The sequence below is a fragment of the Nicotiana sylvestris genome, chromosome 6 (assembly GCF_000393655.2).
Source record: "Nicotiana sylvestris chromosome 6, ASM39365v2, whole genome shotgun sequence".
NCBI classification, from domain to species: domain Eukaryota; kingdom Viridiplantae; phylum Streptophyta; class Magnoliopsida; order Solanales; family Solanaceae; genus Nicotiana; species Nicotiana sylvestris.
In genome coordinates, this window is record NC_091062.1 from 101,180,044 (window position 1) to 101,252,132 (window position 72,089).

The 72,089-nt window shown below is 39.9% G+C and overlaps 1 protein-coding gene across 2 annotated transcripts; it reads right to left on the reverse strand.

Annotated features, from left to right (window-relative positions):
* Positions 1-34,501: 34,501 nt before the first annotated feature.
* Positions 34,502-37,716, reverse strand: LOC104222484 (uncharacterized). 2 transcript variants are annotated; one of them, XM_009773712.2, is made up of 3 exons: positions 37,601-37,716; positions 35,774-37,350; positions 34,502-35,110 (listed from the first exon to the last, which is right to left on the reverse strand). In XM_009773712.2, exons 2-3 carry the CDS (start codon positions 37,225-37,227, stop codon positions 34,876-34,878), a joined length of 1,689 nt encoding a protein of 562 aa, XP_009772014.1. In that variant the 5' UTR covers positions 37,228-37,350; positions 37,601-37,716; the 3' UTR covers positions 34,502-34,875. The 2 variants fall into 2 exon arrangements, with proteins under 2 accessions (XP_009772014.1, XP_009772015.1); XM_009773713.2 differs by having other exon boundaries at positions 37,642-37,708.
* Between the last annotated feature and the right edge of the window lie 34,373 nt (positions 37,717-72,089).

Sequence of the window (72,089 nt, forward strand, 5' to 3'; positions counted from 1 at the left end):
GGCCCCAAGTGCCGAGGAACTAATACATGTGAAAACAAAGATTGAAGTGAGATGATTAACGGAAAAAGGTAACGTCTTGGTAAGACGGCTTAGCCGATCGGGCCTTGATCGGACACTATGTTATACACACATGGCGGTAATGTGTTGATAATTGAAACTGAAAAGTGAGAATGAAATAAGGGTAACGTCTTGGTAAGACTGCTTAGCCGATTGGGCCGTGATCGGACTCCGCTCAAGGAAGCAGTGGTAATGTGAATGATGATGCAACAGTATTGAATGCCCCAATCTAAAAATTTCAGAAATTATGTTAAAACTACGTGAACCTCTTATATTGTTGACGTGGTGCTTATTTGAAGCTTTGTGTTCTTATGATTTCTTTGTACTCTTGTATGGTTGTTCTTTCTAACTGGATGGTATTTAGTTATACATACTAGTACTATTCCATGGTACTAACGTCCCTTTTGCCGGGGGCGCTACATTTTTAAATGAATGTAGGTGGCTCTATAGTAGATAGTGTCGATCACGCGTAGTGGAGCATCCTCCTCTCAAAGCCTTGGTGAGCCCCTTTCTCCTTCAAGGGGTTATGTTGTACATCTTTTGTTATAGATATCCACTTTTGAGGTATAGTCGGGGCCTTGTCGCCGGTGTTGTCATTATTGTCCTTTGTATCCTTAGAGGCTCCGTAGACATTTGTGTGGGTAATGTACGGGTGTTGGATGGGTCAATGAACTATGTTGTAACTTTGTACTCTAGTTCTCCTAAACTATAACTGTATGAAATCTTGAAACTTAATCATGGTTTTAGGTTTGTGAAATGAGAATGGATTAATAATGTGAATGTTCTATTTTACTATTATCTAAATAAACGAAAGCATGGTCCCCTTAACCGTATTGAGTTGGATAGAAATGCATGAATAAGGCTTGCTCAGTTGGGGTTTACTCGATTGAGCGTCAGTCGTGCCTCCCGAGGTTGGGTAGTGACAGCCAGCATGCCCGCAATCACCCATACTACATCAAACTTCCTCTGAGTCCATGGGAGCCCAACAACGAAGTCAACGGTGACACGCTCCCATTTTCACTCAAGAATCTCAAGCCACTGAAGCAAACCACCCGATCGATGATGCTCATAATTCACCTGCTGACAATTTAGGCACCAAGCTACATACTCCACTATGTCTTTCTTCATCCTCCTGCACTAATAGTGCTGCCTCAATTCCTGATACATCTTAGTGGCATCCAGATGAACAGAGTACTGATATGTAGGGATTTTGACCGCTTATTTTCTCTTTTTTACTTGCGTTTTAGCTAAAAAATGCTTAAAGGTATTCCCGGAAACTAATAAAATGTTCTTACTTGCAGGAATACTAGGAAATGAGCCAAAGGAGTCAAAATCAACTCATAAAAGAGTCTAAAGTGAACAAGAACCAAAACTGAGCAAAAGAGATAGCAGTGCGAACCGCACAATTCTAGTGCAGCCGCAGAATGAGATTCATAAAAGAGGTTTGAGCCAGCTCAGAGAATGCACACCGTACCAAAATTGTGCGGTCGTAGAAGGGAAATGCAGCCGCAATCATTATTATGCGATCCACAAGATTGAAGAATCAGAGAGTTGATCAAAGTCCAAAAGCTGAAGAATGCGAACCATATCACTTTTGTGCGGCCGCATAATCCTAAGTATGGCCTCAACCATATTTATGCGGACCGTAGAAGACCTCAAGTTCAAAGCCCAAGTTCCCAAGAGTGCGGACCACAACACAATTGTGCGGCCGCATAAGCCCATTTTGCGATCCACACCAGAATTATGCGTCCGCACAACCTTCGTAGGGGCGTTTTTGTTAGATATTTTCAGCTTAGTATAAATACAACTTTTTGTCATTTTTAGTTTGCAGAGGTGAACCTAACGGTTTTCTTTACTCCTTTGAGTAATTTTGTATTAGATTGACTTCTTAACACTAGATTTAATTTGTTTAATCAATGATTGTGCATTCTATCTTAATTTCTTCTTGCATTTCTTTATTTTTCATGAGAAACTAGCTAGGGTTGTGGCTCAACCCTAGTGTAGATTAGCTAGGGTTAGCTAAATCTTTAGCCTTGTTTATGCTTAAATCGTAGAATTAATGGTCGCAAACATTGATTCATGCCTTTTTGACCTAGTCTTTGCTGGAGAAAGAGAGACTAGGTTTAGGAAAACTTGGCTAACAAGGAATTGGGGTGAACTCAATAAATTGATAGCCCCAATTAAAGGGTCAAATCTAGACGCAGTGAGACCCGACTTGAAGATTTGACCCGACTTGAGTATATATCACTTGATTTGTGGAATATCCATTTAGGCTTGAGAAAGCTAAATTGGACAAAATCACTCAAACTACTGAGAGGTATAGAGTGAGCAATTGCATTATTGCTATACCACGACCCCGATAAATCAAACTTGCCCTATAGTTTACAACCCGTTAGGTAGCCACCTAGGTGGAGGTCACGACCCTAGATTCATTTATCATTTGACAAACACTCAAAACCAAAAACACTTTCTTCCAGTTAATATTTGAAATCATTAGCTAAAAGTATAAATAGAAAACAACCAATGAATATGTGGAATTACAATCTAAGGCACATCATACATTTACTCTAGTTATATATCTAATCCAAATTCTAACTCCCTGTGGATTCGATCCCGACTCGTGTTGGTTTTATTATTGCTTTGATCGCCTCACTACCTAATTGTGGTGTGAGTTTGGGCGAGATCAAGTACCACGAACTGTGGGCCTTCTGAAGAATCAACTCATGCAAACCATCCACATTGGGCACACATAATAGGCCCTGCATTTGCAATACACCGTCATCCCCAATGTAACCTCTTAGCATCACCATGTTGAACCGTGTCCTTGAGGACAAACAGATAGGGGTCATCATATGGACGCTCTCTAATACGATCATATAGAGAAGACCGAAAAACCATGCAGGCAAGAACTCGACTGGGCTCCAAAATATCCAATCTGACAAACTGGTTGGCTAAGGCCTAAATCTTCAATGCTAATGGCCTCTCTACTACCGGTAGATATGCTAAATTACCCAAACTCTCTGCCTTTCAACTCAAGGCATCGGCCACTACACTGGCCTTCCCAGGATGATATAGAATGGTGATATAATAGTCCTTAAGTAACTATAACCACCTCCACTGCCACAAGTTAATATCCTTCGGTTTGAACAAATGCTGCAGACTCTGGTGGTCGGTAAAGACCTCACAAGGAACATCGTACAAATAATGCCGCCAAATCTTCAATGCATGAACAATGGGTGCCAACTTCAAATTGTGGTCTGTATAACCCTTCTCATGAGTCTTCAGCTGTCGAGATGTGTATGCAATTACCCTATCATCCTGCATCAACACTACGACAAGGCCAATATGTGACACATCAATATACACAGCATAAGACCCTGTTGCCTCACACTCCTAGGTCCATATGAAAGGAGCACCCTTCTACGTTAATCTGGTCATAGGTGCAGCAATAAATGAGAAGCCCTCTACGAAACGACGATAATACCCGGCCAAACCAAGGAAACTTTGGATCTCAGTAATTGAAGATGGTCTGGGCTAACTCTGTACCGCCTCAATCTTTTTTAGATCTACCTAGATCCCCTCACTTGATACCACATGACCCAAAAACACCATCGAATCTAGCCAAAATTCACACTTTGAGAATTTTGCATTTAACTTCTTTTCTCTCAAGGTCTGGAGCACGATCCTCAAGTGCTGCTCATGATCATCTCAACTACGGGAGTACACTAAGATGTCATCAATAAATACAATGATGAATAAATCAAGATAAGTCTAGAATACACTATTCATCAGGTGCATAAATGCTAGTGGGGCGTTACTCAGCCCAAAAGACATCACGATGAACTTAAAGGCAATCTTCAAAATATCTAAATCCCGAATCTTCAGTTGATGAAAACCTAACTGTAAATAAATCTTAGAGAACACTCTGAAACCCTATAGATGATCAAATAGGTCATCAATGTGTGGCAATGGAGTTCTTCACTGTAACCTTGTTCAACTGACGATAATCAATACACATGCGCGTAGATCCATCCTTATTCTTCACAAACAAGATAGGAGCACCCCACGATGACACACTAGGCCGAATGAATCCCTTATCAAGCAACTCTTGCTACTTCTCCTTTAACTCCTTCTGCTCTGCTAGGGCCATACGATATGGTGGAATAGAAATGGGCTGAGTGCCCGACAATAAGTCGATACCAAAATCAATATCTCTGTCGGACGGCATGCCCGAAAGATCTGCTGGAATACATCTAGAAAGTCTCTCACTACCGAAATTGAATCAATAGTAAGAGTATCACCATTGACGTCCCGAACAAAGGCTAGATAAGAATTACACCTTTCTCAACCATTCATTGAGCCTTTATAAATGAGATAACCCTACTAAGAACATAATCTAATGCATACCTCCACTCTAACCATGGTACATGATCGAAGCCTACCCTGCACTACTATAGAGTAGCGAGAGAGGATCGAAGCAGCTTTTACCCGATTTAGGATCGGGATCGATTTCCACAGAGAGCTAGAAGTTGGAGTCGGGTATCTATCTAATTTAGGGTTGTGTACGTGTTCCAAATTACACTTCTAAACATTTTTGGGTTTTTGTTTTACTTCTATTTTTATAAAACTACAATGGTGAATTAAACTAGAATAAGCTAGGAGTAAAATGTTGCGGGTTGCTCAAATGGTTTAAAAGGCACTAGGGTAGTGACTTCCGCCTAGGTGCAATTAACGGATACTTGAGTCTAACGCATGATTGACATATTTGGGGAGTATGATATAACCGTTGCACGATTTTACCCACTCTACACCTCTCGGTGGTTCGAGTGATTTTGCCTGAATTGACTTTCTCAAGACCAATTGGGTATGCAAATTTGTGCAAGCAATCAAGGTTCAAGTCGGGTATTACTCTCTCGAGGTTTAATCCTTTAATTGGAGCTATCAATCTCTTGAGTACGCCCCAATTCCTTGTTGGACCAATTTCAGAGACTCAAGCTCTCTTTTTCAAGAAGAGCTCAAGTCAACTAAACACAAACTAGTGTTTGAAACCACTAATTCAACAATTAAACATGAAATTACCCCAAATATCAAACACCATTAGTCATTCTAGCCCTAAAAGACAAAACCCATCAATTACCCACACTAGGGTTGAGCCATAACCCTAGCTTATGGGTTTAACTACTCATAATTGAAGAAGAAAAGTAAAAAATAGATGAACAACAACTCATATTAATTAATTACTAAGATAAACAATAAGATTCAATGTTGAAATGTAGATAAAATTGCCCAAAATAGATAAAGACTTCGAACCCACGAGCGCAGCTACATCTAAAAACTATTTGATACCATAAAAATGGGAAAAGAAGCTATCTAAGCTAAAAAATCTAGACAAAAATACCCCTATGGGGCTAGTGCGGACTTCACAAAATGGTATGCGGCCGCACTAAGGCTTTGCACTTGAAAACCCATCTCTCTGAACTCAGGAACTACGGACTGCAGAGAATGGACTGCGACCGCGGAGGCTTCTAGTGCGATCTGCATAAAATGGAGCGCAGACCGCATTGGCTTGAAACTCGGAAGATGGAAACTCTCTGATCCTTCTTACTACGGACCGTACTAAATTGAGTGCGGCCGCATTGATCCTAGTGCGGACCGCACAAAACCTAGTGCGACGACATTGCCCTTTTTTCCTGAATGCCACCTCTCTGAACCTCCTTGTGCGGACCACATAGAATGTGTGCGACCACATTGGGCCTATTTTGCCTAAGCTTTGTCTTGTCTTGGTGCTTGTGCAAGTTTTACTCCTTTTGAGCTGATCTTTGATATCTTGTCACTTTGTTGATCAAACCTGCAATCAAGCACAACTTGTGAGCCTTTTGGGACTATTTTGTACGAATTTCTAATCAAAACATAAGCAAGAAGGAGTATAAAATGCATCAAAATCCCTAGTTATCAACTCCCCCAAACTTAAGCTTTTGCTTGTCTTCAAGCAAACAAAATAAGACTCACCCCTTAATAGAACATCCAAGAAAATTTCAGCTAGCATCAATTAGGACTAACAATTTCCCTAAATACAAATGAATGATTAACAACTTTTACTTTTTGAAACTCCATGGATTAAGTGCGACACAAGAGCATCAAGAATTGACTCAATACATCAAAGAACTCTTTCTATTACAATGGTCATTGTGGAACCCAAACTCACACATCCTCAACTCTCCCTCCGCAAACCTCACCTTTAGAATAGTGGCACTCAGAATGAGGTTATTGGAAATCCACTCATCTCTCTCAAGAAAACGTCACAAGTCCGGCTTTAAGTACCATATGCTTGCGCCTTATGTGAGTCACCACTAATGTAAGCTTCATTCAACTCAAGATCATATAGGGCTTTTGTGGAGACATTGTGAAGGCTTTTGGTTTAGGGTAGGAGATGTTTGGTCTAAGTAGGTTCCATCTTCCCTTAAACACTTCTTTTGCTTCATTTGACACACATTCACTTGACTCTTTGAGTCATTTCACTTCTTTCTAAGGGGTTAGAGAGATACAGTGTCTCTTTCTTATACATTTCAAACCTTTTTTTTCAACTTTCCACACCTTTCATTCATTACTTTTCTTGAGTCCCTTTTTATTCTTTTTCACATTGAACATTCTTTTTATCTTTTTGCCTTTCTTTCTTTTTCATTGCCTTTCCTTTTCTTCATTTTTGTGTCTTTTTACCACTTTGTTGCAATCCTCGTCTCTCCCCCCAAACTTATGTTTTTGCCATGTGCTAAAGGAACGATCGGGTGCCAAGAGAGGGTATCTTTTAGAATGGGTATAGGCTTGTATTATGGGTCTTGAAGGGAAAAGGTCTAAGGCTCAAAAGAGTTGACTAGGGATCTTATCATTGGTAGGTTATGGACGTGTTCAAGCTATCATTTGGACCAAGGAGAGCCTATAATCATATCTCAAGTCAAAATTCACTTAGGATTTCGCCTCAACAAACATTCAGTGTAAGTTCTAGACCAATGGCTCGGGACTTGGACTTGTAATGTAATTACTCACCACACAAGCTATGGGGTCGCTAAAGACATAGAGTTGGGGGCCCACAATGACCTTAGATAAGATTTGAGCACACACTGGTCCCGAAAAACCACTTGATGATTATCGGTCAACACAAGAGTCTCAAGGTCACGACTTTCACCATCCTAAACACAACAATTTCTTTTTGACCATAAGATCAGAGGCAAATGTACTAGGCCCAAGTGAAGCTTTGATTGAGGCAACCTTAACTACTAACTACTAAAAACAAAAAAGAAAAACGGACTCAAACCCTTAAGAAGGTTGTCACGCCATCCATCATTGGGAAGAGCCACCTGGTTCACACAAAACTCCACCTTTGGAAAGAACCATGACATTAAGAAAACCAAAGGCTTATTGCAAACTTTCAAAACAAGAAGCTACGAATCATAAATAAGAAGCTAAGAACGAAAAGTTGCGGAAAGTAAAATGAATATATACAAGAGGGGATTTGTCAAATATACAATAGATGGGATGAATATATACAATGTAGCATAACTTTATATATAGACCCAAAGTAAAATAAAAGTGCGATAAAAGTAACGAAATGTTAAAATTATATACAACCCAAAGATGAAAATATAAAGAAAGCATAAAAAGTATCAAATATATATACAATCATCCAAATGAATCCACAAAAGTAGGGCCTACCCCCTCAAATGAAATCTGGCATTGTCCCAATGCCAACTAAACTAAATAAATCACCAAAAAGAGAAAGGGAAAAGGATATAGGGACTCCCTATGGCCTGTCTATCTGAATGGGATCCTGAGTGGTCCCTGGGTCCTCACTGTGCTTGGGAACCTCATACTGGTTCCCTATGGCCTGCTGCTGTGCTGCTGGGACCTGGGCCTGGACAGGCTCCTAAGGTGCATCCTGTGGCGGACTGGAGGAGGCCTCCGGTGGGTCTGCCAACCGGATGACTGCATCGTCCGCTCTGGGGATCATCCTCTTCCTCTTAGGAGGCCTCTGGGACTACTCGGGCTGGGGATAAGTTGATGGTACTGGGTCTTATAGCAATAAGTCCAAAGGCAGAAGATATGCCTTCATTTTGTCAACATCAACCATCAACGCCTTTACGGACTCCTTGGAAGCCCGCGTCTTTCTCAACTTCTTATGCTCCTTAGAAAGCTTCTTGAGAGCCTGGCTGTGTGAAGCAACTGCATCTGTGAGCACCTTCTGAGCGTCAAGGATTTTCTTTTGTTTGGCTAAAATCTCCTTGAGAGCATCCTCTATGGACTGGGGGACCTGTGGAGGTGGATGTGCCGACTGAGCCTCTACTGTGGTAGTGAGGGTAGACAACTTGGATGACGCAGTCTGCATTCAGTTGTTGATACTGAGAAGAGCCTGGCTCAGTCGGTGGGCAGTCACTAGATAGGCATGGGAAGAAGGGATCTCCGGGTCTGCTGAGGTAGATGGGCCAGCAAGGATATCAGTGGAGGTGGAGGCAGGCTGAGCAGGAGCCACTACCACAACTGGCTCTTCAGACTAGCCAATTGGAGTAGTAGCTGTTCCCTTGAAGTTCTTGCTCTTGGGGTTATCATCCCCTGCATGCTGTACCAAGAAAATGGGGCCTTCGCTTTGACCTTGATGTTGAATGGCCTCTTTTTAACTTTTAGGTCTCGGAAGTACATAGTCAGAAAACTAGGGAAAGGGTAGTTTCTGTCATGCTCACTGCCCACTATTGTGATTATCCTAGACATAACATTTCCCAAATTGATTGTGTTACCCCGCCATGATTGAAGCCACCAAAACTACCCAGTGAAGAGGGAGGGAGTTGTCATGAGTCGTGGGGTCCAACCTGCTACATATAAATGTTTCCCACCCCTTTGCCTCGAAGTTCAAACTACGTCTAAGAATCTTGACACCTGTAGTCAACCAGTCGTGGTAGTACCTGGGATTGCCAGATACTATGCCAGTCAGGGACGGACTTCCTCGCCCATTTCCATCTTTGCCATAAATAGTGTCTCATCCTCTTCATCAAAGCCAAGGTAGTCATTTATTGTTTTCCCATCAAACAACACCTTCTGATTTCGCACCTTGGTCACTTTTGTGCCCTTTTTGATGTGGGCAACATTGGTGTAGAATTCCTTGACCAAGTGCTCATTGGCATCTACACATTCACCTAGAAAGTACTCCCAGTTAACTCTCTCCCTAAAATGCCTCCTCACATTGGGGTTGTGAGGCAGTAGATCTCTATCAACAAAACTACGCTCCGGGATTAATTTCCTCCTTGGCCACCATTCCCTAAATTTGTGGTACGCTACCTCACTAACAAACTGGTCTTGCCACACCTCCGATTTCCTAGTTCTAGCAATACCCCCCACCTAAGGTTCACCCCCTTATCCAACTACTTCTTCTCCTCCTACTTCCTCCTCATCACCTACTGTACCCTCTCCAGATAATGAAGTTGTGGAAGAGGTGGAGTATTCATCCCCACTGCCTTCAGATGAGCCCTCAGACGACCCAGAAGACATATTTACTGACGCTTGGGCAGCGAGGTAAGTGGGAGGAGTGTCTCTTAGTATGTTTCTCTCCGGCCAGTCAGGGATGTATTCTGGGATTGAGCCTGAAGATATATCCCGGGAGGGCTCGTACTCACTCCCAAACATGTCAATGGCCCTATCAACAGCTTTAATCATCTTCATCATGTTTTATATGTTTTGTCGGGCTTGAACAGTCAATCTTACCATTTTCTGTTTCCCTCCCCGGGAGGATTCTCCTCTGCCTGGTTGTTTAGAGCCTTTACCTCGTTGTTTCACCATAGTCTGCAAACACAGTCAATGAATTTGTTAGTATCACTAAATAGTTGAAAGCAGTGTTGCGGAATGAGTTACAGACTATTGGAGAAATCATGCAGTGCGTACCGCACAAAATGGTGTGCGGCCGCACAGGGGTCAATGCGGACCGCACATAATGGCCATGCGGTCTGCACAGAGGTGGGGTTCAGACTACCAAATCTCTGTATCCAGGCAGTGTGGACCGCACAAAAGGTAGTGCGGCCGCATAGGGACTACTACGGTCCGCACAAAATGTAGTACGACCACAGTCCCCAAAGTTTAGCTTTCAGGACTTTCATCAATGCGGTCCGCACAAAATGTTACTACAGACCGCACACAAGCACCGCGGACCGCACTGAGTGCCCACCTGTGGCACTAAGTTAGGGTTTATGAGATTTTGAAATTTAAGCCCAATTTTCACCTAATTAGTGTCCCTACATGTTGCCAAGTGTATTTAACTAACTGAGTTTATTTTAATCAATATATTAACTACCCTAACCTAATCAATGAAGGAAAATAAAGGAAGAAAAGAATAACAGTTAAATAAAATAAAAAGGAAAAGAAAATATCAAAATTAAAGCAATTAAAAAGAAATAGATTTACCAGATGTGAGATGAAAAGATGACAATTAGTTCCGAACAATTAATTACGAGCAAAGGGGTTGATGAACAGTGCTTTAAGGGTTCAGAGAATCAAAGGTTCGAAAAGTATAAATTCTGGGCCTCAGGTACTATTTATAGATAAAGTCCTGGGGGCCCAGCTTACCTATCCTAGTGCGGACTACACAGCCTTTTCAAGTATTACATAGGCAACCCACTGCGGTCCACACAAAATTCCATGCGGTCGTAGTGGTCCACCACGGACCACACAAACTGTACTGCGGCCGCGGTGGCAATCTTCAGAGAGTTGGACATTTCCTCCTTCACCAGTGCGGTCCGCACTAAATGTAGTGCGGCCACGTCAAAACTTCAGAGACCTGAACACTTTTTTTTTCACTATGTCCTGCAACACAATCCTGTAACACCTCACAACCAGTTAGCCCAAAAATCAATCCTACACTACAATGAAAATCAAATAAAAACAAGAAGAAAAACACATGGGTTGCCTCCCAAGAAGCGCCTGATTTAATGTCGCGGCACAACGCAGGTTATCATCACATCATTTGAGATGAAGAAGTGCCACCACATGGCTGTCATCAATATTTTCAAGATAATGCTTGACCCGGTTCCCATTAACTCTGAAGACCTCTCCATTTTTTTTTCAAATCAAGAGCACCAAAAGGGGTCACTAACACCACTTCAAACGGTCTACTCCATTTTAATTTAAGCTTTTCCGGAAGCAGACGTAACCGAGAATTGAACAAGAGAACCAAATCACCTACTTTAAACTCCTTTTCACGAGCATATTTATCATGAATGTACTTCATCTTGTCCTTGTAGGCATAAACTAGAGTAGGCATGGAATCAGAATTCATCAAGTTCATTAAGCTGCTCCACACGAAGATTGGCTGCAACATCCCACTCAAGATTTAGCTTCCTCAAAGCCCACATGGCCTTGTGCTCTAACTCGACCGGTAGATGGCAAGCCTTCCCAAACACCAACCGATACAGAGACATACCAGTCGGAGTCTTGTAAGCAGTCAGGTAAGCCCATAGAGCGTCATCCAACTTCTTTGACCAATCGGTCCTATTTGCATTGACCGTTTTTGAAAATATGCTTTTGATTTCCCTGTTGGAGACTTCAACTTGACCACTTGCTTGAGGATTATAGGGAGTAGAAACTTTGTGATTGACACCATACTTTAAAAGCAAAGTGTGGAAAGCTCTATTGCAAAAATGAGACCCCCCCCATCACTTATGATTGCACGCGGAGTACCAAACCTTGTAAAAATGCTTTTCTTGAGAAATGCAACAACACTCCAGGCCTCATTGTTCGGCAAAGCCACGGCTTCAACCCACTTTGAAACATAGTCCACCGTCACAAGAATATAAGTGTTTCCACAAGAGCTAACAAATTGGCCCATGAAATCAATGCCCCACACATTAAAAACATCAACCTCAAGGATGGTATTGAGAGGCATCTCATCTTTCTTTGAAATTCCACCCGCTCTTTTGCATTCGTTGCATCTCTTCACAAAATCACCCGCATCTTTTAACAAAGTTGGTCAATAAAACCCACAACTAAGATGTTTAGAAGCCGTCCTCGCCCTGCCATGATGGCCACCATAGGGAGAGGAATGACAAGCCTCCAAGATACTCAATTGCTCTTCCTCAGAGACACACCTTCGGATCACCCCATCCGTGAAAATCTTGAACAAGTACGGATCATCCCATAGAAATCCAAACTATCCCGTTTGAGCTTCTTCTTTTGGTTAGAAGAGAGCTCACACATGATTATACCAGTCACAAGGAAATTAGCAACATCGGCAAGCCATGACATATCATTCATCGACACCGAAAGGAGTTGTTCGTTGGGAAATGAATCACTGATCTCTAGGCCGTCACGAGGCCTCCCCTCCTCCTCCAAGCGGGACAAGTGGTCCGCCACTTGGTTCTAACTACCCTTCCGGTCCACAATCTCCAAATCAAACTCTTGAAGTAACAAGACCCATCGCATCAGTCTAGCTTTGGAATCCTTCTTCTTCATCAAGTACCGAAGTGCGGCATGGTCAGTATGACTAATAACCTTAGCGCTCATAAGATACGGCTGGAATTTTTTTATTGCAAACACAATAGCCAAAAGCTCTTTCTCGATCATCGTGTAGTTCATTTGAGCATCATTCATTGTCTTGCTCGCATAGTACACCGGATGAAACATCTTGTTCACTCTTTGACCTAAAACCACCCCAACCGCAACATCGCTCACATCACACATGAGATCAAAGGGTAAGCTCCAATTAGGCGCAGTAATGATAGGAGTGGTGGTCAACTTATGCTTGAGAAGTTCAAAGGCTTGCATACATTTTTCATCAAACACGAACTTAGCATCTTTTTTCAACAACTTGCACAAGGGATTCACTACCTTTGAAAAGTCTTTGATAAATCTCCGGTAGAACCCCGCATGTCCTAGAAAACTTTGAACTCCCTTGACAAATTTAGGGGGAAGGAGCCTTGAAGTCACTTCGATCTTTGCTTTATCCACCTCAATGCCATGTTTTGAAATTTTTATGCCAAGAATAATTCCTTCTTCCACTATAAAGTGGCATTTCTCCCAATTGAGGACAAGATTGGTTTCTTCACAACTGGCCAAAACTCTATCAAGATTCTTTAAGCACTCATCAAATGAATCCCCCACAACACTAAAGTCATCCATGAACGCCTCCAAAATCTTTTCCACCATATTGGTGAAAATGGCCATTATACACCGTTGAAATGTAGCCGGTGCATTACACAACCCAAAAGGCATCCTAGAGAAGGCAAAAGTGCCATATGGACAAGTGAATGTGGTCTTCTCCTAATCTTCCGGAGCAATCAAGATTTGATTGTACCTAGAATACCCATCCAAGAAATAGTAGAAGGCACGCCCAGCAAGTCGATCTAATAGCTGATCAAGAAAAGGCAAATGAAAGTGATCCTTGCGGGTCACTTTGTTCAATTTGCGGTAATCCATGCATACCCTCCAACCAGTGACGGTTCTGGTAGGAATCAACTCATTTTGTGAATCTGCAACCAGGTCATGCCACCTTTCTTCGGTACACATTGCACCGGTGAAGTCCAAAAGCTATCAAAGATGGGGTACACAACCCCGGCATCCAACCACTTGATCACCTTCTTTTTCACAACTTCTTGCATTGCCTCCTTCAACCTCCTTTGATGCTCCAAGGAAGGCTTTGCATCATCTTACAGAATAATCTTGTGCATACAAAATGCGGGGCTTATCCCTCGAATATCAGCTAAAGTCCATCCAATTGCCTTTTTTCGCTTTTGAAGCACCGCCAATATGGCATCAACCTGCAGGTTAGTAAGACAAGAAGAAAGAATAACTGGCAAAGTAGAATTTGAGCCTAAGAACTCATACCTGAGGTGTGGAGGCACTGGTTTCAACTCCAACACTGAAGGCTCCTCAATTGAAGGTTTTGTTGGTGGAGTCTTTCTATTCTCGAGGTCTAAAGATAATTTCCTAGGCTCATAAGAATAAGAGCTCGTTCCATGTAAAGCATTCACGCACTCCACCCGGCTTGCATCCTCATTGACATCAAGATTCAATAGTATGGCCTCCAATGGGTCCTCCACATTGATCATTGCACTGGTGTCATCAATTATCACTGCTGTGACGATGTCAACAAAAGAGCATACCTCGGTACTGTTGGGTTGCTTCATTGATTTGCACACATGAAAGACCACCTTTTCATCACCCACCCGGAAGGTGAGTTCCTCTGCTTCCACATCAACCAATGCCTTCCCCATAGCTAGGAAAAGTTTTCCTAATATTATAGGAACTTCATTGTCCACCTCGAAGTCCAAGATCACAAAGTTAACTAGCAAGATAAATTTGTCCACCCGGACAAGCACATCATCAATAATACCCAATGGTCTCTTCATTGTTCTATCTGCCATTTGTAATCTCATAGAAGTCGGCCTCGGCTACCTGATACCCAAAGTCTTGAAAACAGAATAGGGCATAAAATTGATACTAGCCTCCAAATCATATAGAGCTTTAGCAAAATCCGCACTCCCAATGGTGCAAGGAATAGTGAAAGCACTGGGATCTTCAAGTTTCGGGGCCATTGAATGCACTATAGCTAACTTGGTGATTCTTCTTTATAGTTTCACAATCCATAGAATCCTTCTTTGTGACCAAGTCTTTCATGAATTTTGCATAGACCGGCATTTGTTCAAGAGCCTCCACCAAAGGCACATAATGGACAAGCTCTTCATCATGTCAATGAACTTTTAAAACTGATTCTCACTTTTCTACTTCGTGAGACTTTGAGGATAAGGTGGAGGTGGCCTTGGTAAAAGAGCCTTGGCTTTTTGGACAACCGGCTCCAGCATGTCTATTTTGTGTTCCCTAAACGGGTTCACATCATTTTGAGTTTCCACCTCGACATCTTGAATATCAATCCTCACTTCTTTGTTTACCTTTTCATCAACCGTATCTTCAACTACCAAAGGGATTTCATCTTCTTACAACTTAACATCATCATCCAAGATTTGCTTTTGTTTGGAGGCATTCACATCACCGCCTCTCCCACTTCTATTTGTAACCACCATAACATGGTTGTTCCCACCCTTCGGGTTCACTACCGTATCACTTGGTAGAGCACCCTTAGGGCGAGTATTTAAAGACTGTGAGATTTGGCCTAACTGCACCTCCAAGTTTCTGATAGAGGTATTGTGGGAAGCCAACTGAGCATCTGAGTCCACATTCTTCTTCATCATCTGTTCGAACATCATTTCAATTCTACCCACATCATTGCTAGAAGAACAAGGACCTTGGGATGGAAATGGGGGTGGATTGTTTGGTTGTTGGTAGATTGGTTGCCTTTGAAAGCCTTGCCCCCGGTTTCCTTGGTTTCCATTGTTCCATCCACCTTGATTGTTATTGCCACCCCAATTGTTGTTATTACAATTCCAATTCCCTTGGTTGCTCTGATTGTTGTTCTAATTGCCCCAGTTGTTGTTTTGGTTGTTGTTCCCCCAATTACCATTGTTTTGTTGTTGATTGCCCCAATTGCCCTGAGGTCTCCATTGTTGTTGGTTGGAAGAGTTGCCCCGTTGGCCTTGATAGTTATTCACGTATTGAACCTCTTCACTTTGTTCATCATAACCATCATTTTGAAATCCATCACAATCCTCATCAAATTGCTCATAATTCCCTTGGTTTTGTTGCCTTCTTTTGTTGACAAGCATATTGACACCCTCCATGGCATTCACTTGGCAAGGATTTTGGACTTGTTGCAACTGTGCCTTTGCCAATTGGTTCATAGTAGTTCACTTCTCAGCTATAGCTTGCCCGTGATCATGTAATTCCTTGTGCAAATTAGTGACCATGGGGTCACCTTGAGGCACATTGGCTCTACGTTGCCATGCAGAAGAAGTATCAGCTATCTCGTCAAGTATATTGCATGCCTCATCATATGACAGCTTCATAAAGTTGCCCCCGGCAAGTTGGTTCACTATGCATTGGTTTGTGGTGTTAATTCCCCGGTAGAAAGTTTGCTGGATCATAGTCTCGGTCATATCATTGTTGGGGCATTATCTCACCATTGTTCTATAACGCTCCCAAATCTAATGCAAAGGTTCTGTGGGCTCTTGCTTGAAGGCCAATATATCATCTCGCAATGCCGCCATATGCCCCGGTGAGAACAATTTAGCAATGAACTTATCCGCCAACTCATCTCAAGTAGTGATGGAATGGTTGGGAAATCACTTGAGCCAATCCAATGTCTTCCCCCTAAGTGAGAATGGGAATAGTCTTAACCGGAGAGCATCCTCGGACACATTAGTTTGCTTGTTCCCCCAACATGTATCCACGAACCCCTTGAGATGTTTGTAAGCATTTTGATTTGCAGCACCTGTGAAGTACCCATGCTGCTCTAGTAAAGTCAACATCACATTGGTTATTTGAAAATTGCCTGCCCAGATTCGGGGTGGGACAATAGCACTTGCATAGCCTTGGTTCGGAAGCACTCTAGGAGCCACTCTTGGAGGTGGCGGAGGAGGGTCTAGAATATTGTTATTATCATTCGCATTGTCCTGGCGGCCTCTACGTTGTCCTTGAGGTACAAGAGGCACCTCATCATCTCCGACATCATCTACTTCCTCCCCCGCAATCACATATCCAAGAGGGTCATTAGCGTTGTTTGCTGCCATTTGGTACCTGAGTTATGACACAAACAAATTAGTAATAAAGAAGGAAAGAAGAACAATACACAAAACTAACTAAATAGATACCCAAAACCATTAGCTCCCCGGCAACGGCGCCAAAAAGTTGATCAAATCCTACCCTGCACTACTATAGAGTAGCGAGAGAGGATCGAAGCAGCTTTTACCCAATTTAGGGTCGGGATTGATTTCCACAGAGAGCTAGAAGTTGGAGTTGGGTATCTATCTAATTTAGGGTTGTGTACGTGTTCCAAATTACACTTCTAAACATTTTTGGGTTTTTGTTTTACTTCTACTTTTATCAAACTACAATGGTGAATTAAACTAGAATAAGCTAAGAGTAAAATGTTGCGGGTTGCTCAAATGGTTTAAAAGGCACTAGGATAGTGACTTACGCCTAGGTGGTCAATTAACGGATACTTGAGTCTAAGGCATGATTGACATATTTGGGGAGTATGATATAACCATTGCACAATTTTACCCACTCTACACCTCTCGGTGGCTCGAGTGATTTTGCCTAAATTGACTTTCTCAAGATCAATTGGGTATGCAAATTTGCGCAAGCAATCAAGGTTCAAGTCGGGTATTACTCTCTCGAGGTTTAACCCTTTAATTGGGGCTATCAATCTCTTGAGTACGCCCCAATTCCTTGTTGGACCAATTTCAGAGACTCAAGCTCTCTTTCTCAAGAAGAGATCAAGTCAACTAAACACAAACTAGTGTTTGCAACCACTAATTCAACAACTAAGCATGAAATTAGCCCAAATATCAAACACCATTAGTCAATCTAGCCCTAAAAGACAAGACCCATCAATTACCTACACTAGGGTTGAGCCACAATCCTAGTTTATGGGTTTAGCTACTCATAATTGAAGAAGAAAAGCAAGAAATAGATGAAAAACAACTCATATTAATTAATTACTAAGATAAACAATAAGATTCAATGTTGAAATGTAGATAAAATTGCCCAAAATAGCTAAAGACTTTGAACCCACGAGCGCAGCTACAGTTAAAAACTATCTGATACCCTAAAAATGGGAAAAGAAGCTATTTATACTAAGCTGAAAAATCTGTACAAAAATACCCCTGCGGGGCTAGTGCGGAACGCACAAAATGGTGTGCGGCCACACTAAGGCTCTGCACTTGAAAACCCATCTCTCTAAACTTAGGCATTGCAGACCGCAGAGAATAGACTGTGGCCGCGGAGGCTTCTAGTGCGGTTCGCATGAAATGGAGCGCGGACCGCATTGGCTTGAAACTCTAAAGTTGGCAACTCTCTGATCCTTCTTACTGTGGACCGCACTAAATCGAGTGCGTCCGCATTGATCCTATTGCGGACCGCACAAAATCTAGTGCGGCAGCATTGCCCTTTTTTCCTGAATGCCACCTCTCTGAACCTCGTTGTGCGGACCGCACAGAATGGTGTGCGGCCATATTGGGCCTATTTTGCCTAAGCTTTGTCATGTCTTGGTACTTGTACAAGTTTCACTCCTTTTGAGCCGATCTTTGACATCTTGTCACTTTGTTGATCAAACCTGCAATCAAGCACAACTTGTGAGCCTTTTGGGACTATTTTGTACGAATTTCTAATCAAAACATAAGCAAGAAGGAGTATAAAATGCATCAAAATCCCTAGTTATCAGTACACCTAGAATATCCAGCGTCACAGTCTTGGCGTGGCAATTAAGAATAGCATGATAAGGTAACAACCAGTACATGCCCAAGATAACATCAAAGTCTACCATACTAAATATCGACATATCAACTCTAGTCTCAAAACCACCAATAACAAGTAGACACGACCGATACACACGGGCCACAAAAAATATAGGATCTCCTACAGGCATGGACACATAAACACTAGAACTCAAGGAATTATGAGACATCATCTAAATATGGAGCAAAGTAAGATGACACATATGAATAAGTGGATCTTGGATCAAATAAGACTGATGCATCTCTATGGCAAACAAGAACCATACCTATAATGACTGAGTCTGAATAAACTTCCTCTGTCCTACTCGGAAGAGCATAAAATCTGGTCTGGCCTCCCCTTCTAGGGAGACCTCTACCCTCCTGTCCCCCATCCCTAGCTGGCTATGCGGGTGGAGTGGCAACTGAGGCAGCAATCATGGTTTGAGAAGTCTGCAGACCTGATTGAATCAGTGGAGCCTGAGTAGTTTAGGAATGTGCACCCCTACTAAGGCTAGGGCAGTCTCTGACCATGTGGAGGGTATCACCACACTCAAAACAAGCTCTCAGTGGGCGTGGAAGATGGGACTGACTCAGGCCTGGTCGGTTGGACTGACCATTGAAGGCACTCCGTGCAGGAGGTGCACTAGAAAGTGGCTAAGGGTGAGCGACCTGAGGCCTCGGAACAATCGAAGCACTACTAGAAGCTGGAAGTGTTGAATTAACTGGTCGTCTCACATAGCCACTACCATGATGGGCACAACGTGACCACAACTAAATCCCCATGTGCCATGAAGCCTCTTGGCCTCCCTATCATTTCTATCACGGACTCACATACCTTCCAACCTCCGTGCAATCTCAACCACCTACTGATATAGAGTGTCTGACTCCAACTCCCTTGCCATTCTAAATCTAATACTCTAGTTGAGCCCCTCGATAAATCGACAGACTCGCTCTCTGAATGTAGCGACCAAGGCCAGTGCATGCTTGGACAAATCATTGAATCAGACAGTATACTCCGACATTGACATAGTACTCTGTCATAACCGCTAAAACTCCACGGTCCAAGCATCCCGAAAGGTCTGAGGAACAAAGTCTCTCAAGAAAAACTCTGAAAACCGATCCCATATAAGTGAAGCTTCATCGGCTGGACTACCCACCTAGTATGCCTGCCACCACTGATATGCCGCTCCCTTTAGATGGAACGTAGTAACAACAACCCCACTCGTCTCCACAATGCATATAGTGCGGAGAACGTGATGACACTCCTCTGGAAAACCATGCGCATTCTTTGAAGCCAAACCATTGAAAGTAGGAAAGTGGTACTTCTTAAACCTCCCAAGCCTAAACTGCTCCTCCTCAGATGTTGCTACCCTAACCATAGGTTGAACTAGAGCAACGGGCTGTGCTGGTTAACCTCCGGGACCTGATCAACTTGGACCAACTGCTTTGTGTACGGGCCGAGAGAGTTTGTGCTCCTCCCTCAACCTGAGATATGGCTGGTAAAAGTGGGATCAACCCCACCTGAGCTAAGGTATTGAACATGTTCAGGGACTATGCGAGGGTCTCACAAAGTTCTAGGGTGGCAATAGGTGCCTCAGATGTCTGTCCCCCGACTGGAGCTAATGGTGGCTCCTCTCTTGCAGCTCTGGCAAGTGCTATGGCTGCACCTCGTGCCCGTCCTTGGCCTCTACCATGGCCCCGACATCTCGCGGCTCTAGCAGGGGGTGCGGGTGTCTAATCGTCAGATCCTATGGTGCATGTCTGCACCACCTGTGAGAGAATAGACAGTCAAAGATTTAGTTTTTCGAAATCAACCATTCTCACGATAAGGAATCAAAGAAGTAAAGTTTTCCTAACAACTCTGTAGCCTCTCAAAGATAAGTATAGACGTCTACGTACCGATATACAAGAATCTACTAAACCTGCTTATGACTCGTAACACCTATGAACCTAGAGCTCTGATACCAACTTATCACGACCCCAATTTCCCTTCGAAGGATGTCGTGATGGCATCTAGTATCTTCGACTAGGTAGCCTAACAAATAATAATAATTGAACGGACATAAATTAATAAGTTACTAAAAATAACTGAATAATAGATAAATACTTTCGAAAAAATAGAATCTCACAATACACACCCCCAAAACCGGTGGAACTGAGCCATAAGATCTACAAAATACAACTAGAGTACTACTACATAACTATTCAAAAGAAACTCCAACAGGTAGTAAAATAGGAAAGGTGACTTCGAGGCCTGTGGACGTGGATGAGGTATACCTTGAATTCTCCCAAGCAGCAGCTACAACAGACCTCTAACGTCCAGCATGAGCAGACGTATCTAGATCTGATGTTAAAATCTCTACTTTGATTTCTACGAGCATCTACACAAATATCTACTTTGATTCACATGATTTGATGTTAAAATTTAAGATATGTTGATGGAATATGATTAGAAATAGATTAGAATCACTTACCGAAGGTTTGTAGGTGAAAATCCCCTCTCTAAATCACCTCCTACCGAGTCTAGGGTTCATGAGAGAATGAAGTCAAAAATCTCATCCTCAGCTATTTGTCCAGTCGCAGGTGTCCCATATGCGACCTGGGTTCTCAAATGCGAACCCCACAAATGCGAAGAATCACTCGCGAAAGTGAAGAACCTTCCATCTCTATTGTCATCGCAATTGTGAATTATGGACCTCCGCAACTACGACCAAGTCGATTGCAAATGCGTACTAGCTCTTCCCCATGTACACTTTGCAAATGCGAACACTGGGTTTGCAAATGCAAAACCAGCAGACTTGGCCTGCCTTCACAAATACGAACAAAAATCTCGCAAATGCGAGATCTATGGCTTTGTGCAGAAAAACCAGCAAACTTTAATTCCAACAACACTCTGCTAAGCGTTCAAAACTCACATGAGCCCTCAGGGCTCCAAACCAAACATCCACACAAGTCTAAAAACATCATACAAACTCGCTCGTCCAATCAAAACACAAAATAACATCTAAAACTACGAATTGAGCTCTAAAACGCATGAATATCAAAGGAATTTTTAAGAACTTCTACAATTACAACTAAGAGTCTGAATCCTATCAAATCAACTCCAAATGACACCAAATTTTGCAGACAATTTGTAAATGCCATAACGGACCTATTCCAAATTCCAAAATCAAATTCTGAGTTCGATAGTTAAAAGTCAACCTACGATCAAACGTTTTTAACTTTAAAGTGCTAAATTTTGGCAAATCAACAGAAATCAACCTACAGACTTCCAAAATCGATTCTGGACATATACCCCAAGTTTGAAATCACGATAAGAAGCTACCAAAATTATAAAAACACAGTTCCAAGGTGGTTTTCACAAAAGTTAAACCTTGGTCAACATTTTCAATCTAAGTCTAGAATCAAGGGTCCAAATCAACCCGAAAGATTTCCGGAACGAAATTGATCAACCCCACAAGTCATAAAAGCACAAACACACAAGTGTGAAGAAATAAAAGGGGTAACAGGGCACAATTACACAAAAATTTCGATCGGGTCATTACACTTCAAATTTCGCCGTACCTTAGGATATACGACGGAACGAACGATCCTAAGGATCATGTGGCCCACTATGTCACCGCCGTGACAGGAAATGACCTTTCCAAAGAGTAAGTGTCCTCTATTTTGCTAAAGAAGTTTGGTGAAACCCTTACAGGAGGGGCATTAACATGGTATTCACAGCTACCGACCCGCTCAATTGAAACATTCAAGGAAATGGCTGATAAGTTTGTAACCGCCCACCACTCACAAGCTCAAGCGGTCTATCACCCATGAACGGTATGACAGACTCAAAGAAAGTATCATCTTCGACGAGTCGGATGCCGACAGTTTGACTTTTCCTCATAATGATGCCCTTGTTATTACTTTATGCATTTTAGATACCGATGTCAAACGCATCATGGTAGACGAAGGAAGTGGCGCATGAATTATCCATCCTCGAGTCCTTACCCAAATGAGACTCGAGGATAGGATAGTGTCTCGCCGCATCACGCTAACCGGTTTTAATAATGCAGTATAGCGGACATCCGGGGAAATTACACTCCTCGTCATGGCTAGTTGCATGACTCTGGAGACGACATTCCACATCATAGACCAGGCTACTACGTACAACGCTATAGTGGGACGACCATGGATATATCCCATGAGAGACATCCCCTCCAGCCTATACCAAGTAATTAAATTCCCAACGCCATGGGGAATATTCAGCATACGTAAGAAACAACGTATATTCGGGAATGCTACCACATTGCCTTGGACAGCACGACCACCCAACAGAAAAACGACAAAGAAAAAGAGGTATAGCAATCAATAGGGTCTAGGTCGAAGCAAGAAGAGACTGGGGACATCATCATGGATCGCGACATAATTGAGACTATAGGTACGACCATAGAACACCTTGACCCCATTCAATTGGACCTCAACGACCATAGCAAGAAGGCCTATATCGGCTACAAACTCCGAGAACCAAGTAAATTCAGTCAATTCTTAATAGCTAATGCAGATTTGTTTACTTTCAGCCATGTAGATATGTTGGGCATCTCAAAAGAAATCGCCACACACAAATTAAACGTCAACCTATTCCACCCCCTCCCCTAATAAGACATGTCAGGCATAAATTCAACTCTGTCATCAACGATGTAGTTCACGAGGAGGTGGAAAAATTGTTAGAGAACGGCTCCATCAGGGAGTCGAAGTACCCCAAGTGGATCGCCAACGTAGTGATGGTCCAAAAGAAAAATGGTAAATGGCGGATGTGTGTAGATTTCACAGACTTGAACAAAGCATGTCCGTTCCCATTACCCTATATCGACTAACTCATCGGTGCAACAGCCGGGCACGAACTATTGAGTTTCTTGGATGCTTACTCAGGCTATATCCAAAATCTTATAGAGGAAGAATATCAAGAGAAGAACACGTTCATCACCCACTAAGGAACGTAATTCTATAGGGTCATGCTGTTTGGACTAAAGAATATGGGGGCTACTTATAAAATATTAATAACAAAGATATTCAAAGACCAGATCGGTAAGACCATGGAGGTATATACAGACGACATGTTGGTCAAGTCTAAAATGGAAGAGGATCACATCGATCATTTGAAAGAAACTTTCGACATACTGAGATGTTACAGAATGAAACTGAACCTAGGGAAATGCACAGTTGGCGTAGCCTAGGGAAAGTTCTTGGGTTTTCTAATGTCGTAGTGAGGGATCGAGGTCAACCCGGACCAAATCAAAGCTATTGAGGGGATACCGGAACTCTTAACCACAAAAATCAAGTCCAAAGGTTGAGTGGTCGAATCCTTGCCCTATCAAGGTTCATCTCGCGGTCGTCGGATAAATGCCACAAATTATTTGGTGTATTCAAGAAGGATAACAGCCTCGGATAGGCTCCCGAGTTCATCCAGGCTCTACTAGAACTGAAGGCATACGTATCATCATCACCCCTACTTTCAAAACCCAAACCGGGGGAGCAACTCCTCGTCTATCTAGTTGTCTCCAAGGTAGAGGTAAGCGCAGTCTAGATCCGCAAAAATAAAGGTACATAATATCCTATCTATTATATTAGCAAAACACTCGTTGACGCAGAGACGAGGTACCCGCACCGCGAAAAATTGGCTCTGGCCTTGGTCATAGCTTCACAAAAGCTTAGACCCTATTTAAAATGCCACCCTATCTCAATCGTCACAACATTTCCCCTGATGAGCATTTTGCATAAACTCGAGCTATTAGGGAGGCTAGACAAATGGGCCATTGAGCTAAGCGAGCATGATATCATATACTAGCCATGAACGACGATAAAGTCACAAATGCTCATCGACTTTGTTACTGACTTCAGTGCAAAAATAATGCCTGAAGTCAAAAGGGAAGCCATCCAAGCTTCCCTCCAAACATAAGACCTTGGGTTCCTATACACCGATGGCGCATCCAATGCATCAGGGTCCGGACTGAGACTCGTACTCGAGTTTCCTACAAAGGAAGTAATTCGCCAGTCCATAAGGTTCCCGAATATGACTAATAATAAGGCCAAGTATGAGGCCGTAATTTCAGGGTTAAGGCTAGCACTCAAGTATGGGACGAAACGTTTGAAACTCCGGAGTGACTCCCAACTCATAGTCAACCAAGTCATGGGGACTTTCCAAATCAAGGAACAAAGGTTGCAAAAATACCAAACTGAACTATGAAAGCTATTGCCTGAGTTCGACGAATGTCAGCTCTATCAGATCCCACGAGCGTAGAACTCCGAAGCAGATGGTCTTGCCAAACTGGTTGCATCTACCAAAAGCATCACAACCAGAGATAAAAGGGCAGTCCATCTCCTCAACTCATCACTAGACCAAATCGAGATAAAAACCATTGCATATTTGCAGGACGGAATACTCCCAAGTGACAAAAAAAAAGAGCCAAGAAACTAAGAATGCACGCGGCCAGATAAAGTCTCCTCCTTAGTGACCTATACAAGAGGACATATGGCGGCCCTCCGGAAAAATGTTTGGGTCCGAACCAAACCCAGCGCGTCCTCGAAGAAGTCCATAAAGGCCATTGTGGTGCTCACTCCGGCATGAAAAAGGACGTTGCAGACTTCGTAAGGAAATGTGAGAAATTCCAAAATTACACCCCAATTACTCACCAAGCAAGCGAACACCTCCACTCAGTCACCTCCCCTTGGACGTTCATTAAATTGAATGGATATCGTAGGCCCCCTCCCAGCAGGGTGAGGTAATATACGATTCCTTTTGGTTTTAACTGACTAATTCTCTAAATGGGTGGAAGCATGAGCATTCTCCCAAATATGGGAACAAGAGGTATTCATCTTTATATGGAGAAACATCATCTGTCAATTTGGCATAACCAAGGAAATCAGTTGTGACAACGGACCCTAGTTCACAGGGAAAAAACCACCGAGTTCTTCGAGAAATGGCATTTTAAGAGGATACTCTCAACCCCATATCACCCAGTGTGTAATGGACAAGAAAAACCTTCAATAAGTCCATAGTAAACATCAGGAAGAAAAAGCTGGAAGACACCAAGGGACTATAGCTAGAATTACTACCAGAAGTATTATGGGCCTACTGAACAACTCCGAATATGAGCATATGAGAGAAGCCCTACTATTTGGTCTCTGGGACCGAGGCAGTAATATTGGTCGAGGTTCGAGAACTCAGTCTAAGGTACTCCCACAAAAGTGGCACAAGTAACGATAAGAGAAGAAGGTAGGAACTCGACAAAATCGACTAACGAAGAGATATGGCGTACATAAGAATGGTCGCCGAAAAACAACAATTAGAATGCTATCACAATAAGAAAGCAAAGGTTCGGCTGCTTAAAGTCAGGGACTACGTAGTAAAAGCCAAAACTCAAGCGAGCAAAGACCTCCAGGAAGGCAAGCTGGGAACGAATTGGGACGTCCATACAAAAACACAACCAAAGCGAACAAAGGTTCATTCCAACTAGAGACAGTGGAAAAAAAGCTACTACCAAACAAAAAGAACATCAGCCACCTCAAATACTTAAACTTCTAAGAGAAAAAGCGTCTCCCAAGTCGTACTCTTTTTCCCTCACTTGAGTTTTACACCATTTGGGTTTTCTTAAGGAGATTTTTATGGGAGAAATTAAAAAATAGCCAGATTTACAAGTGTCATTCAAAAATAGCCACAGTTTTAAAAGTAATCGAAATTTAGCCACTTTTCATATAAAGATAAATCTGAATGAAAATACTGTTCAAAATCCGGAAAATACTCCAGCATAATATACTGGAGCTCCAGCATAAGTATACTGGAACTCCAACATATTATAATGGAGTTCCAGCATAAGTATATTGGAACTCCAGCATAATATACTGGAGTTCTAGTATAATATACCGGCCCAATATAATATGCTAGAAGTTCATACACAGGTGCTCCAATCTCCAGTATATTATGCTGGAACTTTCTGCATGTTGGAGTTCCAGCATAATATGCTGGCAGTACATATACAGGTGCACCGATCTCCAATATATTATGCTGGACCGGTCCCTGTTGTAGCAAAATAGTGGCTATTTTTAATGACTTTGCAAATGCTGGCTATTTTTGAAAACTCGCTAGCCCATGCTATTTTAACAATTTTTAACGAGGCGACGAAGGGAACACTTCGAGTCGAAGTTCTTGAAGGTAGGATCGTTATTACTATTTCACTGCTCGACTTCTCAATACTCTCCAAGTCAACCAATTAAGGGACAAGGTAGATTGGGACTGGGACTGGAACGCCAACCAACACCCAAAATCTATAATTTTCTCCAAGTATGTAACCAAAGCAACAATGTCAAAGCAATAAAAAACTTACATTTATCAGACACCATTTTTCTATTAAGGTTATGTTTGATCTCGCTCGAACAAAACCTACCGGCCCTCAACCGCGAATTAATGAAAGGTTATGTTCGACCTCGTTCGAACAAATGCATATCGGCCCTCGGTCGCGACTTAATAAAAGGTTATGTTCGACTAAGCTCGAACAAACACATACTGTTCCCCGACCGCGACTTAATGAAAGATTATGTTCGACTAAGCTCGAACAAACACCTACTAACCCTCAGTCGTGACTTAAAGAAAGGTTATGTACGACTAAGCTCGAACAAATACCTACCGGCCCTTGGCCGCAACTTCACAAAAGTTTATGTTCGACGAAGCTCGAACAAACACCTACCGACCCTCGGTCGCGACTTCACGAAAGGATATGTTCGACAAAGCTCGAACAAAACCTACCGGGCCTCGGCCATGACTTAGCAAAAGGTTATGTTTGACTAAGCTCGAACAAACACCTATCGGCCCTCAGCTGCAATTTAATGAAAGGTTATGTTCGACCTCACTCGAACAAACACCTATTGGACCTCGGCCATATCTCAACAAAGAAATGCACATGACCTATAAATATTCGGCTCCAAGGCCACGACCAGCTAAAAGATAACAACTATAAGAAGTATAAGAGCGACACGAGCAAACAACAAAGAGCAAAAAATATATACAAGTGCCAAAAAAGGAATGGAAGAAGATGCAAAAAATAACTTATATTTCACACTTAACCTATTTACAAAGGCTTGTGAAGATGCCGGCAAAAATACACAAAAATTCAAAAAGAAAACTACTGGTCATCGCCATTACGACTTTCAGAGGCAATCAAACGGAGGGCATACGAAATCATACTAGGCCTCGGCCTCGAGGCAATTTATAGCATCCTCATCGCCCTCATCTTCCTTACTAGGACGAGGAGTATCCAGATCATAACCACACGCAATCCGAGCCTCGCGAGCTTTGGCACGAGCACCCTCAAAGTCTGCAACAGAAATGGAGCTTGTTACATGCAACTCGCAAAGCACATCCAGCAGGGCTTCGGCATGAATCCACTCCTTGTACAAATCACAAGGAATGTTGGGAAATCCAGAAGTTGCATATGAAGAGGGACGATCAAGAACTTTGGCCTTCTCGGCCTCCATAGCAGCAACTCGATCATAAAGGTCAGAGGTATCTTTATCTAACTCCCCAATCCTTTCATCGAGCCGCTCTTCTTTAAGCCATGCCGTCGTCAAATCATTTTCTCGCTCAGAACGGAGAGTCCAGATCACCACCTCAATGGACTCTACCTTTCTCAAATCCTCAAATCGTGCATACTCAACCTTCTCTAGCTCACATTGCTTCTCAGTGACCTCGCCACTAAGAGCCTCCGCCCTAAATTGACATTCCTCAAGCTGTCCTCGTAGCAAGACTACCTGAGTTTGAAGATCACTGCACTGGGCTTCAACCCCCTTCTAAGCTCGAGCTCTTCCTCTTTTCTCCTCAACGTCCCTTCCAGGACGATGCACTTCCCCACTACCCGCACTAGCTCCTAATCTTTCACCTTCAAGTCCTCCCTCAATTGGCCACATTGCCGCCTTCATGAAGCCGACATCAAATCTCCTGGTACTTCTCAGGGCATCTGAAGTACTTTTCCTTCAACTTCACATAGATATCTTTACGTCTTTACTCCCTACGAGCACTTTTAATCTCTAACACGACTATCTACAAAATGAATGGAGGAAGTTAGAGCCTACAAAAGAACAAAACCTAAGGAAAATGATGCATAGCAAATGTACTTACCCAAAGGGCTAGACCAACAATATTATTTGACAGGGCGATGTCATCTATAGTCTTGAGGGTCGTACCCTCAACTTCAGAACAAAGAGCGACAAGGAAGGGGATAATCTTCTTGGTGTCCACAAGAAGATTACGATCCATCGAGATCGCAATAGTCCTTAAACCCCCTTCCAACCTCACTTCAAGTTGAGTAAACTCCTTGTCGATCATCCTCAAATCGTCTACAACCATGTCAGAGTCAGATCCAACATCCTCCTCAACGACGACTTTTCTTCTATCATCAGTCAAAGAAGGCACGTCCGTGTCCCCCACAAGATGCATACTCGTATCCTCCAAGAATGGGGCCTCGGGACTTATCTCTAGGCTCTCCCCGATATGCACTATGGCCGTTTCTCGAAGAACAAGGCCACAATCGCCTACGTCGATGACTGCCAGTCTCTCTCCCCCGATGTCCACGGCGCTCCTCTTATGAGGCATAAAACCACTGCCTTTAGGCGAGACATCTTCCTTATCAATTAGCGAATAAAGTTGGGAGATAGGAGCCGCATAAGGAACAGCGACATGCTCCCGAGTTATGGTAGTCGAGATCGAGATCGGAATGGAAGATGCGGTAGCCGTAAAAGGAGCCGAAGTCGAGGAGGCAGCAGCCACCTTACAGAAAGAAGGCACTGGTGCCCGACTCCTCCGAGAACCCCTGCCTGAGAAAAAAACAGTACTAAGTCAGCAAAATAAATCCGCATATAATAGGAGAGGTAGTGGCCACGATCAAAGAAAGAAAATTACCAGTTGAAGAGAGAGTAGGCCCGAATTTCTTGAAAAAACATGGCCAATCATGGATCCTTACGATGTGAGGGAGGAGTCACTCAACCTAATCAGAAATATGAGAGGCCAGAGAAGGAGGTTGATTGTTGGCTACAAAAGGTAAAAAATCATCATCAATCAAAGTTCAGAATCAAAAGTAAAAGTAGAAGGAAACAGGGCAGTCACGAGTGTAGTTCCAAGCTTCGGGAAGCCGTTGACGTTGGCCACGACATCCTCGATCCTGACAAAGAAGAAGTTAATGAGGGATGAAGTCGAGGAGGCAACAAGGATCAAGGCCGGAGTCAAGTACTTTTAATAGATTTATAACGGCTAGTTTCAAGATAGGACATTAAAGAGAATATTCTAGTGGTTATTCTCTACACTTGTACTATTAGAGTTTTTAGGAACATGTTCCTTATGAATAGAAAAAGAAACAATGATAGGGAACATGTGATATTCATTTGTAAAATACACTTTCACTTTAGAGAGAGAGAATCGGATTTCATTGCAAGCACACAAGCATCACCTTTTCACTAAGATTCTTATCTACACTTTTTCACCGGATCCGAGAATTACTCAAATATTCAAAGGATTGTTCATCACTCATCATTGTCAGAAAGAACATTCACTGATTCCATCCTTTCTTGGGTAACTCGTTTATTCTAGTTACTTAAAATGTCATTCATTGTTATTCATGAATATTTAATGCTATATTATTGCCTTTGATTTCTTGAGTATTGAATGTATGCTTTCGCTGCTGTAAAAAGATATCTACGTAGCATTTATTGCACTTTTGAGAACTCCGTCTTTAGGATATTATTATTAGCTAAGATTAACCCTCATTTATATAAATTTAATTAGTTGAACCAAGATCTATATTTTTTGGTCAAACAAGTATGTTCGTCACTTTTTTTTCGTCGCAATTTGTATGAATTGACCGACTTCTTGCAATGCAGAACAATGACAGTTAATTTTACTTTTTACATTAATTGAAAGAATATGTTGTCGTTTTAGTATATTATTTTGAGATATTTTCACTTGACAAACTCGTTAACAGAATTGATTTAAGTCCAAAATTTATTTATTTTTATATTAAAAACGCCAAGGTAACCTGTGATTAATTAATAAAAAGAAAAGAAGATAAGAAACTAGAAATATTCATAATATATATTCGATTGAATTTATTTTATGAAAAGGGCTAAAAATACCCTTATCTTATTCTAAATGGTTTACTATCGCGCTCTGTCCACCTATGGTCCAAAAATACACCTAACATTATCTTTCGGTCTAAAACTACCCCCGACGAACAGAGTCATCTGTGGTCCCATCTTTTAATTTGTTGTCACGATATGATTGGAACACGTGGTCATTTGGTCCATATCAATTATAACCCGCCCCAAATATCGACCCGTCCCATTTTTCGGTATGATAAATCCGCTTTATTTCTTTGACTCGCACCATTGTTTGACCCGCTTCATTATCTAATAATTATTATTTTTTTATTTTTTTCTTCTCTTTCTTCCTCATTGACTGGACGGGACTACACATAAACCACAAACCAAAAGTCTCGCCAGAAACCTCACGTAAATTGACTCCTTGAACACCAACTCAAAAATTATCGATTGGTGGTGAAGAAAGTTGATTTTCAGATCTTGTTTTGAAGAAAGTCGAGGCGTTTGGCCTTGGTGGTGGTGTATTTTTTTAGCAGTGTGGTGGGTGTTTCGCGGGAGGAAACTGGCTAGCTTTCGTGATGGTTATGGAGCTGCTCTAATGATTATTTTTTAGGGTTTTAGAAGATTGAGATATGAAGGAAAATGGGTGGCTTAGATGGCTTAAACGAGATGGTGTTTCGGAGCTGCTACACATTGGCGTCCAGCTGCATTTTTATGACTGCTCGAAAAAATTTCCTGTGGTTTCGCGGTTGTTTTTGGGTAAAAAAGGTATATTTTGAGGGCTGGTTTTTTAGTAGGAGAAAAGGGTAAGGTGGCGGATTTAGGATAGGAGGGATTGCAGTGGGGTGGTGCCAGGTGGTAGTTTGTGAAGTGAAAAATGAGAGGAGTGAATTGAAAACAATAGAAAAGGAGAGTGAGTTAGAGGAAACTGCCATTGTTGATTTTCTTTCAAGACTGGAAGAAGAAGAAGTTTGGGGAGGGGGGGTTAGGTGGGTGGGATGGGTGATAAGGAAGAAAAAGAAAAAGAAATTGAGCTGGTCAAACAAATAGGGCGGGTAAAAAAAAGTGGGTTTATGATACCCATATTGATGAAGTGAAATCAAGAGCCACGTGGCCTAATAAAATGCTAACACATTAAAATTCAGCCCCACATCTATTGCCGTTAAATCGAGGGATATTTTTACAGCTTGTTTTGATGGTTGTTACATATCGTTTCATAATGTATCGTATCGTACTGTATTGTATTGTACTATATCATTCGATGAATACAATGTTTGGATGGATTGTATCGTTTTGCCATCATTTCATGGTATCACGCACCAATAATATGATGAATAAACTTGCAATATTATAAAGAAAGATTATGATACGGTATATAAAAAGGTAGGGTAAATGATAAAATAAAATTATTTAATAATAATGAAGGGTGAGATTGAGAGAAAAAGACAAGGTAATGACGCGACCACACCACATCGGTTGTTACATAAAGTGGCACGTAACGACGGATTTAACGATATAATACAATAAAATTTAAGTAACAATCAATACAAATATTATATTTAAAGTAACAATACGATACAATACAATAGGTAACAACCATTCAAATAAGTTGTTAGCAATAGAAATAACGATGGAAATATTTTTAGATCAATAGGTGGACAGAGCATCATAGCAAACCATTTAGAATAAGATAGAAGTACTTATAGCCCTTTTCGGTTTATTTTATGTTCATCACACTTGTCATCGAACCAAAATGAGATAGACAAGGAAGTTCCTCGTACACTGGATTTAAGCAAAGAAAAGCACACGAGTTTGGTAATGAAGCAGTTGACGATGAAATGGTCTTGCATATGGAAGCATGGGAGCTGTAGACATATGCAGGATCCAATTTTAGTGCCTTACTTATTGGCGGCTACCTGAAAGTCACCGTAAAGCAGAGCTAGTTGACCAAGGGAGGAGCACCGCCGACACAAACGTATGGTGTGGACTTTAATATTTGAAGCATCAAATTCATAGTTTGATTTGTTTATTGGTTCCAGTTAAATATTTATGTATATTTAATAAAAATATAAAGTCTTAACAAAAACTATCAGGTTCAATCGAACCCATATTGAGTACTCTAGCTCCGCTCCTATATGGTATCACTAGTCAAGCTATTTATGGACAGTGTAATAAAATTCACTCGCATTATATATATCAAATCAATACATGCATAATATATTTTTTTTAATAAATTTTATCAACTAATCATAGTTGATAACACTTACAGGGTCAGTGTGCAAATACTAAACACTTTAGTTGATCTCTGTCTTGCATTTGCAGTTAATAATGTAGCACAAATATAAACCTAGAACTATGTTAGAGTACTTGTTGATTTTTCTAACTATTTATTTTCCTCATAAAGTATGAAATTATGTGTGAATGATGTCTGGGATAGCTCAAACATGGACTGATAGACACGCACATCTGCCTACTATAATCCCAATTTGCGACTTGTTGATGCATTTAAACTCGTTAATCATTTGATTAATTGTCATCTGTATTCCTCTTCTTTTTCCATTCAGAGGAAAGTTAATTTTAAGAAAGATCTCGAATACACACAGATATTTTAATCAACACTAGTCTGTTTAAAACATGTCTCACATGTAGTAGTAATTATTAGTATACATGATAGTGCGCCACCTTCAACTTGATCATTGTATTTTGGAGCATTAGGTCCACACATTTGCAACCAAATCTTCGTCATGAACGAAAGGACTCTAATTTCTCAAATTTCTTGATTTCTAGAAGATAAGTTCTATCTATAGGATAGACCCTTTTATTATTATTATTATTATTATTATTATTACTATTATTAGTATTATTAGTACTACTATTAATATTGGTGTCAGCTAACTTAAATAAAAAATAAATATAAAATTCTCTTTGTTTTAGAAGGAATGATGGAATTTATGGTACAAAAGTCAAAACATCTAATTTTCAGCCTAAAATTAAATATTGACTTAAATTTTGTGAAATGAGTTAGTACAATTTCTTAAGCTAAAGTACTCCAGATTATCATTTTTTTTAAAAACTTGAAAATATTTGGGAAAAAAATCAGTGAGAAAATCTAACTCTTCAAATAGTAACGTCATAAAAAGTGTCAATCGGCTAGACCGCGATGAAATTTATCCATTTCTACGTAATTGTGGTCTTCTCTTTGAAGTCTCTGCCAACCTAAGATTACTATTTCTCGGTTCTCACATTGGAAGTATGACATGACTCTACTCTATGCGCAGAGATAATCCATTTAATATACATTCTTTTCCTATTTTGGCTCATCTTGAGCTGACAAAGAACATGACCCTTAATAGAAAATTATGGAGGTCGAGAATTATGGTAGTAAAGTAAGTACTCTCTCCGTTTCATATTAAATGAGGTAGTTTGACTCGGCACGAAGTTTAAGAAAAAAGAAGAAGACTTTTAAAACTTGTAATCTTAAAGCTTAAGGGGTAAAAAGTTTGTGGGGTCATGACGTTTGTGTTGCTATAAAAGCTTCTCATTAGGGTAAATGAGTAAAATAAAAGAGTTTAAAATTGAATTATTTCCAAATTTAGAAATACCGAACTGCTTTAGTGAGCCGACGTATTAAAAAGGATTTACACTGAACGCATCATAAAATATAAAATAAATTCTGAAAGAAACTATATTCATGTGCGGAGCAGTACGGTACTTCGTGCTTACAGCATGGGCTGCTTTTGTATCTACCATTTATTCAATTTTGAAACTCCAACTACGCATTGGATCATGTATTTCAGCAACATACAGATGTCAGAAGTTACAAAGAAAGAGTCGCATTTATCTATTAACAAAAGTTTAATTACAATTTCGCTATGTGAACTATGCAAAAAAAAAAAAAAAAAAAAAAAAAAAAAAGGAAAACTGGTCTGTTAACAAGAAGAATGAAAAAAAGTAAACAGAAAAAATCCCAAGCAAGAGACCCTTCTCAGTTTTCTGTGATCTAAAGACAAGAGTTGCTGAATTTACACATGTTTGAGAGGATCTGTATCATATGACTACTAGCAATTATAGTAGTAGGAAAATAAGGCCAAAGGGGCGGTTGTCAATTAACAACTCCTAAGTCACCCTCCTTGCTCTTCTTCCTTGTCTCCCCAACACCACTGTCCAGCAATTTAAATACAAAGGGAAAATCCAAATTGTGCAAACCAAAATTATCTTGGACCCCATTCTACTTATCCCTTTGTTATTTCAATTTGTATCCTTGACCAATAAGATTTTCTTCTCTTCATGACTTCATCTTCCTCTTTAATAATCTTTTTTTTTTCTTTCCTTTTTGGAACTAAACATCAGTATCGAGTGGGAAACAAGTATCTTCACCACCAGTATTCCATAGAAAATTAGCATAATTAGCAGCATAGAATGAGTTGCTTGGTTCTGCAGCTATTGCTTCAAGAAAGGTTTCTTCTGCAGCCCAAAGGTCCTTCCTTACTTGCCACAGAAAATTTGCATACTTATTCAATGCCTCTGCATCCTTTGGCTCCACCTTTGATGCTTTCTTGAAGTACTCCTCCGCTCTGTTCATAATAACAACACAAAATGCTTAACATCCACAGTTAACCAAATTATATACACCCACTATACAAAGAATTTTTACACTATTTATATTTTGGTCAGAGGTAAGGTTGCGTATATCTTAACTCAGCAGACCCCACTTGTGGAAAAACTAATGGGCTTGTTGTTGTTGTTGTTGTTTTTAGTTATCTTTAGGTGAGTTGATAGTGTAAAAATTCATTTGCTCTGTTAGAGTTAGAAGCTAAATTCATTCTAAAATATCAATCCAGAACAAACCAATTTTCTTGGGGCATTTACTGCTCTCTTTCAAAGTAGTACCTGAAGACTGAAATGGGGCCTATACACAGTGATATTTAACAAGAAGTTGCACCTTGGGCCCTAACAGATTGATATAATTGGAGAAAAGAAATAAAAGTACTACCACAGACTCCCCTATCAAGATTCAACAATCCCACCCAAATACTACAGAAAATGACCATTGCTTTATCAAGGTGATTTTTCAAGCCCACCAAAACAATTCAAAACAAGCAACTATTCTTGACATGAAGATCAGCTAATGAGCTGAAAGTCATGACTTAATCTGCCAATTAGATCTAGTTCCCCTAAGGAGAAAAAAAGGATTAAAAATCTAACATAGAAATAAGAAAAAGAGATAATTTTGGTACCTGTCATAATCTTGGGCAACCAAGAAAAGAAATTGAGCATAATTGGCTAGCAAAAGAGTGTTCTGTGGTTCTTGGTTGAGTCCCATTTGATACAGCAACTCTGTTCTGAAATAATCAGCGTAATCATCTACTTCAATATTTGCATATATTGGTGACACAAATCTCTGCATAGTTTCATGATCTAAGGACTCATCTCTTGTTGCAGCTTGCATCTTAGAAGCCTCATCTACAATTGAATCCCAAAGCTTCAACTCTTCTTCCCTTGTTTCTTGAGCAGATACACCCTCTTCTTCACTGATCCGAGTATTCGAAGAAATCCCATCAGGAATAACAGTATAATAATTAGACGACAGACTTCCATCACCATCATTTCCACTAGTAATTGGCTTGTAATTCCCACCACCTCCATTACTTCCACCAATGGATGTAACCTTCCCACTTGAAGATGACACTGAAAATGTCTTAAGTGCAGAAGTATCAAACTTTTGATTGAAATTACTCTCTTCCAAAGTAGAAACAGTTTCTGTAAGAGGTGGAGGTGTAGCAGCAATAGCAGCACTGTTTGCCATAGAATGAACACTATAATTAGCCAGCAGTATCATCACATATACCATTAAAGTAGGTGTATGTGAAAATACTTGCTGAAATAGCCACACAAAAGATGCATGCATCTCCTTTTGTACTCTCACCAAAATCCCTTGTAGATCTTCATAAAACAACATTTCCCTCATCTGCATAGTATAGCTTTGCAGCTCTCGAATTATGAACACCATATTCGAAAATGCTTTTTTCACTGAACAATATGCTGATTCCCCTGCTTCTCTCACCCCATCCTGCCATTGTTTTTTTCTCTTTATAATCCTAAGGGAGAAAGGCAGATCCACGCTATTCGCCTTCCATTCGATATTCGCAGGAATTATCTCGTCTCTTTCAGGCCAATCCGGTTGTTCTAAAGGATCAAACGGCTTCTGATTTTCCAAAAACTTAATATCACTACCACTAGTAACAATCTCACAACTTGTTTCGATAGAGTCAGCAATAGCTTCAAGCTGAGAACTCATAGTATTTTGATTTTCGACATCTGAAAGTTGGAATTTAAGGGCCAATTCTTGAATTTCCTTGGAGAACTCTTCATCTGAAAATGAATCTAAGCTGGCACTAGTGCTAGAAGCCCTTGTAATTGTTCTGGTTCTTGGCTTGAGTTGGTCACAAGATCGAGACCTGTGTAAATTCAAGAATTGGGTACCAAAAAGAGCAGATTGGTCCAGCCTATGGACATAACGGCAGATAAGAGATCCTCTGCTGCTAATACTACGTCGTTTAGAAGAAGGTGAAGAGATTGCAGAAGCAAGAGTTTGAGAAGAAGAAGAAGAAGAGGAAGAAGAGGAGGATGAAGAGTGAGGAACAAAGGATTGATTCCATTGCAAACAAGTTGTTGCAACTTTCACTCCCATTTTTTTTGTACTCAAAATTGTTAACCAAGAGACTATATGGTGGTGGAAAAAAAAAGTCTCAACCTTTTGATTCGGATCCACAAAAAGGCTTCACCTTTCTTTCTTTTAACTCGACCCCAAAACCTGCAAAAACAAATAAAAATGAACCGACCAAAAAAGTCAAATTCAAGGAAAGTGGTACCATAGTTTAAGTTGAACTGAATCAGTAAACGCAAAAAAAAAAAATTAAAAAGAATACACAATATAACCAAAAAGACCGTGTTACCAATGATTATACCCAGCCATTAAAATCGGATCAAAGAAACAGAGTCCAAGAAAATGAATACTAACGAAAATGGCATAGAAATTCACGTCAAAGTATTTTGAAACTTACGTAGTAATAGGCACTGTCACTGGAAAAGCTGAAGACGATACCTTTTCTCCGATGAGTTGCGGAGTAATTTTCGGTGGAGAGAGCCGGACGAGCACCTTAAGTTCACTTATCAAGATTAGCAGTCTAGTTGAGGTCTTATATATATGCACGTTTCAACAAAATAAAATACAGGAGTATTTCATTTTAATTAAATAAAATGTAAAGAATATTAAAAAAAAAATTAACAGAGTCCAAAAGCGAGCGGAGAAGTACGAATAGAATTAAAGAGTATTATAAATATACACGTACATTAAAGGTCGGGAAGTTGCCGGTTCCCAGTATAATTGTGTACTGCTAGGATATTTTTTGACAGCTGTTCCCGGTCAAAGCCAAATTGCATGGAGATTGTTGTTTTATTTATTTTATTTTTAAATATTTAAGAAAATCTTCTGAAAAGTATTGTCGTTTAAAGAAGTGATTCAACCAATTTTTTCGAAAAAAAAATCTTTTTTTACCATATTGCTGTTAAACGTTTTAAAAAGTTTTAATCATCCAACAAAATTCTTTTTTGTACGAACTATTTTTTTTTTTCAAAAAGTTCTTTCACAAAATTACTTCCAAAAGCTGTATAAATTTTCAAGGCTCTTATAAGTTAGAATATTAATTGCATTGAAGGGTTAAAAATTAAATACAGTGGTAAACTGCATAAAATACATAGTTGGCAGGGTTTTTAATTGAAACTATAAATGATAAAATTACTGCATTTTGCACATATAAACGGTTAAATCCCTTTAGTATAATATATATTTTAGTAATGCAGTGACAAATGCGTCCAGGTTCTGTCACTATTTAAATGACCTTTTGTTTTCTATTAATGCTGACTACACAAAAATATACGAAGTACGAACAAGCAACAAGTGGGTAAAAGATCTCCCACAAAAGGAATCAAATCGTATAAATTACTACTAGTATTAAATTATACACACATAAATTCATGTCTCTGAATTTGCCGGTAGCCAGTTAAACGTTTGTATAGGAACTCTTAGTTATTTACAGCTGTTTTGAGGAGTCAAAGCCAAATTGGAGTTAGCAAACGGGAGACTCGTTGGGTGATTAGTGAGTTTAACGCGTCTGTGTTCACGGGACTTCTGGATCTGAACCAAGAATGGGCTCGTGCCACGTGTCCATTCACCATTGAGTTTTTTTTATTTTTACTTTAAGAGGAAACGTGAGTTCACCGACCCAAGTGTCCATTTTGCTGACAGGTGTAATAAAGTGTAAATTTGGTTTATGGCTCTCATTTACTGTAATTAATTACTTAACCACTAAGGATTGTTTCGTTCAAGGACTAACTATGCACTGAGCATAAAAAAAAGATTGTTACGTGAAGATTTATAAAATCGACATATTATATTCATGTTGTATCAAGTATAAAGTAATATCTACATTAAGGTATAAATTATAGTAACTGTCAAAATAGGTTATTTCGTTTTTGCGCTGAAATTATTGTTCATGATACATCTAACAAATCATTCCTTAATTGCGATTTTGTTGAAGACATTCAACTCTGAAGATTTCTATAAGTGTGGTTTGCAATCGACTTAAGCAAGAACCATGAGGGGGTGTGCTTGTGATATTTTAGCAAGATGGTTTTTGATGATTTGCAAAATTTAAAGAGGGGCTACCTTAACAACCTTATACAAAAGAAATTTCCTTTTATCAATATGCACAGTGTAGTTTTAATAAATAAATAAAAATTAAAAAAAAAAGATTAAATTAGATCTCTTTCAGACCATGTAGCTTCGTCCCCGTGTGAAATTGTACATCTAATAGAAAATACTCAGAGGACAAAAAACTAATGATCTTTAAACAATGAAAAAGTAAAGGAAATACATAAAATGTATTAAATCAGAAGGCTCAGAGTGTTTTTTTGTATATCTGTGCTTTTGGTTTGTGAACGTGTTGATTACTGTTACTTTATGTGATGAGTCAAGTAAAGCACAAGACCAATATAATACAAACCAAAGCATAACTATCAAAAGAGAAAATCCGACACATGATTAAGAACTAATTGTGTAATGAGTCAACTTAAGATCCCAAAAGGAGTACTTTTTGCACACAGGCTTTTGCTCTTTTCACTTTCGTTTTTTAATTAAAGATTTTAAATAATGAGGATTATTTTTCCTCCAAGCTGTAGCGCAGATTTCATCTACGTTATTATTGCTAATTTTCTTTTCCCACTAAATTTCATCTTTTTTCTTTCTTTTTGCGATAGATCGAATTTGATGCCAAATCAATTTTATTTGGCAAATTTTGAAAGTGAAACCGACGACGACTAAAGACGGGAAGTCAGAGAAAATAGAAATTAAATATGGCCACATACACATATCTGTCATCGCCCATTAAATAGCATGTGCAGAATCTTTCCGTTCAAATAAAAATCAGAAAGAAAGAGAAAAAGAATCTATCCCTCTTGCATTATTGTAGTTAATAAACTGCTCGTGCTCCTTTCTTTCCAAAAGTGACTTCGAGTGCATGATGAATTTGTTTGGTGGTGCATCTAAAACTGGTAGGTTTTCTTTTCAAGGAGGAAAAAAAAAAACTCAAAAAAGAAATTCGGATCAATTTGTGCGTATTCAAACAATATATCTAGCCCACAAGCACATGCAATAAAGATAATCTTTCATTGAGGGTGAGCAGATTGATTTACATCTAATGTCGTAATTGTGAATTAAACCCTCGGACCTCTTGATTGTTATTTTGATGCCTCAACAATGAGATCTCGGTTTAACTTCTATGCTATAAAAACCAAATTAGTGGCGTATTTGTTTACCAGTAAAACGGTATAGCTAAATTTATTGTGTGTTTAATAAACAAGCGAACTGATTTAATCCAAAAATAACAAAAAAAATAAGATTAGGATTGACATTAGCAATTGAAATTGAAGATGATGACAAGCTCGGCTCCGAATGCAATGTCTCCGAGGACAAAAATAAGAGCAACGATAAAGTGTAAATAAAGTTGTTAAATTGAGAGCAAAAGTAGCAAAATATAGTCTTTTTTGTATAGAATGTTCCATCCCTACAATGATTTTTGAGCCTGCTATTTATAGTTCTACCTAGGAAAAACAAGATCCTAGGATCAAGCTCCTCTTTAAATGGCAGTAAAAGAGTCATTAATGAATGGGTAACGGTAGGCAATGAATGCAAATAGTCTCTACAACGGTCGCTCATTTAATATTAATGAATATTCCCTCATTGAATGTTATCTGATGGCAAACCCCTTGATCTTCTCCCGTTGACTACGTTCCCTTCGGGATTTACCCGATGTCGATTATATTCGTTATATTCGGTAATGGTTATTACCTGACTTGCCTTTTGGCTATCTTTGGTTCCATGTGTCATGTTACTATTTGACCATTTGTTATAAACTAATTTTACCCCATATAGATAGTCCCCATACTTTTCGGTGACATATTTTAGTGTTACCGGGAAGTTGGTGAAGATTCCTTTCTTGGCGGGAAAGTTCCTGAACAATCTTTGATGCTTGAAAGGACGCGCGTCTTCTCGTATTTAATACCTCAAACACGTGTTTCCCCACGATTTAGCAAATATTTTTGCCGGTTTTTTAGGTAATCATGACCACGACGTTTGTCGTCTATAACTTCCTATCTACTCATCATTTTTACCTCTTTATTTTCGAAATTTTCATAAGCCTTTCTTCTTCCCTACATTTTCTTAGAAATTCTTCCATCTTCTTCAATTTTCTCAGCAAGAATTTTCACTGACCTTTTGTTATCATGGCTTCTTTCACTGCCTTCTTTGAAAATATCGGTCTTCTCTTAAGTGGAGGTCCAAAGAAAAATAAGGACAAGGAGGTCGAAGTTGATTTCGAACCTCCCACTTTCACCACCATAATACCATAACATCTCAGTATTGCAAACGATTTTCAAGAGAAGGTTCCTTCTGCGTCTTCTCGGGCTTGGCCAGTTAGTAGGTATCTCTCCTCTATTCGCCCTTCTAGTATGCTAACTGTGAAGGAGGATTGCAACTGCCCCAATCTTGAAATCCTTTACCCGAATATGATAGAATGGGTTACCTTCTTCAATGAGAGGTTTACGTATGTTTATATGTATCACTTTATCTTGGGTCCGTTTACCCTGAGGTCGAGTAAAGGGCTTGACCCGATAATTTTAGAGTTCTGTCACCGGTATCAGGTTTGCGTAGCATAGGTAGGCCCGTCTATATGACAGATGGTGGCCTACCTTTGCCAACTGTGCACGGAGACGTGGGAAACCCCAACCCTTGCGCACATGACGAACCTTTACTCCTCCTAAATTTTTCATAGGGGAGTAATAAACTTCAGCAAACATGGTCACCATGCTCTTCTCACCAGCATAGATAATGACAACGATCGTAGGTGGATGAAAGATTCGTGATCATCCCTACCAGGGATATCATCCTGGCCAAAACTCCAACTTTTCCTGAGTCGTGGAATCGCTTCCGTAAGCTTTCAGTCATTCACTTCTTTCCTTCATGAAAAGATTGCTTCCTGTTGTTACTGATTCTCTTGTATTTTTTGTTTCAGCTACCAATGGAAACCACCACGAATTCAAGGACTATACTACTAGATTCAAAAAATTCTGGATATCACAACATCAAAGTCCCGCCGGTGGAAGGAAATGGCCCCTAAATACGGGTGGAAAGCCAAACATCATGGTAAACCAACTCCTTTTTCCTTTTATCTTCGTACTAACACAAGTAATCTCATGAAACATTTGATTACTCTGCTTTTGCTTGATTCAAGACTTCCACTGGGTTCCGTCATTTGCCCCGAAATTGATGTTTTAGAGGACCCCGAGGAGGCTAGAAGGGTGTTGCAAGGTTCCCCTTTCCCAAAGCAAAGCTCACGGATCTGCTTCTGGCAAGGGTGTCTCCTCTCGGAGTCCCCAGCCTATGGATAAGAAACCGAAGAGAAAATGTCCATCCTCATCTAGGACTCATGTGAAGAGAGCAAATAAGACGACATCCGAGTCGGCCACAGTAGTCTTTGTTGATGAAGGGGAAGCTAGTGACGAAGAGGATTCCCTTATAAGGAGAAAGGGATCTTCAACGACTCAATCGGATGCTCAGCCGGGGGAGCTTCAAAACCTGACCATAGAGGAAACCCAAGAACATTAGGATGAGATAGACCTGGTAGAGAATGTTGATTCTCTCTTCCCAGCCCCCATTATTGTTTCCGGTCCAAGGAGTTTGGACCTTGGGCCTTTTCTACCTTCGACCACTAAGAAAATAATATTTAACAGTTATGTTGTTGACGCTGCTTCTTCACCTTGCACACCGATAGGTTCTCGCCTATCGACACCAGCTGCTCCTTCGCCACCAACAACAACTACATCTCCTCCGCCTGTAACAGATGATCAAGAAAAAGATATTTCTCCTCATCGATCTCCCGACAATCAAAATTTGGGGCATGATTATTCAATACCTTCCACGGATCCTCGAGGAAGGAGAAGCGCCCCTCTTTCGATTTTGAAGAATGCCATCTTTTGTCCAAGCCGGTGGAGCTTGCAAATTATCCTAAGCCAGATTGGAAGAAAATGTGATCCATTTTCGAGGAAACAATGTCATGCATAGCGCAAGCGAAGGTACCGTATTAGTTTTTTTGTATCTTCTTTTCTACTTGTATGTTGCAATGGAAATCATAACTTTATTATTCTTCTTTACATGCCAACTTTCTTGCTTCTGAAGGTCTGCAGAGGTTGATCCTTGATAAATACGGACTTGCTTCCAAGCGCGATCAGCTCTTAACTGAAAGGAACCAGCTTGCCCCGCGCTTCCTGGTGCTGGAGGCAAAAGCCACAGAGATGACTGAGGTTGAGGCTTGGTTTCAGCAGAGTGAGCAAGACAAAATGGCCCATAGCCAATAAGCTTCTTGGTTACACGAAAAGCTTCAAGAGGCTCGGGCTAAGAAGGTCGAGCTTTACTACATTGTACTCGTCACTGCAGAGCGCGAGTCTGACTTCGAGGATCAAATCAATAATTTGAAGGCAGACATACACTCAAAAACCGAAGAAGCCCATGTTTCCGAGGAGAAGAGGGACAAATGGAAGAGAGGCTCACGAGGGCCATTGATTAGAATTAGATTCACTCAACTACAAATGTTGAGCTCGACTCTCCCCTTAGTGCCTTGAGGTCTGAAAAGGACGGTCTTTAGGCCGAAATTGATAGACTCCAAGCAAGCTCCAGAACCAAGAGGATTCCCTCGTATTTGAGAAGACTTATGTTATATATCATATGAGGAGGAAAACCTAGGAAGAGGCTAAAAAGGGCATTGTCGATATTGATGATTGTATCCCCAAGGCCTGAGAATCGAAGCTAACTGCTCATGAAAATCTTCCTACTTGGCCGGCTGCAACTGACTCCTCGAGTTGGTTTTGAGTATTCGAAAACCGAAGGGAAGACTGAAGAAAGTGAAGGCCCCAAACCGATAGTGGATCCGCCTTCCGCTACCGGGGGAAACATAGACCCCTCTTTCCCTTCAGGCTCTGGCTGCAATGATACATATCTTCTTTTCCTTTTTCACTTTTTTGTACTTTGTAATCGTGCCAAATCTTTCACCGAGTTTGGCAGTTGATAAATAAATAAAGAACTTTTTCTTAAGTATTGTGCAAAATATATTCCTTTTGTGCTTAATTGATTAAAGCTTCGAGTATATTTTCATCCGAGAGTATTTAATTTCGGAAATAAATTCTTCCGAAATCAACCCTTTATTATGAGGGTTTCATAAGAGAGGGCTTCTATATTTATAGTGCTCTTGAAGGCGACGTCTCCTATTCATTTCGGCACAAGCATTTGAAGTTTTTGTAAACTTTCAAACAATAAAATTAACTCATCATTTGGACAAGAAATAAGATAAAATTAAAAGGACTTTATTATATTCCTTCTACCTTTAAAAGTACACAAACATTCGTTGTTAAAGTAAAAACTGCCAATACATATGGCTAACTTGTACAACTTATTTCAATTGGGCTAATAATGCAGTCCCCGATTTTGATAAAGTATTGATCTCGGTTCTCGAAGTCCCGATTCATGTGGCATTTCTGGCGTCGTATCGGATATTATTCCCCCCTCCCGTGTTCGAATGTGAAGCATGCGAATTCGAACATTGGAAGTCCTACTTCATCGGTGGAAACAACTTATGAATGGTTAAATAATCTTTTTTTGGTGATGGAAGGCAAAGTTTGCTATTGAATCAAAGATTATTTAACCATCCACATAGCCGTTTACATCAATGTGAAAAACTTTAGTGCCTTGATTCTAGAGGTCTTTCCTTTTGTCGATAATGCTTCCTTCGTAATATGCTTTTCATTGCTGCCTCGTTAAAAACTTTATCAGAAAAACTCGTTTGGGACAAAAAGTGGTCGAAGTGAAAAAGAGTACAGCACATACTTTCAGTATGGGTAGGATCCATCAGTAATAATACCTTTTGAGGTGAGTCACATTTCAATTGGTGGGTAATTTAACTCCATCTTAAATTTCCAGCTCGTACGACCCTTTACCGGTGATAGTTGTAACCCGGTAAGGGCCTTCCCATGTTGGTCCCAACTTTCCGTCGTTGACTTCTCGAGTGCTCTGAGTCACCTTCTTTTTAAAAAAGTCTCATACCTTGAAATAATGGAGATTGGCCCTGCGATTGTGATATATTTCCATCCTCTACTTTTGGGCCACCATCCTCACGTACGCCAAGTCCTTATGTTCATCGAGCAAGTCTAACCTCATCAGCAATGCTTCATTGTTTGTATCTTCATTTGTTCGGAAAAACCTTAAAGTTGGTTCCCCTACTTCTACCGGTATCAAAGTTTTCGCGCCATACACGAGAGAGAAAGGTGTTTCTCCCGTGCTCGATTCGTTCTTATCTGGTACGCACATTGCACACCAGGTAGTTCTTTGGTCCATTTGTTTTTAACATCTTCTAGCTTCTTTTTAAGGTTCTGGATAATTACCTTATTTGTTGATTCCACTTGCCTGTTGGCATTTGGATGGTACGGTGAAGATGTAATCCTCTTTATTTTCAAATCTTCCAAAAAATTTGTGACTTTTGAACCTATAGACTGTGGCCCATTGTCACATGCAATTTCCTTTGGTATTCCGAATCAATAGATTATGCGGTCCCGTATGAAGTCGACCACTTCGCACTAACTGATCTTCTGGTAAGGACCTGCTTCAACCTATTTAGTGAAGTATTCAGTTAAAACTAAAAGAAATCTTACCTTTCTGTGGCCCGGTGATAGAGGACCAACTATGTCCATCCCCTCGTTAATGAATGGCCATAGGGACAACACCGAATGCAAGAGTTCTGCTGGTTGGTGTACCAATTGTGCATGACGTTGATATTTGTCACATTTTTTTAACGAACGTCTTTACGTCATGTTCAATCCGAGGCTAATAGTAACCTGAATTGATTAACTTTAGAACCAATGAATCTATACCGAAATGATTCCCGCAAACTCCTTCGTGGACTTCTTTCATCATGTAATCTGCCTTCGAGGCTCCCACACACTAGTCCAATGGTCCTTGGTATAATCTTCAGTATAACTACCCATCTACGAGATAGTAACAAGATGCTTTAGTTCGTAGTGCCCGAGATGCCTTCGGGTTAGCAAGTAATTTTCCATGTCGAAGGTACTTGACGAATTCATTCCTTCAGTCCCAGACTAAGTTGATTGAATTGACCTTGTAGTAATCGTCCACATCCAATACAAAATTTAGAAGTTGAACAGAAATGCCAGAGTCTGACCCTTCATCTCCGTAGACGACCCCAAATTGGCCAATGCATCTGCTTCCACATTTTCTTCCATTGGAATATGTATAATCGACCATTCTCTGAATCATGCAAGCAATTCATGAACCTTGTTCAAATTTTGTTGCATATGTTCTTCCTTTGTGTCAAAATCTTGTATACTTGATTTATTACTAGTTAGGAATCACACTTTATTTTGATGACTTTAGAGCCCAGTCCCCGGGCCAGTTCAAGTCTTGCAACCAAAGCCTCATACTCTGCTTTATTGTTAGTTAATGGAACCGTTTTAATGGCCTGCCTCAAGTTTTCCCCGAGGGCATGACTAAAACTATTCTAAGACCGGACCACTTTTCCATTGGAAGCTCCATCTATAGATAAGTTCCAAACTTTCAATGTAGTTCCCGACACCAGCATCGCTTCCTTAGCAGCCAAGGGCATTAAATCGGGATTGAAATCGGCCATAAAGTCGGCCAAAACTTGTGAGTTGATTGTAATCCTAGGTTTGTACTCAATGTCGAACTCACTAATTTCGACTGCCCATTTAGCTAAATAGCCTGATAATTCAGGCTTGTGAAGGACAATCCTTAAGGCAAAGATTATCACAATGGCTATCAGGTGACACTGAAAATAAGGCCTAAGCTTTTAAGAAGCAACTACGAGAGCTAATACCATTTTTTCAAGGTGTGGATAACGGGTTTCTGCTCCCGACAATATCTCACTAATGTAATAAATTGAAAATTGCGTACCTTCCTCTTCTTGGACCAGAACAGCACTTACCGCTACTTCTGAGACTGCCAGATATGTCAATAAATATTTGCCTTCCCCCCTCCCCTCCCCCCTGATTTTGACAGCAACTGGGGGCTAGACAGGTATTTTTTTAGATCTGTCAGTGCCTATTGGCATTCCAGAGTCCAATCAAAATTGTTCTTCTTTTTTAGAAATGAGAAGAAGTGATGGCACTTTTTTGAGAATCTTGAGATGAACTTGCTTAAAGCCTCCAACCTTCCGGTTAATATTTGTACTTCCTTCACTCTCGTTAGCTTCCGTGATGTCTTCAATGACTTTGATTTTGTTGGGATTAATTTTGACCCCTCTTCGCGAGACCAGGAACCCCAAGAACTTACCAGAGCCAACCCCAAACGCATATTTTTCCATGTTGAGTTTCATGTTATGCTTCCTCAAGACATCGAAAGTCTCTTGGAGGTGTTTCAAATGATCTCTTGCATTCAAAGACTTCACTAACATGTCATCAATATATACCTCCATTGTTTTGCCTATCTGTTTTTCAAACATTTTTTAACGAGTCTCTAGTAAGTTGCTCCGTCATTCTTAAGCCCAAATGGCATCACATTATAGCAATATGTGCCAAAGTTCATTATGAAAGAAATTTTTTCCAGATCCTCCAGGTTCATCTTGATTTGATTGTACCCAGATTAAGCATCAAGGAAACTCATTAACTTGTGTCCGGCCGTTGCATCAATCATTTGATCATTGTTTGGCAACGGAAATGAGTCTTTAGGGCACGCCTCTTTAAATCCTTATAGTTTACGCACATTTTAAACTTGTTATTCTTTTTTGGCACTACAACTATGTTAGCTAACCATTTTGGATATTTTACCTCCCGGATGAAACTAATATTAAGTAATCGGGTTACCTCATCTTTAACAAACATGTTCCTAACCTCGGCTATTGAATGTTTCTTCTACCTTATCAGTGGGAAGTTTGGGTCCAAACTTAGTTTGTGAACGGATACCTCTAATGAGATACCTATCATATCCAAGTGCGACCATGCAGAGATATCTGAGTTAGCTTTAAAAAAAATTATAAACTCTAACCTGAGTTTGGGATTGAGTCATGTTCCCAAGTGAAACTTTCATTCCAAAACATCACCAAACAGGGCCACTTGCTCGAGTTCTTCCGCAGCTGACTTGGTCGCATCTGTCTCTTCAGGCACTTGAAAATATCTCGGCACCTGATGGGATTTCGATGACTCTTCTCCCTTATCGTCTTCATTCGTAACGGGAGAAGGCAGCGGCTCTTGTAATTGCTATTTGTTGGACTCCTTTTCCTTGCTGCCAGAAATAGTCACCACATTCATCTCCCTTGCCGTCTGTTAGTCTCCCCTTATTTGCTTAACTCCTTCCGGCATTGGGAATTTCAAAAACTAGTGACATGTTGAGGGCACAACCTTCATCTCGTGTATCTACGGCCTTTCGAGGATTACATTATAACCCATATCACTATCTACCACTTTGAATAGAGTGATTTTGACCAATCCTTCGACATTTGTGGGCAGCAAAATCTCTCCTCGGGTTGTCATACTTGTCAAGTTAAGTCCAACTAAGAGTTTTGTCGTCGGAATGATGCCTCCGGTTAGCTTTGCTTGCTCCAACACTCTCCATTGGATGATTTTGGCTGAGCTTCCTAGGTCAACCAAAACACGTTTAACTTTGAAATCTATAACATTGAGAGAGACTACCCAAGCGTCATTGTGTGATAGAAGAAGTCCGCTGGCGTCTTCCTTTATGAAGGTGATATCATCTTCCATGACTTCCCGGAGTCTCTTGTTGTGAGTCACCGATATATTCATTTTCTTTGCTACTGAAAAGGTTACGCCATTTACTTTTTTCCTACGAAAATCAGTTTAATAGTGAGTCGAGGCAAGCCTTCTGCTACCTTCAAAGGTTCTGTATTGTCCCAGCTTCGACTGTAGTTGTTCTTGGCTCGATTACTTAAAAATTCCCTAAGATGGTCATTCTTCAACAATGTCGCCACCTCTTCAGAAAGATGTCGGCAATCCCTAGTTATATGGTCTTGAGTCCCATGGTAATCACACCATAAAATTGATCCCTCTAGATTGGATCGGATCTGATTGGTTTCGGGAACCGTGCTTCTTTGATATTCCTCTTTTCCGATACCAACTCTACTAAATTGATATTAAAGTTATAATCTGATAGATATGTAGAGTCTCGGGCCCTGACATCTCCTTCTCTTGTAATGACCTACTGCTCTAGCCACGATATGTTCTTCTATTAGGAGTAAACTTATCCGATAACCGAAACCCTTTCCTTCCACGACCTTCGATTCTTTCATATGGCACAAATCGACAGGACCGTCGATCTGCATCAAAGTCACTTTTTAACTTGTCCTGGTTTTTGTCTCAATCATGTCCCTTAGTTGATATCGGGAACCTGAGCTGACCGTCTTCTACCCTTATTTTTGACTCATAACGGCTATGAACATCCGCCCATATAGTTGCTTGAAACTCAAGCAGGCTTTCCTTCAGCTTTCGGGAGGAGTCGGAACTCTACGGATTTAAATCCTTTATAAATGCCTCTGATGCCCACTTATCTGGTACCGCCGGCAACAACATCCCCTCTTTCCAGAACCGGATCACGAATTCTCATAGCAGTTCGGACTCACCTTTCTTAATCCTAAATATGCCCATCTTTATAGCTTGAACCTTCTTTGCTCTAGTGTCAGCCTTAATGAACGAGTATGTAAGCAACTCAAAAGAGCCAATTGAATGCTTGGGTAAGAGAGAATATCATGTCCGGGCCCTTTTTGTATGGGTTTTACCAAACTTCTTCAGTAAGACCGACTCGATCTCATGTTGAGCCAAACTGTTTCCTTTCACAGACGTGGTGTATGTTGTGATGTGCTCTTGCGAATCTGAAGTCCCTTCGTATTTTGGTATGCCCGCCATTTAAACCTTTTTGGAATTAATTCTGGTGCTGCGCTCGGTTTAAATGACAATTGCATGTATTTTTTCGACTCTGGGCCTTTTAGTATTTGTGGTGCACTCGGAATTTGATTCATTCGAGCGTGAAACTCCGTCGCATTTTGATCCATTCATTCATTCATTTCCCTCATAAACCTCATGAGTTTTGTTTTGAAGGGATCATTCCCATTGTTATTCCCAAATCCGCTACATGTCCCTCCGGCCTCGTTGAAACCTACTTCATCCCTTGGGGTGTTGTTATCGACCCTATGAGCTGTTTGGTTTACAGGAGTACTGGAAAGAACCGAGCCCCTTTTGTTCGTGTTATTGGAGGCGCCTACAATGCTTGTTTTAACTCCATCATCCCTCGATCCTGCCTTGAAAGGTTTTTCATGATTTCTTTCTACTGTTCTTTTAGAATTTTAATTGTTTCCACGACATGCTCCTTCTTGGTATCATCAGGAGTCAGTTTCCGCATATGCCGAGGATACTGGCCATCTCAAACCTTTCGTTGTGAGTCTCACTGATTAAGTCATCATGTTGAGACAATTGTGCCCCTCAACGTTGTGTGTGATGTTGATATCATTAGCTGCCATGTCTTTTTCACTAAGGAAAGAATTAAAACAATTTAGTAATAACGTAAGGATCAAAGCAATTACGCAACTGTCTAAGCCCCACGGTTGGCGCCAAACTATTTACTCGTAAAATGGTATAGTTAAATTTGCTGCGGGTTTATAGACTAGCGAATTGATTTGATTCAAAAATGATAAAGAAATAAAATTCGAATTGAGATTAGCAATTGAAATTGAAGAAGATGATAAGACTGGCTCCTAATGCAATGTCTTCCGAGGACAAAAATGAGAGCAATGATAGAGTGTAAATAAAGTTGTTGTTTTTTATAGAATTTTTAGTCCCTACAATGGTTACTGAGCCTGCTATTTATAGTTCTACCTAGGGAAACAAGATCCTAGGATCAAGTTCCTCTTTAAATGGTAGTAAAAGAGTCATTGATGAACGAGTAACGGCAAGCCATGAATACAAATATTCTCTGCAACGGTCGCTCACTTAATATTAATGAATATTTCTGTATTGAATGTTATCCGTTGGCAAACCCTTGATCTTCTCCCGTTGACTACGCTCCCTTCGGGGTTTACTCGATGTCGATTACATTCGTTATATCCGGTATTGGTTATTACCTGATTTGCCTTTTGCCTATGTTTGGTTTCACGTGTCATGTTACTATTCGATTATTTTATATAAACCAATTTTGCCATATATAGTAGTCGTCCTATGCCAAGGGTGGTCAAGCGCACACCCTTCGCCGAAAAATTAAACTACATATATAAGTTAAAATACTTAATTTATAAGGCTATATATTATATTTTGAATACCCTTAGCATAGGTGAGTGAGGCAGTCCATCAGTTCAAGGTGTTCAAAGTGACTTATTATTCACAGGTTCAAAGTTCTGTCCATTTTATTTGCCAAAACTAAATGGAGACGACAATGTATGGTCTATTTTTTCAATCCAATTTTTTTAATAAAATTATTCTTAAAAAATTTAAAATTTTTGTAGAACTAAATTTTATAATTTAAAAGTCAAGCTCTACAAAAATTTCTTCCACAAAAGCTCTTTACAAACTACAAATCTTCTTGACTCTCTTTCCTTTGGTTTTATGTTTATTTTTATTATTAAAATTTTTAATGTTGTCTTTTTATTATTTTAATTTTAATTTACAAAATTATAGCTCTATTAGTTTTTTTATAGTTTAGCTAAATATTGCATGGTTTGATCCAAAAATTTTGATAGACCATTTATCAACAAAAAAATTATTGACGTGTTTAAAATTTGAACACCCTTAACGAAATTTCTGACTATGCCATTGAACCCCGTCATATTTTCGTATCAGTGTTGCTGAAGTGGAAGAATTACGGATAGCTAAGCACTCCCTTTTAATAAACAAGTTAATGATAGATAAACATTTGCAACTCCAGCATACTCTTTAGTTGGAATCTTGCACTTAAATGATGTTGTGTAAAAAAAGTTACTTTACAACTTTCTATCTATCAGTTTTCATTGTGCTTTCCATATCAAACTCACCGGGGCGGTCCAACGAATTTTGTAACCTAAAGCCAAATTTTATGAGGGGCTTTAATTTTTTTTAAAAGAATTATTTATTTATTTATTTGAAGTCTATTTTTCTAGCGTTTCTTAGATAAAAAGTTATTAATAATTTTCTAATAATCAATAACTCCTTATAAGTCTTTCTTAATTGACAATATAGCTAATTCATTTAACATTTACTAAGACATTGTTGATCTTAGGTGAATCATTTTCTCCAGACCCCACTAGTGAGATTTCACTGGGTCATTGTTGTTGTTGTTGATCTTAGGTGAGATTTTATCAAATATTAATTTTGAAAATTTCTTTCCGCTGAAACGACAGAAACAAGAGTTATTAACATTATAAAAGAATCCATTTTTTTATTTGACCGGGTGTATCAATTAAAGTGTTATCTTCTAATTGTACGATTTTTCTTAATATTTTTAATTTCGAAAATAAATCTAAACCTTCAATATTGAATTGATTATTATGCTTTAAGAAACATTCAACATTAAGGCAATATTTTTTTAAACTTTTATCATCTGGTGATCTTAATTTTTACCGCAAAATAGAAAACCAAAAATATTCTCATAGCTTCGAATTGTTCAAATCTATTTTGAAGTTAAAAAAATAGTCTTGTCTACTATGTATAAACGAATCAACTCCAAAGGACTCTTTGAAAGATTTTGAGATTTTATTATCAACATTCTCATCAATTTGTTACTTCCGACTCCCTTTGTTCCAGTTTACGTAAACCTATTTCCTTTTTTGTCCGTTCCAAAAAGAATGACCCCTTTCTAAATTTGGTAACAATTTAGCTTACATTTACAATTGTACTCTTAATGAGAAGCTTTTATAACCACACAAATACTCTGGGTCCCTTTTTGACTTGTTTTGGATCACAAATTTTAAAAGTCTTCATTTTCTCTTAGACTCCGTTTCCAGTCAAACAAGTTCACATAAATTGGAATGGATGGAGTATATATCATACGTTTCTAATGAAATCCGGGTTTGATATTCATTTCATGTCACGACCCGGATTTTCCGCCCTCGGGAGGCGTGATGGCGCCTACTAATAAAAGTTAGGCAAGCCAACCATTTGGACAAATTACCTTTTTTCCATTTTAATTCTTTAACAAATGTGAATCAACAGTTTATAAACAACGAAAATTAAACAAGCGGAAGAAATAAACAATTTAAATAATTCCAATACGATTTCTTAAACAAGAACTACCCAGAATTGGTGTCACAACTTCACAGACGGTCTAAGAATACTAGAAACAAAATTTGAAAAATAAATAATACACTGTTTCTGAAATACATAAAGGAAAAGTGATGAAAGGATGGACGGAGACGCCAAGGCCTGCGGACGCCTGTAGGACTACCTCGTGTTGCCTGTTGAACTGAAGGCAGCAATCTCACTGCGGTCCAAAAGCTACAGTACTGGGATCTGCACACAGTGCAGAGTGTAGTATCAGCACAACCGACCTCATGTGCTGGTAAGTGTCGAGCCTAACCTCGGCGAAGTAGTGACGAGGCTAGGACAAGACTACCAACTAAACATATGCAGTTAAAACATATATATATATATATATATATATATATATATATATATATATATATATATTGATAAAGGAAATTAGCAGTTAAAGATGGGAAAGGGGACGTGCTGTGGGGGAATGTTGATACCCGATTTTTTTCTGTATATTTTTAATATACAAAATACTCTCAAAATAGCATGTATGTGCATATATAAGTATGTCACAAGGTTTTATTATTTTTCTCTTAATTTTTAAAAGATTTTTAAATCAATTTATTGCCCTATTTTATCAAGAAAAACCCAGTAATTATCATTTTGGGTGATTCATTTATTGGATTCTCATATTATACTAAAATATAGCTAGAATAATTTTTGCATATATTTACAAATTTATTTAGTATTTTTAAAGCTAAATTGCATATAATTGCAATATTGGTCTCTTTCAAGATTTAATTGTAATTATATTTATAAAATCGACTCCAGTATTTTTAATTTGATAATTATGTATTATTAATCATTTTATTACCTTTAATTTATTTCCACAAATTGTTTTACTATTTTTTATAAAATAAATAAAGGAAAAATGGCTATTTAAATGTTAGCCCATTTGCATTTCAATTTTAGCCAGATTTGACACCCCAATTAAACCCAATTTCAAATCCAATTACCTAGCCCAAATCCTAAATCTACCTGACCCACGACCCTTTAAAATAACCCGCTCGGATTCCCATTCAATCCAGGCCCCTAACCCCTAAACCTAATCATTTCCCTTTTGTAGCCGCCCTTGAATCCCCCCCCCCCTTTTTCTCGCCGTTCTCTCTCAAGATCCCCTCAAACCCTAGCCGTCTCCCTCCGCTTCCACCCTAAAATCACCGGAATCCATGGCTTCCAAAGCCACTGAAGTCTTATACCGGCCTCCTATAACTCCTACACGCCTGGTTACTATAGTTTCAAGGCCTGACCCTAAAGAAGCTTGGCCCAAACTTTGTTCGATTCGAGTTCTATGGCCGTCTCCGACCTTGCTCCGGCCAGCCATGGCTATTCGAGCCTGATCTCGACTTCTCCTGCTTAGATCAATGACTTTCCAAGCCTTTCTCACCATCTGGGTTCTTCTGAAACCCTAAATTTTGAGGTTCTTCTGATTTCTTTAGATCTGTTCTAGATCCGTGTTTTCCCTAAACTTTCAAATGCTTTCTCAAAGTTTCTTTCAAAACTCTGCTATCAAAACCTTTATCTTTTTCGATTTAGGGTTTTGGCAAGATATTTAGAAGTCTCTCTGATCTTTAGCATGTTCTACTGTGTTTCTTATGTTGTTCTTCTACTATGTTTCTTATGTTGATTCTTCTACTATATTTTAAAGTCTTAAGTTCTTTCTTAGGGTTTCTGATTTTATTTTCTTTGTTGATATTTTTGCCTGATTCTCTTGTCTTTCACCTCTACACTCGATTGATGGCAAAATTCCTAAGATTTGGGGTTCATTCGAGTTCTGATATTATTTTCTATGTGATTTGTTTGTTCCTCATCTCCGAACTTGTTTGGTTTCAAAACTCTAATTTCTTTGGACCTATTTAAGTTTCTGAAGTTGTTTCATCTGTTGCTCGACTGAATTTCAAAATCTTTTGTTTCTTTATATGATTCTGAATCCCTGCTAAACTCTTCTAAGGACTTTCTACTGGACCCTTTGCATGCTATTTGATACTCTCTCCCTTCTCCATTGTTGAGTTATTGAAATTGACCTATGTGACTACCATGTTCCCATAGTCCACTACTTACTGATTTTGCAATTGCATGACACTTTTCTTTGTCCTAAATTCAACCTCGCATGCCTAATACTTGTGTGCTCTTTATATATGCTGAGCTTCTCCTCTAAAATGACTTTCAATTTTTGACTGATTTCAGACCTCCTTGTGTAAGTTTGATTGATTCTTTCCTTGTTTTACTAATTTCCCTATTTCTTGGTTTGATTTGAAAACTTTCCTTAGCCTTTCTAACTTGGTTTATTCATGAACCAGTAATTTCAAATCTCTGACTCCTTGATTTACTATGTACTGATTGATTCTTACCTTATTTGTTTAACCGTGTATTTCAAAGATCCTTCCCTTAATTAAACTCCTATGTATTTACCCCTAATTGTCTACTTTGCACAAGATAGTTATTTGATCTCTTTCCTTAAATGATTTCTGTTCATTACTGTATAAGTTTGAACTCCTTAATTAAAGGAAGTTCTTCTACTGATTGATTTTAATTGGTACATAGTTATTTTCTTGCGTTATTCTCTTCCTGTTTTCAAACTATAAATACCATGCTCTTTCATTGACACAAACACACGAACACTCTTAGTTTTCTGAACTCACACTCACATTCAAAAGGCACTCTCTCTCTCTTGTTACTTGTACTGTGGCCTGTTTTCTTTCAAGTACTGTTACTATTGTATTTTGCTCCTTTGAAACTGGTATGTCCTGATTAAGGTTTTCAGCAACCACAACAATGTGTTTATTTAATATCTTCGCTTGCATGTATGCCTATTGCTTATGTTTAGTTCGGAATTTACTTTAGCATGCTGTAATTTCCTTCCTATTATGAATCCCAAACCCCCTACCCTAATGTGTTTGATGCTAATGGTTTGTTTGAGGCATGCCATTATTAAGTATTATTTTCTATGACTCAAACTTGATTCCCCGAAATCATAAGCTCCATGTCACTATCATATGTTGTGTATTCTTGTTGATTTGTAAGCATAACAGCACTCTCTATTGCTGTGCATGCCCAAAATTAGCTAAATGTCTAAGCATATGGACTATTTGCAACTTCCCTATTTCCCTGAACCCCTTTTGTGTACTTGTTTGTAGTTGTTTCCCTCTCCTTCACCCCTTTAGAACTTTGTTCCTCACTTTCACTTTCTCTTAGACTTTAAGTTCCCCCCCCCTTCTTGTGAGCCTTGCCTTGGGACCCCTTGAGCTCCCTCTGAACTTGGACACTTGATGCCTGACCCTTCCACACTGCACTTATCCCCATTCTGATAATGCAATTTGGGTGAGAGCATTGCCCGGAGTCCCATTGAGGCTCTTAGGGAACTTTGACACACTCAGATTGGAGAAAGGCTTTGGATCAATGGTCTTTGAGTTGGGTCTATCATGTAACTTAGAGAGGAATTCAGAATCAGGCTTCCTCTAGTTGTACTTTTTCACTTTTCCTGATGTAATTTTATTTATTCTGGTTTGTAATAATTTGTAATAAATATTTGTGGTTGGTTAGTGAAAAAGGGTGGGTAACTATGTATGCAAAGGGTAGAAATCATGACTATATGACTACTATATTCCTACATATTCAACCTCATATAGAAACCATGCCTATAGGATTTTGCATATTTAACCTCACATAGAAACCATGTCTATAGGATTCTGCATATTTAACCTCATATAGAAACCATGTCTATAGAATTTTGCATATTCAAACTTCGCTTAGAAATCATGTCTATAAGGCTTCTGCATTTCGACGCTATGTCTACAAGGTTTTAAAATCACTAACGTCCAGAAAGCATTCCTATAGGAGTTTCTAATAAAAAATCTGATTCGCCTCACCCAGTGTTCGATATAAAACCAGTAATAATGGCTACTATCGTTTGCAGAACTTGTAATCAATTCATTTAAATTCTGCATCTCTTTTTCAATAATTTGAGTCCCTCACTTAGCAAGTTTAACGAGTATTCATTCAAACAGTTCATTTCGAGCCTTACTGTTTCATTACTTTCTGAATCTAGTAGATACCATGCTTATAGGATCCTTGTCCAACACTTAGGCAAGCTCTAGGGTAATAAATGTAAACTGAATCTGCTTCTGTTAATAATTACAACCAGCAGACAGGTCTGATTCAGACCTTTTATCTGAGTTATGTGATAAGCTGAAACTGTCTCAACAATTTCCTCTCACTCGTCTTTAATACCTTTTAAATCAGACCTAAACTGTATGTGTAAGTCATGCTAATTACGTGCTTCTTTGTTTAAGGAGGTATATTTGAGTCTCTGCTTGTTATATGTTTTCCCCAATTTGCAATACGTGTTTTGTATGTCGCCTTAGAGTTTTTTTCCTTTGAAACTACAAATAAGCCTAATATCCCTCCCTTTTAGGATTAGTAGTCCTAAATGTCTCCAGGACTGATAGGATTGGGATGGGTAATAGCATGCAATAAGTAAACGATACCAATCCGCATTTTAAATACCTTAACGGGGTGGGAAGGGTAGATATGGATATGATGACCACGCGATAATGTCACATGTAGCCCCTCATTGAGGAGTGATTACCGGACATTGTGTGGGGTGATCCATATTGTTAATAAACCTAGGACCCCTTTCCCTTATTTCTTTATTTCTTTTATCATTTCAACTTCTTCTTTAAAATAAATCAGCTTTCTTTGCTCTTCCAAACTTTGTTTATTTGCAAACCATTATATGAAACCCCCTCTTATTTGAGCCCTATTTGTCGGCATGTTAATTGCACCCCAAATTCACAATAATTATCTAGCCGGGAACCACACTAGTGGATTCTGAGGGGTACTTAACACCTTCCCCTTAGAATAATTTCAAGCCCTTACCCTAATCTCTGGTTTATTCAAAATCAAACTCTTTTGGTGTCCTAATGCACCCTAATCATTAGGTGGTGACTCTTCAAATGCAAACCCAATTCCCAAAAGGAATGAATTGTCCTTCCAAATGTCATAAACCCGATTTCGCGAGAAAAAGGGGGCGCGACAGCATGGCGACTCTGTTGGGGAGTTTTAGGCTTTTACCATTTCAGACTATTATTGTGAATTTATGCTTCTTTATGCGCAATTATCTGTTTATTTCTTTCAAGCATTCAATTTTCTTTTCGATTGCAAAACTTACTTGTCTTTTTGTTTCTTTCCTTTATTACTTTCCTTTACTGCTTTCCTTTATTACCACTTTAAATTATGAAAAAACTGTTGTATTTACTGTTTTCCTAACGTGCAAATACGTGATAACCTGCTTTAATTGTTGCATAATCATGCTCAACATCATATTCCACTCGTGCCAAACAAAATACCATAGCAACTCTTATAATGAGTGGTTGCGCTCTTCTGATATTATCACCCCTTAAATTCGGAAAAGGCGTATTTGCGATAAAACCAGTCGATCAACGGTGTAGTCGATAGTTCCATGCCTTTCCCCGTTGAGTTGTCCGCTCAAGGGTACCAGTCTAAAACCCCATAGAAACCTCACTCTGTTTAAACTGTGCATGCATCATGGTCAAACCTAGCCGAGTCAGTTATGTTGTCCGCATAATGACACTTTAAGATAGCCTTGTCAAAAGTCCACTGAGTTTCCCTAAACCCAAACGGACATCCCCACGTTCTGTGCATTTATTTGGAGAACTAAATGCTTCATGCTACTTGTTGATGTTAAATAGTCAAGTCCGGTAGGGGTATGGTCTTAACCCTTTTGTTTTGTAGAAAATGAAGAACGAGGTCCCCAGTTTCGGAATGGTTAGCATGCCCCCACTCTTGCTAGACTGGTGGAGGAGTCTTCCATCGGATGACCAAATCAATAAATGGAAAGAGAGGGCCGCCAGAGCTAGCGAAAAGTTGGAATATCTGGAATACAGTCTGCTGGAATTAGAAGGAAAAGTGAGGAAGAGAGTCACTGACTGCTAGAACGCTGAGGGAAACGAAGGAGAACACCTGACCAAGGCATTTTTACTGGTGAACCTACGCGAAGTATTTGATCTACGAGAGCATTCAACCTGAGGAAGGTCCTTCTGGGATCAAGTAGATAGGAATTTACTTTTTCGTTTTATGAATGTAATAAGGCCAACTGCCACTAGTGATATTTTATTTCCTGTTATTTAGTGTCGATTTGGGATTTGTCTACTTTTTATCAATAAAATGAGGCATTTAACATTCTAAGTTCTCTAAATCAACTTGTCGCTAGGCCTACCTCGAGCACAAAGAGGTTCCCAAATAGGACACGATTTACATTCTTGCACTATGTGTTTAAATATCGTAACATTTTCTTATAATCCTCACTAACTTGTTACCTTTTTGTTTTTACTTTTTGTTTATTTATTCCCCTTCCCCAAAGGTTAGTTAGTGCACTCGGGCAACATTATCTTATTCCACGAGATCCAGGGTCCCTCCACCCACTCCTGCTCTTAGTCCTGTCAAAAACAAGAACAAAGGGAAGATGGAAGATTCGAACAACGCCAGAAAGGAGAACTCAACTGAACGGGTAGAGGTCACTCACGGTCATGGTACTCAGGTTTCCAAAGAAAATGCATCCCAACTCGAACAAAAGCTGCTGAAATTCCAAGAAGAACTTGATCAGGTTTGAAATCTAGCAAGTCTGTCATTTTTCCTTACCTCTCCAGATGTCAATTTCCCAAATGCTCAGAACCCCACACCTCCACAAAATATCTCGAAGCCACAAAACCATCCCGCTCCTCACCACCACTGCAACACCTTCCATACTTCCAACAATACCCCACTGCTCATCCCGGAACCCCAAAACTCCACAAATGACCACTTTCACACCCATCATAACACCCCCATCTACATGGAGACCATGCCACACTCCACCCAACCCATCTCAAGCACACCCGAGTCTGATGATAAAGACTCGCTCATCAGGAACCTGGCTGAAGAACTTAAGAAACTGACTAGCCAAATTCAAGGCGTCGAAGGAAGCAAGGGAATTGAGGGTTTAAACTATGAAGATCTCTGCATACAACCAGATGTTGAGCTGCCGGAGGGGTACAAACCTCCGAAGTTCGAGATGTTTGACGGTACAAGTGATCCAAGGGTCCATTTGAGAACATACTGCGACAAACTAGTCAGAGTAGGGAAAGACGAAAGGATCCGCATGAAGCTTTTCATGGGGAGTCTGAAAGGAGATGCTCTGTCTTGGTACATTAGCCAAGACTCAAAGAAATGGTCAAACTAGGTGAGTATGGCATCCGATTTCATGGACAAGTTCAGGTTCAACACAAAAAATGCGCTAGATGTGTTCTACATTTAGAACCTAAAGAAGAAGCCCACAAAAACATTCCGCGAGTATGCTACTCACTGGAGATCCGAAGCTGCTAAAGTCAGACCCGCCTTAGAGGAAGAATAGATGAACAAATTCTTCGTCCAGGCTTAGTACCCAAAGTATTATGAGCGGCTAATGTTTATTGAAAGCCATAAATTTTCTGACATCATCAAGCTGGGTGAGAAGATCGAAGAGGGCATCAAAAGCGGTATGGTCACGAACTTTGAGGCCTTGCAAGCTACAAATAAGGCTTTACAGTTTGGTGGTGCATCCAAGAAAAGGGACGTAGGGGCCGCAGTGGTTGCACAAAGAACCAAATCTCCCATCAAATACCAAACCTATCTGATGCCTCCACTCACATATCAGCCTACACCAAATTACCAAGCACCCTCACCCTCTTACCAAACTCCACCACCCACTTATCAATCACCTCTAGTTCCCACATATCAGCCTACTTCACCCAGATACTCCCAACCCGCACCTATTTACCAAGCCTACAATGTTCAACCATCCCACTATCAATCACCCCCTACATGCCAAAACTTCCCTAGACCTCGACCAAATTTTGACCGCAGACCTCCTAAACAGTATACAACCATTGCCGAACCCATTGACCAGTTATACGAGAGACTCAAAGTCGCTAGTTATGTCACCCCTATCCCTTCCATAACCCCTGAGAACCCTTCTCAATATGTCAATCCAAAAAAATCTTGTGCATACCATTCCGGCATGAAGGGACACACTATCGACGAATGTCATTCTCTGAAAGACAAGATCCAGGCTCTGATTGACAACAAAATTATTGTGGCAAAGGAACCTGCTCCAAATGTCTGCAATAACCCTCTGCCAGACCATAAGGGTGGAGGCGTTCACATGATCGAAATAAAGGATGATTGGTATCTCGATGGGTCGATTGGATTGATCATAGAAGGTGATGATCCAAAGAAACCAACAGTTACTTTTAATCCAATCATAGTCCTGATTCAGCCATCTAGGGACGGCCATGGATCCATACCGCTGGGGCTGTAGCATCAACACTGCATCAGGCAGTAAACTTTGAATGGAACCACCAGGAAGTGATCATTCACGGCGACGGTAGCAACCCCATATACAGTCTCCAGACCATTCCATCAATTGAATGGAGAAAAAAGCTGGGAGGAGAGACTTCCCATCACATCTAGAGGGTAAATGCTGTTGACAAAAACAAATGGTGGGATAACAAGATCGAGAGTATACTGAATTAGAATGGGTACGAACCTGGCAAAGGACTCGGAAAGAATCTCCAAGGAATCACTAAGCCTATAAAACTCAAGAAACATGGCACCACTTTCGGTCTGGGATATGAGTACACCTGGGAGGAATTCAACAGCTGGTCGCCACCATGGCGTGGTCCTTACTATCCGCTGGAGCAGCCTATACCACATTTGGAGCGGACTTTCCAACCGGCCGATATTATTTATTGGCCAGAAGAAGAGGAAGCATTGGCAGCGGTGAAGAATTTATTCTTAGAAGACAGTGATATGGACTGATGTGTCATTCTCGAAGAGGAGGGGGAGGAAGAACCTTCCACACAAGTCGTAATCAGAGGGGCCCGCCTCAATAACTGGACCATCAGGACAACCAGGGTCTGACGAGCCTCGGGGTAGCAAGGCTAAAACAAGCACTGTTTTGATTTACTAAAAGATTTTTATTTTTCGCATGTTTTCAATTCCTGCGATAAGATCTCCAATGTTCAAAACAATTATTATGCAATTTATCAAAGCATTTTGACTTTTCTTATGAATCAACACTTATTACTATCGTTTTCTTTCATTACTTTACTTATACAGCATTACTATTACTTATCTTGATGAACCGATGACTGTGACATGCAACGAGACAACACAACAAATGGACATAGATTTAGAGGAAGATGACGTAGCAGAAGAGATTGTTAAAGAAGTAGAGAATTTTGAGAATAGACCTAAGTCCAACCTAGACGAAACAGAAGTCGTCAACCTAGGAGATGCAGAAAACGTCAAAGAAACACGAATCAGCGTCCACTTATCACCGTTAGAAAAGAAGGAATACACGAAATTTCTAAGGGAATATGAGGACATATTTGCATGGTCGTATGATGACATGACTGGTCTAAGGACGTCTATTGTGGCTCACAAACTGCCAACTGATCCAACATGTCCACCGGTAAAGCAAAAGCTCAGGAAATTCAAGCCTGATATGAGTTTGAAAATCAAGGAAGAGGTCACTAAGCAGGTCAAAGCTAAGGTTCTCAGGGTAGTAGAATACCCGACATGGTTAGCCAATATCGTGCCAGTACCAAAGAAGGACGGGAATGTCAGAGTCTGTGTCGACTACGGGGATATCAACCGGGCCAGTCCAAAAGACGACTTCCCCTTGCCAAACATACACATCCTGATCGACAATTGCACCAAGCATGAATTGCAGTCATTTGTGGATTATTTCGCTGGGTATCATCAGATCTGGATGGATGAAGAAGATGCTGAGAAAATGGCTTTCGTTACGCTGTGGGGAATATACTGTTACAATATGATGTTGTTTGGGTTAAAGAATGCAGGGGCCACCTACATGAGGGTCATGACTACCATTTTCCATGATATGATACACAAGGAGATAGAGGTGTACGTAGATGATGTTATTATCAAGTCCAAAAAAGCTACTGATCACATGGAGGATTTGAGGAAGTTTTTCAATAGATTGCAAAGGTACAACCTGAAACTGAATCCCGCAAAGTGTGCATTTGGGGTTCCTGCCGGAAAACTACTTGGGTTTATTGTGAGTCGCCGAGGAATAGAACTGGATCCATCAAAGATCATAGCTATTCAAGAATTGCCACCGCTAAAGAACAAGAAGGACATGATGAGTTTCTTGGGGAGACTTAACTACATCAGCCGGTTCATAGCACAATCTACAGTTATCTGTGAGCCGATCTTTAAGATGTTGAATAAGGACGCCGCTACCAAATGAACTGATGATTGCCAAAAAGCTTTTGGCAGAATCAAGGAAAACCTATCAACACCACCAGTCTTAGTTTCGCCTAAGCCAGGTAGACCCTTATTACTCTACCTTGTAGTATTGGATGAGCATTCGGTTGTGTTTTGGGGCAGCATGATGAAACGGGGAGGAAGGAGCAGGCCATTTATTACCTCAGTAAGAAGTTCACTCCGTACGAGACCCGGTATTCTCTGTTAGAGCACACCTGCTGTGCTTTGACTTGGGTAGCTCAGAAGTTGAGGCACTACGTCTATGCCTATACTACATATCTCATATCAAGGACGGATCCTTTAAAGTACATCTTCCAGAAGCCCATGCCCACTGGCAAGCTAGCCAAGTGGCAAATCCTGTTGAGTGAGTTCGACATTGTCTACGTGACTCAGAAAGCAATCAAGGGTCAGGCATTGGCAGATCTCCTTGCTGAAAATCTCGTAGATGGAGAATATAAACCCCTGAAAACGTATTTTCTTGACGAAGAGGTGTCATTCGTAGGAGAAGACATTGTGGAATCCTATGATGGTTGGAGATTATTTTTTGATGGAGCAGCAAATTTCAAAGGAGTCGGCATAGGAGCAGTCCTAGTATCAGAAACCGGTCAGCATTATCTGGTGTCCGCCAAACTCAGGTTCCCATGCACCAACAATATGGCCGAGTACGAATCCTGCATCATAGGGCTCAAAATGGCTATTGACATGTGTGAGCACGTGATTTTTTCCCTAAGCCAATTATTCCCAAAAATTCAAACAAAATGGTTTTTCTTTATTTTTACAATTTTTGTGCATTTTGGTGCCATTTTCTGATAATTGTTGCATTTTATTTGCGCATGTTAATTTTTATAAAATACAAAAATATGCATTTTCGCATTTAGGTTTAGTTTTATATTTTAGTATCAATTAAGGGTTAATTTGTTTAGAACAAAACATGAAAAATCACAAAATTAGTTCACTTTTGCATTCTAATGATTTTTATTGTGAATTTGTCATGAAATAGTTTTTAAAACAATTTTAGGAATTAATTAGTCTTTATTTTGAAATAATTAGGATTTCATGTTGGTATTACATCTTTATAAAAATTAGAAAAAATTATAAAAATTTAAAAAATGAGAAAAAGGAAATAAAAGAGAAAAGAAAATAAGAGTAAGAAAGTGGTCTTAATAAAGACCCAAATTTGGGCCAATTCATTGATAATTTTCAGGCCCAAACGCCCTTAGACCATTCCAACCAGATCTAGGCCCAATGCTGCAATACCCGGCCTACCCCTATCCTAACCCAAACGACGTCGTTTTGTAAGCGATACGATCCTGACCGTTCATCTGCCTTGTATCAACGGTTCAGAGTCCATATAAATTTTGAATAAAAGTGTCTGAAGGACACTCACAAACCCTAGAGACAGATGCCTCCTTCCTCGTACAGCCTTGAGCTCGCCGGAATCCTCGCCGGCGGGAAACGCCATTTATGCCATCGACCACCAAAATAACATCACGAGACCTCCTCTTCCCCCTCGTCATGAATCCACCATCCGTTTCCTTCAAATCTATCCCTAGATCATCGAATCTTTGATCAAAGGTTTCCGGCCAAAACTCAAAGTAACCCAATCACCATCAAATTTATACCTTGTGACCGCCGGAACCTACTCTACCCAATCCCCATACCCGTTGGTCTCAAATCTTCCTAGATTGGTTCAAATATCAATTTTAAATTTTCCGGCCAAAAACCCTAACGCAAAATCTTTGTGACTTTGGACCGTAATATCCTTAACCATGTGTTTTCTTGTGAAAACACATGGTTAGGGATGCTACGTGTCAAAAATCTGGAAAGATTCGGACGGCAGTGGTTGGCCGGAGTTTTCCCTCCATCGGTGAGTTTCTTTGTTCATCGCTTTGTTCAGTTTTGTTTTGTGTTGATTAGTTTAGTTGAATGTCAATTAGTTTAATTCATAACCTTGTTTGTTGAACAATCAGTTAGGATTAGAAGTCATGGCCTCACGCTTTCTGTTGTCTGTGGGTTTAGCTAGTGAATTCGATTAGAATAGTTTGTGTATTTGTTTATTCTTCATATATTTCTATCAATATTGGGCGTGGGCTTGTCAGTCGATTAGTTCAAACTCTGAATTAATCGGGGCTTCTTTGGTTGGTGACTTCATGCTAAGTAGTTTGTTTTAATAATTGGATTGTTCGGAATTTTGTTTGATTTGGGGTAAATGTTTGAAGTTTTGTTTAAATCTCGGCTGTTTGAGTAGTATGGTTATAGCTGAAAACAAGATAGTAATTCTAGTTGGATGAAATGGGTAGTTTCTTTAAGGACTTGTAATTTCAAAGCAGGAGTAAAGGTAGTATAGGAATTGCCTAGCTAAAAGAGCATCCTAGAGGCTTCTAGAATGGGGTACAAGTGTAGATTTCAATAATTGTGATGCATTTACTTGTTTAGCAAGTCAAGAATAGAGGGACTAAACTGAAAATAAGGGAGGCACTAAAAAAGAAGGCCTAAAATTTGATCTACTCTCTCTTGTTGCCTATAAAAGGGCATGAAATGCCTTAGGGAAGAGGTCTTCTTCCTTCAGCTGAGAGCCCCAAAATCCCCTCAAAAAAATAAAAATAAAAAAACAAAAATTTAGTCTAAGCTTCCCAGGTTAGTTTTGAATCTCAGATTAGAAATAATGGATCTGAAACTCCCGGTACATTCGAGAAAAAACCCAAAAGAAAGTAGATAAAATCCCAGCAAATATACAAATCACTGTTACATTGGTTTTGGGACTTAGTTTTGATCGATTTTCTTCTCCTTTGATTGTTAGAGTGCTCTGGACCATGTTGGTTTGTTATTAAGCATTTTGGATTGAATTAAACTGGGATTTATTGGAGTTTGATGGTTGCTGATGCCTATGGATGCCATTTGAGTTCGTTTGTTTGGCATTAATGCTGTTTTGGTCAATTTCTCCTTCTTGTTTGGTACTTGGGTTGCTGATCTGCTTGCTGGGTTGAAACTATTACTGCGGTTCAATTATTTCTGCTGCCTGTTGCTGATCCTTCTTATTCCCCATTTGTTTCGTTACTTCCAGGGACTTATCTCTAGCATTGAGTGGTGTATGTGTTTACAAGCTGAATAAAACTGAATTGAAAAAGAGATTGAAGTGCAAGTATTGTGTTGTTACTTTAAGTCATACACTGTTTCCTTGGTGTTCATTTGGAATGATTAAATCTGTACCGGATATGTAATAATAGGACTGATGTTGTAGTTAATTTATGGGCTGTTAATTGGTTTAGGCAATGGGCAGTTGGAACTGGTCATTGATAATCCCTATCTCTTGTTAGATCATGTTAGTAAATATTGGTTTAAGCTCATATTAGAATTAATATGGTGTTGTTGACCCAGTCAATCAATGAAGCAGATAGGTCCATTTGGATTGATTATTGTTAGCTTATGAACGTATTTGTATAACAACTGTGATTTGTGCAAATAGTTGATAATAAAAATAACAACAGTTTGTTTCTTAAAAGTCAGGAAGTAATTGAAGTGTGAAGCTGGTGGTTAGATTTAAATTTTGAAATGCATAAAAATGATAAGTTTGAGTCAATACACGAATTTCAGTTTAATATTAACGTTTCTGGTGCTAGAGTCGAAAACAGCCTTTTGTTTGGCAAGTTTGTTGTTCAAATTTGATACTACACTTTCGTTATGTTCGTGTTATTTTACAATTCATATGGTAGTAAGATAAATAAAAATAATTGTTCACTTGTGTTTTGATTGGTTAAAACCGAGATCCGAAGTGAGGTAATGCTAAAAATAGTGAATTGGTGTTTGGATCGATTGGGGTGAACGTCGTGTTGTTTCCGTCCAGGTTCGAACCTGGGCTCATTGGTATGTGTTTGCGTGAGAATTGGGCCTTCTTTGGCATTGGGACTATTAGTGTCCATGTAAGCCCATATGTTGGGGACAGTCTTTCTTATAAAGAAAGTTACCGACGTATTAATCAATTATTATTTTCCGAGACAAAAACAAATAGTAGAAAATCATAGCCACTCTAGGATCGGCCTTTAAAACAAAATGAGACGAGCGTCTCTAGATAGATAAATAGATTGTGGGGCCCTCGATAAATAGTTATTAAAATACTTAGAATTCGGGAGGGCCGTTTAGTGAATTTCACGGCCTTCCCCAAAATAATATTACGTTAGAATCTTTCGGCGCGATTTTAATTAAATTACATTCTTAAACTCGGGTGCGCATTGATGCGACCCAAATCCAAATCTCGACGAAGTCGAAATGTGTTGACAACCACGGGTGCATTGATTGCGACGTGGTTCGAAACGCGTTTTCATGACGTCGCAATTCTTGTAAAATAAATAATGATAAAAAGCGGTTTACGAATAAAAGGCACATAAGCTAGCAGGTATTAAAATCAGATAAAATCAAATGCAACAGTTAAGCGACCGTGCTAGAACTACGGAACCAGGGAGTGCCTAACACCTTCTTCCGGGTTAACAGAATTCCTTACTCGGATTTCTGGTTCACAGACTGTAACAGAGTCATATTTTTCCTCGGTTCGGGATTCAACCGGTGACTTGGGACACCATTAATCTCCCAAGTGGCGACTCTGAATATTAATAATTAAATCCCGTTCCGATTGTCCTTTAATTGGAAAAACTACTTTACGCCCTTTGCGGGTGTAGGTAGAAAAAGGAGGTGTGACAGCTCTGGCGACTCTGCTAGGGACCGAACCCAGAATCTCTGGTTCAGGGTTCAGAATTCGAGCTTAGATAAATTGTTGTATTTAATTGTATCTGATTTTCCTACATGATTTATGCTAAATGTGCTGAATGTTACCGCTTTGATATTATCTAAACTGTATATAAACTATGCCGACACCCTTCTCTCTTCACCTCCCGGGATGTGCTTACTGGTTGAGACTCTCTATTCTATTAGTGTCATACCTTGAAATAAGAAAGAGGCTGGACAAGTTACGAAGCCGGATGGCTTTTTGGTTCCCGGTAAGTTGCCCCCTCCTCGACTCAAGTTGTCCACTCGGGTACACAGTCTAGAACACCGACCCAGGTTTTGAACATAGAATAACGTGACTTCATGCCGGATCCCTAGTAGGAACACTTATTTGCATCACGTTGCATTTGACTTAGGGGAACTCAACACAGGGGTTGGGTCCGTCTAGGACTAGCAACCTGAAATGAAAAGACCATCCTGATGCATCCTACTTGCTCTGTACATATATTTGTTTCGAACTTGCATGTTGACCGGTTTCTGAATCTCGGGAATGTTGGAAAATTGAAAAAAAAAGAGAAAAGAGGAAAAAAAGAAGAAAATATCAGTTAGGGAGTTAATTGATTATTTTAGAAATAAAAAATCAATGACCAATTACTGGCGAAACTCTTCCGAAAAGGAAAATGTTTATAGAAAAAGAGTCTTTGTTTTAGTTTGAAAAACATAAGTTGTTTCATTATTTTGTCGAAAAGGAAAGAAAAGAGTCTGTTATTTTTAGCTTGGAAAATAGGTTGTGTTATTTGTTGAAAAGGAAAAGAAAAAGAGTCTTGTTTCTAAAATAGTTTTTATTCGCTTATGCTAAAAATAAAAATGGAAAAGAGTCATGTTTTAAAAATAGTTCGGTTAATTTGCCCGAACTACGCATGGTTTGATTCTCACAGGGCGTGAGATACGTAGGCAACCCTCAACGGGTCCAACCTTTCCTTTGCAAAAAATAGTCAAAAACATATGTGTCAAAATTTTATTTTTGGGTCATAAATAAATTGGGTGATGCTATTTTGTCAAACATAGCTAAATGTTCCCAAACGGAACGCCGGAAGGCTGACCTTGCATACATGGCCACCTTTGGTCATGTTTTCATTTTTTTTTGTTTTTCGACCCTCACAGCCTTAAGTTTTCGTCTGCAAGGCGTTGAAAGGCCGTGTTGCAATAATGGGTATTTTTATCTTAAATAAAAAAGAAGAAGGAAGAATCGTGAATAAGCTGGGTATTACATAGTTTTTTTTGAGTCGAATAAAAGTTTTCTTTTTGCTTAAACGCTTTAATAAATGTGCAGGATGAGCACGATAATAAATGAGCCCTTTTCAATAATGACCAAAATCCCTTTTGAGCTGCAATTATGGTGGAATGATTTAGGCAAAGAGGGGAAAGACGAAGTGAAAACATATTTGAAAGACCTTTCGGATTTATTAAACATTCAGCCTCGGGGGGATATCATCAGGGCATTGGTCGCCTAATGGTATTCGACACATAATGTATTTCATTTCTCAGACTTTGAGCTCACCCCAACATTGGAAGAAATAGCGGGGTATATTGGAAGTGATCAAGCTCCATTGAGGTTCAAATACTTGATTGCTCCTAGGGCCATTACCATACACCGGTTCTTGGATTCCTTGAAAATACCCCGAACAGTTCATCATCCAGATTTTGCAAAGGGTTTCTGCAGTTTCCGCTTCATATATGATAGATATGGCCACGTGGGCGGGTTCAATAATCCAGACTTTAAGCTATGCAGTAGAAGTAACCGACAAAAATGGGAGGAACACAGACGGGTGGCATTTATGATAGCTTTTTTGGGCCTCATAATATTCCCAAGGAAAGATGGTAATATTGATTTGAAAGTAGCGGGGGTCGTCAGTACCTTGCAAACCATGGGGAAAAGCACGTTAGCACCTATGATCGTGGCTGACATCTTCCGGGCTCTCACTGCGTGCAAAGCTGGGGGCAAATTTTTTGAGGGATGTAACTTGTTGTTACAAATGTGGATGACTGAGCATTTGTGCCCTCGCTCTCAGCTATTGAGTTATGGTTCGGTTGAGAAAACTTGTATAGGAGAATTTTACACAAGAATCAAAGGGGCTAGTTTACCTGAAGGAGTCACGGCCTGGACATCATTATTTCGGAACCTCAATGCCAGCCAGATACAGTGGGTGCTTGGATGGTTGCCTGTCGAAGAAGTCATATATATGCCAGCAGCCCGGCCGCATTTTTTGTTGATGGGACTCAAAAGCATCCAGCCCTATGCACCATATCGGGTTCTGAGACAACTCGGGAGGTATCAAGTAGTACCGAGAGATGAAGATCTGAGTACCCAAGTGGTCGAAATTAGTCCTGACGGTCGGTTCCCCGAGGAAGAGGTTCGCCAAATCTGGAGTGAGTGTCAACATTTGATGGCAAACACTTGTGTGTCTGATAGGGTTAAAGGGAAAGTTGCCCCAGGGTATCATGATTGGTTTAGAGGTGACGTGGCATGTGGGAGACCGGCTAAAAGACCTCATCTCGAAGATTTTGCCAAGTCGTCCCAAGAGTAGTGGGACTGGTTAGCAAAGGAAGAAGGCTATCGAGTTGAGATTGGTAAACTAAAGCAACAAGTTGAGAGTTTGAAATTCGAGAACAGTGTACAGGTTGCCGCGGATCAAGGTGAAAAGAATAGACTGGATCGAGAAAATGAAGCACTTAGGGCCCAAATCCGGCAATTGAAGATAATCGTCGATAAGCAACCGAGGAGCCGATCTGATGAGCAATTGATAAAAATATTGGAAAACGAAGTCAGGGAATGGCGGGATGAATTAGAAAAATCTGAGAATGTCATGGCAGAACTTAAAGCACAGTGGGCTACAAGAACAGAGGAGCGTCGCCAGTACTTGAATCAATTGAAAAGGGACCATGAGAAAATTGTTGCCAATTTAAAGAGAAAAGTGGTTGCCCTTGAGGGTAAAGTGGTTAGGCAGGCTAGAGATTTTGAAATTGAAAGTGGGCATTGTTACGACTTGTTGGCCCAAATGGAGGTAGAAGTGCAGCGGTTGCAAGATCAACACCTGCAGGATTCTCGAGCTTTAAAGACGTGCAGCGAACAGATAAGACGCTTGCTCATAGAAAAGAAGCAAACAAAAGATAGGATTAGAGCCATTGCTCATGCCATTTTCAGGAGATGCCGGGTTTGTGAATACATGACCTATACTACTTTTATATCAGCAGTAATGATCTATGTGAAGCGAACCATGAATGAATTAGAGCAGCTTGAAAGGGATTTGGATCCTAGGCCCGCGGCGAGGCCGAACGACGCCCCGCGGACACCTAAGTTTGAAGCACTAGAGTATGCATAGTCCGTGTCTGTAATTTTTTACCATTTTGAGTCAGTCTTTTGTATGTACGTTATCTTTCCGGGTCAAGTACGTCTGCAGTCTTAGAGTCTGTATTTACTTTTAATTTGTGTCTGTTAGTTTCATTCCAAAAAGTGTTTAGTTTGTAATAGTTTGTTTTAGTAATGAAAATTGAAAATTTCAAAAAAAAATTCTTATTTCCATC

What these genes read in the sequence shown, in the direction of transcription:
- LOC104222484 (XM_009773712.2), bottom strand. Translation starts at nt 37,227, where the DNA reads ATGGGAGTGAAAGTTGCAACAACTTGTTTGCAATGGAATCAATCCTTT. An exon ending in GTTGCCCAAGATTATGACAG is followed by an intron (nt 35,111 to 35,773) that starts GTACCAAAATTA and finishes TATTATGAACAG; the next exon opens with AGCGGAGGAGTACTTCAAGA.